This window comes from Malus sylvestris, chromosome 8, assembly GCF_916048215.2.
Source record: "Malus sylvestris chromosome 8, drMalSylv7.2, whole genome shotgun sequence".
Taxonomy (NCBI): Eukaryota; Viridiplantae; Streptophyta; class Magnoliopsida; order Rosales; family Rosaceae; genus Malus; species Malus sylvestris.
The window spans coordinates 13,788,159-13,860,247 of record NC_062267.1 but is presented as its reverse complement, the minus strand read 5'-3'; positions in this window follow the sequence as shown (position 1 = coordinate 13,860,247).

The window sequence follows — 72,089 nt, the reverse complement described above, 5'->3', positions numbered from 1 at the left end:
TTTTCTTAAAAATCGAAGAGGCACCGCTCCCCAAATCTCTATACCCAAACTTCCACCAAGATTGCTTTCTCAAAAATTGAAAAGGCACTGTTATCCGACTCTCGAGAGCCAAACTCACAACATGATTGTTTTCTCAAAAATCAAAGAGGCTCCGCTCTCCGAATCTCGAGAGCCAGACTCTCAACAGGATTGTTTTCTCAAAAATCGAAGAGGCACCGCTCTCCGAATCTCGAAAGCCAGACTCCCAACAGGATTGGTTTCTCAAAAATTGAAGAGGCACCGTTCTTCGAATCTCGAGAGCCAGGTCCCCGACAGGATTGCTTGTTCGAAAATCGAAGAGGCACCGCTCTCTGAACTTCGAAGCCAGATTTCCTTGGATAAAGCTTATATGCAATCTTCACACGCAACATTAGCTTTCCAAATACCACAGAGCACTTTTTCAAAGTGGTCTGACAAAGTTAAAACACGTGAATCTTGCAGCTCCCACTACATTACTATGACTAAGAAGGGTAAAGGAATAACATTACTACTCGCTGTTGGGACAATTCTTATATATGTCGACCTTCATTTTTCACAGCCAGGCAAACCTACAAATAAAAAAAAATGCTTAACTTTTCTTCACATCCTAGAGGGCACTCTCAGCAGAGTCTCTCGAAATACTTAGGTTATTTTCCTCCCGATAATACCTCTGCAAAAAGCCACACTAGAGCCAGAGTATCTCATATCATCATGGTTAAAAGCAAGAGTATCCTATATCATGCTTTTTCCCTGTCTTTTCCTTTGGCCTTGTTCTTACCTGCAAGACAAGGAGAAAGAAGGCAATCAGTCAGCACTTAGAATCAAGCTTTCAGTCAGGAACTGACTACCTGAAACTCCTTGCCTGATTACTTACCTGGCATTGCTCTCGAGTACTCATCTTCAACATCTTATGCTTCCAGAAAAGATACCACATCTGCCTGAGGAACAAATAGGGCAAGTGAGAAGGATATAAGGAAACATGTGGAGACAAGCGCAACAGAACACGTGCTGATTCATCTATTACTTTGTCAACAGCAAAAGTATCCCATATCATCAAGGTCAAACGCACTCTTGATTTGATGGACTTATTTTAACCCTCAAATTCTTGAGTCGACCTTATACTCTGGAGTAAACCAGAAAACCCTCCAGCCCAGTTCAAGAATAAGCCTGTGGAAAGTTACTTCTTCAAAAGCAAAAGTATCTCATATCATCCATTCTCCTTTTTCTTATTTTTATCCTTCCTACTGCCTGCAAGATAGGGAGAATGAGAACAATCAGCCGGAACTTGAAATCAAACTTCTGATCTGGGACTGATTGCTGGGAGCTCTGATTGCTTACTTTGTCTGTCACCTCTTTTGGCGGATTTCCTAGCTCGGTGATTTGGGGGACTCATACTACATGGTTTGTATCACGCTTAACCAAGCCTGAAACTACAAGTAAGCTTCAAGTGAAATTGATACATTACCTTGTGCATCTCCACTGGTTAAGGATACCACTCCTGAATGGAGGAAAAGTACTTTCAGAGAATATTTCCTAATGTCATTTGTAGTAAATCTTTCACTAGTACTCACTAAAGGAAAGCTTGAATCTATGTACTTGTGTAAACCCTTCACAATTAATGAGAACTCCTCTACTCCGTGGACGTAGCCAATTTGGGTGAACCACGTACATCTTGTGTTTGCTTCCCTATCTCTATCCATTTACATACTTATCCACACTAGTGACCGGAGCAATCTAGCGAAGGTCACAAACTTGACACTTTCTGTTGTACCAAAGTCCTCTTTGATTTTGTTCATCAACAAATTGTATATATGGAAACTAACCCATATATATATATATATATATATATATATATATATATATATATATATATATATATAGAAGAGACTCATTCACAAATCATGTTGTCGGGTTAAAGCCATTTGAACCAAGAAAGCTGGAGTCACCGATACTAATTGCACCTAAGTATAAATATTAGGACCCATTAGTAAAACTCCACAAAAACAATTAAATTCGGGATAACAAAGTGCGAATTTGGAATCAGAGCGTCAAAATACGCTAAGGATGGTTTCAGAGAAATTTTGAAAACGACATATTCCAAAGAATATTCTTAGGAATATTCCATTTCACAAATGGCTCAGATTGGGTCTCTGGCCCAAGGGCTTAGACTAGTCTTGGATTAGGTTTTTGGGCAGAAGACCCTTTTTTAATTTTTTTAATTTTTTTTATCTTCTTCTTCTTCTTCTTCGGAGGTCGCCGGATTCTGGGCAGGAATTACCGAGCTCCATACAGCTCAAAAATCAACCATTTTCAATGAAATTGTAGACATGTAAATTTCGTTGCATATAAATGATGCATTACAAGGCTCCACGTGGCATATGACTCATCACAGATGGACAAGTCATCAATGACACGTGGCACAAATCATGCAAAGGAAGTGCAAAAGCTTCATTAAATTAAGCAAAGGGAGAATAAACTCTCCTAAATTCGGCTCAATCCTAAAATCGGAAAGAAAGTTAAGGCATCTTCATAAAACAAGAAAGAATTGAAGATTGCTCACAAAATAGACAACAAAGCCTATAAAATTCGGCCAATATGAAGAAAGTGATTTCAATTAATACATAAAACATGCCTAAATTCTCTCTTGGACAAATTAGGACACAAATAAAAGCCAAATCCTTCCAAAGGCAAGCTTTAAGAAGCCTATAAATACAAGGTCCTTCCATAAGCATAGCGGTCAGAAAAAATCTATACACAGAAGAACCTCTGCCAAAGCTCTTTTCAAAGAACATTCAACCAAAGCCGAAACACTTCCTTGAAGAATCAACAAGCGCTCATGCTGATTCCATCAAGACTTTGTTGCAAGCTTATAAACTTGTTGCAATGTTCGCTTCAAGATCAAGTCGCTAAGACCCTTGAAGCAACGAAATCTTGTATCCACACTATCTTTGCCACACCTTGAGGTGAAGACCATCCCTACGTTTGTTTCAAGCTCAAAACTTGAAGCAATCATTCAACCGTTCGTCCGAGATCAAGTCATCGCGACCCTTGAATCAACAATCAATCATCTACATCAAATTTGAAGACTAAATAAGAGGGAAAGTTGTAAACAGAGATTGTAACCTACAAATTCAAATCAATACAAATCTACTTTGTACATGTGTTCTTGTTTCATTCGTTACAAGAATTTTCGTGTTTACAAATTTGGCACGCTTAGTCGGACCTCTATGCCTCTCATCTCTGTCCTAAAAAAACCGCACAAATGGCATTAAGAAAGGATCAAGATGTTCCCGCTACCAACGCAAAGAACAAAGGCATCCTTGCTGTAAATGGTGGCACTTTGGGCGTCACAACTCGTAGCAAGGCAATAACTCTCTCTGCTGTGCCTTCCACCCCTCTATCAACTCTGTCAAAAAAGTAAAAGCACCAGAGGCATGAACATGTGATCACCCGGCCTCACTAAGGGCGCCAAGGGAAGAAAGCCCGATGAGGTATTATGAGTCTTTGACATTCGACACCAACTCAAGCAGCTCATGTCTTGTAGCCATGCAAGTCATGAATACTAGTGCAACTTTCATTGAGGAGCAGTTGGCTCAAATGAGTGAAGCCATTGCAAGGTTGATAAGGACCGTGGAGGAGAAAGACTTGCAAATTGCTACGCTCGTCAACCGTCTGGAGGCGTAGCACAACGGTAAAGGTGACCCAAAGGTTGACCCACTAAAGGAGGAAACCAACGAAAAGGAAGAGCCTCTGGTGGAGAAAGCTGAAGAGAAACTGAACCAAGAAACATTGCTCATGGGATCTCTCTCTATCCAGCAGTTGTAGGAGATGATCACTAGCACCATTGAGGCGTAGTACCAAGGAAACTCGCATGACTCCATGCTGTACTTAAAGCCCTACTCCAAGAAGATTAACACCTTAAGGATGCCAAGGGGTTATCAACCGCCAAAGTTCATGCAATTCGATGGAAAGGGTAATCCCAAACAACATATTGCCCATTTCATCGAAGCTTGCAAAAAAGCCAGAACAGAGGAAGACTACCTCGTCAAGTAGTTCATACGCTCACTGAAAGGTAATGCCTGTGACTGGTACACTGACCTCGAGCCCGAAGCCATCAACAGTTGGGACTAGCTTGAAAGGGAATTCCTTAACCAGTTTTACAGCACGTGTCGTATCGTAAGCATGCTGGAGCTGACAAGTACAAAGCAATGGAAAGATGAATCGGTCGTTGACTACATCAACAGATGGCGTTCCTTAAGTCTAGATTGCAATGATCGGCTTTTTGAAACTTTCGCCATTGAGATGCGCATTCAAGGCATGCATTGGGGACTACACTACATCCTCTATGGCATAAAGCCAAAGACATTTTAGGAATTGGTAACTTGTTCGCACGACATGGAGCTGAGTATCTCCAACCATGGAAAAAATGAGCCAATCATTGACTTCGAGAAGGACAAGGTGTTCGCTCTAAAGGTAGACAAGATTGTGAAGAAGCCTGCCAAGGAAGCTTTTACCGTCAAAACCTCCCCTGCGCTTGTCAATATCTCCTCCAAGAACAAAGCGAAAGAGATAAAAAGGAGTGAGCCTTCTCAAACCTAAGATAGGTATAAAAACACCTTAAGGGAGCTGGAGCAGAAGACCTCTCTTTTTCCAGACTCTGACGTGGCCACAATGCTAGATGACCTCCTAGAGAAGAAAGTGATTGAGTTGCCTGAATGCAAGCGTCCTGTAGAGATGAATCATGTTAACGATCCTAGGTACTACAAATACCATTATATCGTGACCCATACTATTGGCAAATGCTTCGTCTTTAAGGAGCTCATCATGAAGCTGGCACAACAAGGGCAAATTGAACTTGACCTTGAAGACATAGTTGCAACACACGGTATTGCAATTGCGTTTGGATCATTCGATCCCGTGCCTCTCCAAGTGACACATGCTCATTCCTGTCCATTCTCAAGCCACACAACACCTTCTACACAATCATCCCAGGGGTAAGGGATCAAAGCGCACTTATCGACGATGAAGAATGATGGACATTGGTGACTTACAAGAAGACAAGGAAGGCAAGACCACCAAGCCGTCATACCAAAAGTGAAACAAGTGAGAAAGCATCACCGCCGGAACAATAGGAAGCCCAAGAAAAACATAAGAGCTGCTAAGTCGACGTACTCTGGGGAACCTATGGAGCAAGAGCCACACCTTTCCGTCTCCTTGCACGAGTACTTCCCGAAGGACTTCTTTCAATAGTACACTATCGCTGCCTGTCACATGGTTGAAATAGAGATAGAAGAGCCCTTAAAAGGCAAAGCTGTAGCCGTTGAGGAAGAGAAAACTCCTACACCTAAAGAAAACCCAAAGTTATAATTTAGTATTGAAGAGGCGCTACAATTGCCCAAGGAGATGCGAAGAGCACTAATAGCGGTTTTGGTGAGTCTCGACGACCACGTGATGGATGATTTTGTGAAAACATGTTCATTTGAGCAACATCATAAAGCATGCAATTAACAATTAAAGGCAGAATCATGCTAGCATGCACTCAAAAACAAAACATTACCCATGAAATTCAAAGCCTAGTAGATTGGTGAACCAAAACTCAACTCAAAACAAAGTGAGTTGAAATTATACCTTTGTAGATTCCTCTTTGCATAAGCAAAGGCTAATCACCCAAAGAGAGGGCCTTCATTCCTTGCATCTTAAATCTATAGATTTGGATGGAAGAATAGGTTTCTCCAAGTTCCCAAAATTGAGAACCTCTAAGTCTCCACACCAAGGAGAGATTGGAGAAGAAATGAGTGACCTTGGAGTAGTAGTATGGCTAGATACACCCTCCAAGGGGGCCGGCCTCCTAGAGAGAAAATGAGAGACATGTTCTCTCCAATTTTCTCCAAAAGAACCCTTAATGAATTTTAGGCTATAAAGTTCTTTATATAGTCACTTCTTTAAATGACCTAAAGAACCAAAAACCCTAATTCAACACACATGGCCGGCCACTTTAGGGATTTGGGCTTTTGGGCCTTTGTGAATCTTTATTCATTAAATTGTCATACAACTTAAGTCAATGGGCTTGACGTTCGAAGCCCATTGGGCCTTAAGGTCCAAAACTATCCCTAGGTCTTTAACGAACTTATTCGTTTGATTAATTAACATATTAATTAATCCTTGCCATAAATAATTAAACTTTTTAATTATTCTTACTCATCTCCATTGTTTCTTCAATCTCCACCTTACACGGTGTACGATCCATTAGGTTCCTTTTAACGAGGCAGTGGGCGATTAAAACTCTTTCCAATCGATTGTGAATTGAAACTTACTTTCAATTCTCCCTTTAGTGATTATACACGTTTAGGGCTTCGACAAACCATGAGTGACACCTAGCAGCATATCATGGTTACCCAAGCTAATAAGAAGAGGTGGAGAACCTATTCAGTTTAGGATTACAAATGCAATACGGTCTTTCTCTAATACAATACTCTTGACCACATTGTTTGGTTTGATAGTTTATTCATGTCTACTATCCAATGTGATTCGTGTGCTTATATGATTACCTTGAATGTGATTTGGAACGCCTTCCTAAATCTCATTCATACTTTGGCTAAAGATTCTTAATCATATCATAGAGTATTCTCCCTCAAACGGTTTGAAGGTTAGAGATCCCTTGTTGCGCATTCACTTGCCTCCATGGCTAAGTAGCTTAACCCCAACGATGCAGTGGACACCCGCGAATGGGGTGACTTTGACATAATCAAAGATCAAGGACCTAACCACAAGACAAATGTTATGCCTCAGGTCAAAGGACTAATTTGCATTATCCCAACAATGAGTTCTCATGTGACATGAATATGAGAACTCTTCGTTGATCGTGTTCAGTGAACTCATTCTCTATTGAGCACCTACGTACTTGTCTTGATGTCACACACACCATTGACTCGAGACTAGTCACTCTCCTTGAGAGAAGACATAACACGTATTGATCTTAACGGACTGTCAATGCCCAATTGGCAATCTTATGATCAGGAACGTTTAGGATGTGTCTACGAAAGAATGGTCTCATGAATCTAACTTCTTTAGATTACATTCTTCCAATCACATATTCCTTGGACTTATCGTTTAAGCATATAACATTTATATGAGACGGCTTAAAACAATAATCTATGCCCTTGATATTAAACTAGATTAGTTTAACATGTGAAATGTCCATAAAGTATCATCATATGATTGATTTTAGGGCACATTTCCAACAATCTCCCACTTGCACTAGAGCCAATCAGCTTGTTCATCAGTGATGATACCTCTTCTGTAGTCATTTTATAAATGGCTGAGTAGTAGGCCTAGACAATGGATATCTATATGTTATCCATAGAAGCAACCTTGAGAATAACGACGTCACCATTATACATGATTCTCAATCATGTGGTTCAGTCTCTCATTTGAGTTCGGACCTTGATGAGACCTTGATTCCCTGGCTTGAGCTATCGCCCCATTAATGTCATACACTTTCTGGTTGGAACCGAATAGAGAGTTCATAAATGAACCTTCCCATCCAAACAATATTGTTGTAAACTTCTATATGGCAATATATATTGCATTCATAATGGAACACACTAAAGTCATTACTTTAATGTTTCCATCCAAATATCTCTTTAGTCATAATAAAGAGATATCTGTTTATCTCTTCATTAATAATGAAGAAACATCCAATGATGGATTAGATTCATAATCTAATACATTTACGCTTCCATAATGTTACTCTAATTCTTCCTCGATCTTTGAGGAATTTATCCTTTAGTATTTCTTAAATACTTAAGGACTCACTTGACAGTTGCCATGGTTCTGATCCTGGGCTTGCACTGATATCGTCTTGTACCGTTCTAGGTACAACTCATATCAATGTTTTTCATACAATATGAAATACATAAATCACCTTTCTGCGTATGCATAAAGGATTCTATTTACGCATTATTTCTTTGGGAGTCAAAGAGTACGTTCTCTTTGAGAAGAGCAACTCCTTAGTCTTACTAGAGTTGTCCATTTGATTGAAGTTCATCATCATATGAGAAACTTCCTATCATCTTTTGTCTATATTTAGGGCTTGATATAATCCAATTATATCCTAAAATCTATCAATATAGATTTCCATCCCATGTATATAGACTATGTCTCCCATATACATTCTATCTTCATATAATGTTTTAAAGTCATAACTTTAACGAAGAAGTATTCTTTTCATTTCCAAAATTAATATATCATATATATTTAAATTTTAGGAACATGATTAACTTCCATATACATTCTATCTTCATATAATGTTTTAAAGTCATAACTTTAACGAAGAAGTATTCTTTTCATTTCCAAAATTAATATATCATATATATATATTTAAATTTTAGGAACATGATTAACTCCCACTAATCTTTTGTAAACCTAGTAAACAAAAGATTCATTTACATCTTTATGAGAAATCAAACTATTTGATCTTTCTCTCATAAGACGCTTATAGCTCCCACTAGCTTGCTAAGATTCATGATGGATGGATCTCTACAACTTACATGTCTTGTGATTTATAGTTTTAGACATATATTATCAAGACTATCTTAATAATGGTTTCGGAAACCCATATTATGTCCAAACATTGAATCACCATTTAGTTGTAGCTAGCAATCTTCGAATTAATTGAAACCAAGACTATCTCAAAGATGGTTTCTTCAAAGTCAACCATTCTCTTTGATTGTAGTCACCTTAAGCTACCAATTAGCTTATGAAGGTTTCATTATTTCAGGTCAAATGGTACTTTACCATTTCCTTGAGTATATATCATATATGCACTCAATGTAGTCATAAGGATTTTCATTCTTATTTCTTTCGAATTAAGAGGTGTAACTCTATGACATAGTCATAAAGTTCAAACCATTCAACTGAGACGGTTTATAAATCTTTTTCGACTACCTTGGAGCTTTTGGTATAGGAACTAGGTTGTTATATTTGTTGATTATTATCTTGTCTCTCAAAGAACCCATTCTTTGAGTTCTATCTCTCGTTCATTTGCTCTTAGGCAAATCACATTGTAGGATTATAATGAACTACCCAACAAAACAACATTTGTTAGTTGGTTTATAGAAGTGATATCCAACAGTTAATTTAAGGATATCCCACAAGATTGTTATCAAACAAATATTGCTTATAAGCACACAACCCCAAATCTTAACATGCTTAAGATTTGTCTTTCTTTCCAACTACATCTTATGGAGTCATGAAAAATTTGAAAGATCTTCTAATTGACAATCATATTGTTTTAGAAGTATATATCCTATATATGGGTAATAGATAACATCTAACGAACTAAATCTTATTCGAGTTCGTTCTTCTCCTTAATGGAGAAATTCATTATCTTATGACGCTTCTTTCCTTGATATCTTTCAAGGAGACTCATCTAAAGTGTTTCTTTTTCCTTGGATCATATCTAAGGAGGTAAATACTTTAGACGTTTTACTCATCAACTTACATTTCTTGAATTCTTTGAAACCTTTTGCAAAGTATTCGGATTTGTGTTTATTCAAAATAAACTATAGTCCAACCGAGAGTGATCTTCGGTGAATGTCATATAACATGAGTAGTATTATGTTGTGGACAAGTGCCACTAACATCTAAGTGAATTAACCTCAACAACTTTGTGATTCTTTCTTCTTTCCAAAAGAATAAAGATTCGAACATTTCGCCTCTATACAATTTTAACAAGAAGGTATTGGATTCGGATCTAACGATCCAAAGCATCCATCTATGACCAACTCGTAATTTATGTTTTAGAGGTATCACAACTTAGTTGGGATTAGATTACTATAATCCAATCATTGATTAATAAAGAACAATGTTTTGTCAAACAAAACATTCATCCATCTCTACTATAGAAACGAAATAAAATTCCTTAAAATTGGAATGTAAAGACAATCTTTGGTTTTTCCAATTTCTTTGGTAGTTCATATGAGGAAGTAAGTACTATCTGCTTTCACAGAGATCTATATTTTATTCACGTTCCGAATGTGAAGCACCTTTTTCTTCTCTCATATATCTTCTACTTCTTATTAGTCACACTTTTACAACGATTGTAAAACATAGTTACTAATACGGAATCAAACATTCAAGTAGAAGAACCAACTATTTTGAACTATTCAAGAACAATTTACAACACCTTCGAAAGGTGTGTTCTTGACACTTGCAAGACATTTCTTGCAAATACCCCTTCCAATGTCCATCATTTCATAAAGAAAGTTTGTTCCCTTGGAGTTAATTTTATCTTCTTCATTTGACTTCTCCTTTGACTACAATAGTCATGGTCCCTAAACTCCCACTATCTCTCTTGAAACTTATTTCAATTGTGTTATACACATCAAACATTTTGGAGAGCATGTGGTTATTGTTCACTACATAGTTTACAATAAACTTGGTGAACCATTAGGATAGGGAAACAAAGGTGAAGTCCTTGCCTAGTTTCCGTCTCGTTAAGTGTTTTATCACTTCAACACTCAATGATTCAAAATCATCATAAGTCCATGTTAATGGACTATTTTTGTCAACCAACCATTATGTTCTAAACATAATTACAAACTTTCAAGAGTTGTCCAAGGCAACTCTCATTTCTTCATACAACAATTTGTAAGTGAAGAATCATGGCACATAAAGTGTCCATGCCCTTGTGCTTACTTCTCAAGTTCCTTGTTCATTTAACAAAGAAACAAGCACTAGTGTTTGCATTGACTAAGGGTTGTTCAAAACAACTCTTATTTCTTCATACAACAATTTGTAATTGAAGAATTTATGACATTAAAAGTGTTGTCCTCTTTATGATAGACCTTTTCTAACATATTCTTCTAATGATACATTATCAATAGGAAGATTGTGAGGATGAGACTACTTAGGTACATTTACAAGCCATTAAAGACAATCTATGGTTTTGTAGTACCAAGTCCGGAAACTAAACTTTCGGCTTTTATTTGTCAAGTGTTGGATAGCGTTTGCAAATATATTGGTAAATAAATACATAACGAATATAAATTGATTGATTTTAAGGCAAATTCCATATCCCTCATCGGAATTCGAGAGTTTTGGATGAAACTCTTAGTAGGGTATGGGAGACTCACTATTACCAAGCCCACCTCAGAAGAAAATCATATTGGCTAGCGTTAATAATAATGAGAGAGTACGCTTACTCATTTGCATCTCTTGCAAGTACCCATCTAGTTTGGCCTCTAGAGAATGATGCCTCAGAAGAATATCATATTGGCACCATTGCACTTAGTTAAGTCATTCCCACCATGCCTAGTTCAAGTAGGGGTTCAAGAATGGCTTCAGAAGAATATCATATTGACCACACTCGTTGCCTACCTTTCACTTCATCATATGTGTATAGGCTTCTCCTGAATGTAAGCACATACTTTGCAACCCCAGAATTGGACGAATACGGTGTATGAGTCACAAACGATTGAAGCCTACCACGGTAGAAGGCCACGAAAGAGTGTTCAAAGCACTCTCACGCTTATCAACTTAATAATGGTTTGGTTGAGGGTTTTTAGGTCTCATCACATATAAATATTCATTTTAATCTTTATTAAAACAATTTTGGTCCTATTACAACGATTGGTCCATTTGATTGTTTTAGTTGTATATAATACTCCCACTATGCTTATAAAAAGGTTTTTAAAGCAAGAGTATATGATACTACTAACATAAGGTTTGCATTCATTTGATGGACTATATAGTTGCCTTAGGGCCTTAGGATGACTATGAACCTTTGTTTAGATTCAACACGAGCCTAGTGTTGAATCTCGGTCTAAGGATGGTGATTGATTTTAGTTACGCGTTTAATCACATTAAGGCGTGTTGTCTTAGGGGCGTTGGACCCAACTACTTCATTTTCATGCATATCAAATAAAGCAAGAAAGAAGTACTTCAAAGTAAAGGTGAGCTTATGCTCATTACAACATTTGCACAATTCAAATTACTTTAAAGTAAAGAAGAGCTTAAGCTCTTTTACAACATTTGATCAAATCAAATTACAACCAAAATCTAATCTACACATTCCCATGGTTCAAACAAATTTGAAACGGCCTATCACAGAGCTCAATTATCGTAGGCTTAGGTTCATAATCACCCTTTAATTAATTAACACTTTAACTAATTAAATTGAATGCAACATTTTCATTTGGTTTTTGTATCCATAAAATTGATTTAAATGGAGCTAAATGAAATGAAAATCCAATTCTCATTTAAAGAGACAAAACAATTTTGTTCTCTACCTAATTTGGGCCAATATGCAATGACCACAACTCATTTGGGCCATAAAGCAATTAACCTCAACTTTTGGGCTATATTGCAAAACTTTTGGGGTCACTTTGTAAAAACACAAAAGTCCACTACTTCATGTAATTACAACTAGAACCCAAAATTTTAATAATGCAAAAACTTCATTAAAGGAGCAAAACAATTTGTCCTTTAGCGTTTTTGGACCTAAACGTAAAAACGTAAACTTTTGGGCCAAAGTGCAAATACACAAAAATATCAAAACTTTATGTAATTGCATAAAAGCCCCAAAAGTACCCTATAATGTAGGGTGGCCGGTTTTGGAGAGGGAAAGGAGTGATGTGTGTGTTGATTTGTGAGTTCTGACATAAAGCATGCAAGTGGTGCAAGTGGTGTGTGTGAAAGGAAATTAATCCTTACACACCCACCAATATTTCTTACACCATTTAAAGAAATATCTAATGCATTAAAACATTTGAAAAAACATAAAACATAAACTTTATGAAATAAATCAAAACTTTGAATCAAAACACAAAACTTTTTGTTCTTGGCAAAAATGTCAAGAACAATGAAGAACATTCATGAAAAACTCAAAAAATTTCCATGAACATTTTTCACCCAAAAACATTCCAAAACCATTTAAACTTTAGGGAAATAACATCTAACCAAACTAGGGTACATAGGGGTTCCAAAAGTCACTTGAAAACACTTTTAACAAGTCAAACAAGAACCCAAAAATCCACACTTTGGATTTGGCCGAATTTTCCCAAAAGCATGGCACCAAATTTTAGCTCCAATATTCATGCTCATATGAACTACATCTACAACATTTGAGATGGCAAATTTTCTAACAAAATTTACATTCAAAGAAACAAGAATAAAGCTTGTAACATATTACAACTTTTAAATCAAAACTATGAACATCAAAACCCAAAAGGATTCACCAACCACTAGACCTAGGCTCTGATACCACGTGATGGATGATTTTGTGAAAACATGTTCATTTGAGCAACATTGTGGATGCAAATTTCTTGCTCCTCGATCTTGGATGATTTTGCACCTACAAATTGGTGCTTTCATTGAGAGTTGAAATCCATACTCGTAGAAGACTCTCGCACAAAAAAGGTTTTTTCTTTATTTTCTAGTCCATTTGAATATTTTTCATACGTTCTTATTATTAGAATTTTTTATTTGCAAAGGTTCTTTGATAAAACGTATAAGCAAAATATAATGGCTAGAAATTTAGAAAATTCCATAAGTGAAAATTCTAGTGTTTAAGAAATGGGAGTGCGGAGATCCGTGAGGCAAAATGCGACCATAAGGGGAGCAGCATCACCACCACGAGTTTCCACCATGGGAACCACCGCGGTGGCTACCTCGGTAGCCACCCACGGCGAGGTCCATGGTGCCTTCACCACGGCCACCATGGGAACCACCGCGGTGGTTACCTCGGTAGCCACCCACGGCGAGGTCTATGGTGCCTTCACCACGGCCACCACGGGAACCACCGCGGTGGCTACTTCGGTAGCCATTCGTGGCGAGGTCCATGGAGCTTTCACCACGGCCCGAGCCGAGCCATCCAAGGCTCACGGTACCAAGACCACGACCCAAGCCGTGCCATCCAAGTTTACATGGACCCAAGCCCAAGCCTCGCATTCACATGCACCGCGTGTTGAGCAGCCTGCTTCCGTCGAGCAGCCCACTCCCGTAGCCCAGCCTGCTCCTACCAAGCAGCCTGCTCTCGTGACCCAGCCTGCTCCTAACGAGCAGCCCACTCCCGTGGTCCAGCCTGCTTCCGTCAAGCAGCCCACTCTCGTGGCCCAGCCTGCTCCTGCCAAGCAGCCTCCTCTCGTGACCCAGCCTGCTCCCGACGAGCAGCCCACTCCCGTGGCCCAGCCTGCTTCCGTCGAGCAGTGATCGGATCATATTTATATATATTTTTACTTCGAATTCACTCGTCTTTTCTTAGTTAGTTCCTTATATTTTTGAGCTATTTACGTTATTTTTGTGTTTATAGGATTTGTTATGCAAAGAAAATAAAAATAGCACAAATGAGTTTTAAATAATAAATTCGTCGAAAATTGCTTTAGTCGTTCTCATTCTGTCATGGATTATTGGTAGAATTATGTCACGGCATAAACAAAAGAAATGGGGAGAGTCGGTCAAAGAGGGAGCAAGAGAGCATCATGATTTATATTTTTTTTACCTCGTTGACTCCCATATTCTTCACTTCTGAAAACAACAGGAAGCTGCTTTGCAGCTGGAAAGGAAGGAATCCAAGACGCAAAGGCAGGGACCAGAAACGAAAAGAATAATAGAATAAAGGATAATTGGGAGACAGCTACGGATCCAAGGGAAGGCAGCGAGGCTGCCAGAAAAAAAGAAAGAAAAAAATATAAAAAAGAAAGGAAGTAGCGGGAGAAGTGAGTAGGGGGGGAGCTGCCCTTTGGCAGCTCGCAGACGTGGAGAACGGGAAGAGAGAGGACAGCAGTGGGCTGTCTTGGCAGCCCAGAGGGCAGTGAGCCTCGGGGAGAAAACAGAGAAGCAAAGCTGCCTTTGCAGCTAGAGAGAGAAGCCCTTGCGCAGCAAGCCCTTGCGCAGCAGGCCCTTGGCAGCGTGATATAGGCAGAGCGGTGCAGCAGAAAACGAGGGGCAGACTGGCACTGAATCACTCTCTTCTTTTTCGGTTTAATCTTTCCAAACTTCTATTTTATTTTTTGTTTTAATAATGTGTAATTAATTTTATTTTGGCTAGAGGTTAATTCGAAACCATGAATATATTTGTAATATGAATTGATTACCTTCGGTTGTGATTTCATAAGTTGCGGATTCAATTCGTTCATCTACTTGATTGATAACTTATTTGTGTATGTTGATTGAGAGTGCACGCTTAGTTTTCATGCATGAATATGATGCTAGATTATGAGGGAGTTTCACCTAATAGTTACAATCTTATAATCACAAGTAGTGAAGGTCGCTTGAAAACGATCGCGTTGAATGAATTCTTGGCACTAGTTTCATGCTTTTCATAGTTACGAATGCCTCGTCAATGCTTATAGTTTTCACAAAGTTTAATGATCTTTGATTGTATCGCTATTGTGCTTTTCACGTAGGGGACTTTTGAAGAATGTTTTGAATTGTTGTATGCGTTTTTCCGTCCAATTCAATAACTTAAGGAAAACTTGAAGATTAAAAAAGTGCTGTTCACGGTTAATCTGGAGTATTGAGATTCACAATTTATTGAAAGAACAACTGAAAATCAATTTAGGTTGCATATGTGTAATGTGTGGAGAAGAACCCTCTAGCTAGTCCGTCATTTATCATTTTACCTTAATTTTATGTTTTTGTCAATTCTGTAATTTATTTAAGTTTAATTTACTTCTAGTCAAAACCAAACACCTATCCATTATTAAATTATATTATTTAGTTAGTTTTCTTTATTGTTAGTCTTTTAATTTAATTTCCGTCCATTTCAGTTCCTAGTGTTTAAATTGAGTGTTTCCATTATTTTGAGTCATTTTAAGAGTGTTTCGAGTTATTAGAATTTTTAGCCTAGTTTTGTGTCCTTGAGTCTTGTTTAATATTTTTAAATTAATTTGGAATAGATTAGCAATCCCTCCTAATCCCCGGCCTAGAACGATACCCTACTTACATCTATACTACAATTGTCAAAAAGAGGGTTTAATTTGTGTGTCAAGTAATTTACGCATCAAGCAGCCCACTCCTGTGGCCCAGCCTGCTCCTGCCAAGCAGCCTGCTCCCAACGAGCAGCTCACTCCCGTGGTCCAGCCTGCTTCTGTCGAGCAGCCCACTATCACGGCCCAACCTGCTCCTGCCCAGCAGCCTGCTCTCGTGACCCAGCCTGCTCCCGACGAGCAGCCCACTCTCACGGCCCATCATGCTCCAGTGGCTTTCCAAGCAGCCCAAGTCGACCCAAGACTATCTCAACCATCCGGACCTACCATCGAGCCGGGGGCATTCTCACCATATTTTTTCACGGATTTGACATTTCCCAATTCAAATCTTGCACCCGGAGTCTACCACATTTCCACTGCCCAAGGAGGTGCATTCCTTCCAAGCTCTTTCAATCCAAATGAAGAACAACACTTGTCTCGACAAGTCATAGAGTTGACGAGCGCCCTTGCATAACAGACAACTTTGGTGAATCAACTTTTGCAACGCATCGGGATCCAACGTGCCCTAGACGAGGTATCCCGAAGTAGGACAAGGGCAGACGAACCTTTCCAGCAGCGTCCCGGCAAGCAGCCATTCGACCAGCCACGAGCCGAACGTTCAGGCAGTGTACATTCCCGATTGGGCCCCCGAGATAGCGTATACTCCCGTTTTAGCGCGCGGAGGAACGTGTACTCTCGACTAGGCCCACGGATGAGCATACATTCACGGTTGGGGTCACACTCCGATAGTCAACATGAGCAATCTTCCGGACAAAGTGTTCATTCGTGGCTAAGCCCACAAGGAGCATCATCCACCTCACATCAGAGTAGGTAGCACGACGGACGGAGAGAAGCAGTCACTCAATCCAGCTCAAGTTCAACCAGCAGCCTGCGAAGAACTCGCTCGCCTGCTAGGAACGCACCACATGCACTGCATCTGCGGCGTAGACGAGCCAAACACATGGAAGAGCAGCCTAGACCAGCAAGTCATGGCTGGGGGCAGCCGAGAGCTCCGCTACCCCAACAAAGGCAAATTCAGGAAGAAGTAGAAAGACTCTTGACCAAGTGATTGCATGATTTCCAACGCAATGAGGTCATCGACGAGGCACTACGATGGAACATGACCAACATAAGCAGGTCACCCTTCACGGACGAGATCGAGCAGGCAGAGCCTCGAAGAGAGTTCAGCATGCCACATTTCACATCTTTCAAAGGGGATGAAGACCCGGAGAGACACTTAAAGCGCTACCGAAGCGCAATGATCCTTTATCGAAACAACGATGAGCTTATGTGCAAGATATTCGCCACCACTCTACAAGGCGAGGCGCAAGATTGGTTCTACACCCTGCCGCCACAATCCATCCGGAATTTCTACGAACTTTCTTTGGTTTTCACCAAAGAATATTCATCCTATCGCTCGATCAAAAAGAAATCTGATCATTTGTTCAACGTCAAGAAGAACCCAAAGGAGTCACTTCGCGACTATGTGAGGAGGTTCAAAGTAGAGAAGGCAAAAATAGTCGGATGCAACGACTCGATAGCTAGAGCAGCCTTCCAAAAAGGACTTCCAGCAGACTACCCGCTATTCGGAAAATTGATCATGAAAGAAGATCTAACTCTGGCAGACTCTTTTGCTTTGGCAGAGAAGTATGCACTTTGGGATGAGGCTCGCCAATGCACATTCAAAGACTTGAAGAAGTACCCGACATCACCTCCCTAGAAGCAGAGGAGGACTTATTCACATGTTTGACGGTATCTAAAGTAGCAATAAGCTCTACCATCATGCGAGAAGAGATGGGGGCCCGACTACCTGTATTCCACAGTTACCTGTATTCTACAGTTAAAAAGCTCTCATCGATGTTATTAAAAATTCAAAAGCTAATTTTGGCGATAGTTGTTGCAACCCAGAAGCACAAGTTTTACTTTCAAACGCATGCAATCATCCTAATGATGTACTATTCTGCCCAATCCAGACGCGCGACGATAAAGGCGTAGACCCTGGCGGATGTAAAGTTTTCTGACGAACGCAACACTGGAAGGACACACTCGAAAGAAAGTTTTGTCCTCGTCATCCTAAAAGATTCTACATAGGAGCAACATGTACCGGCAGTTGAGTACCATTTCTTGATGCGCATCACACGGCCCTAGCCGACCCTTGCTTAATGATTCAACTCTAGAGTGGCCCAATACCGGCAGTTGAGCATCTCCTGTTGCGTATGACATGGCCCCATCTCCACAGCTCCCTACTGCGTCTTCACGCCGAGCCTAGGTGACGCAACAGAGCTGCCCAACGATGCCTCAGAAGTAGCCGAGCACACTCTAGCTGCGCCTACTCCACCCGATGGAGACTTCTGGCATTTGCATGTCGACGACGCAGAAAAGCCTTCATCACTGATGACAGAGAAGGCTCCAAAAAGATGGATCCCATCTGGGAAGGTTTGTACAAGATCAGCAGAGTAGGGGGCAAGAGTAATTACACCCTCACCACCATGAAGCAGCAAAAAGATTGAAAAGAAATGGATGGCCTACAATCTGAAGAAGTACCATGTGTGACCTCCCGCTACATCAAAACCCGAAGACTCAATAAGTTCGACGGGCACCACCTCACAAGCTGAGGACTATCCGGTTGTTATGCAGTTCCTACCTTACAGCTAAAGTTCTCGTTCATTTCACTCGTTTTTCAATGAGGAATTTAGAAGTAATCACAACTTGGCTTGGCTACATGCTTACAACAACTAATCACTCCTGCACTTCAAAAGAAGACTGCACCCTTCTTAGGGACTCATCGCAGGAATTGCGCCCCCCGAGGGACCAACCATGCTCTCCAGTGCGAGAGGGTAAACAAATTCTCCGACACCCATATGGGTCAGCTCTCCAAGACGGGAGGATAAACTTTACACTCCGAATATCCAGACGTGGATGAGCCTGGCTGCCCTAGTATAACTAGATGCACGATGGCTTGCGCCGGGATTCTTAGAAGTAGCCGCAATGGTCTTTTTCAAGGCTTAGCTAACTGAAGGATTTTGGGTCTTTTGGCCTAATCCGTGGGGAACCGGGCCCTAGAGACGGAGAGGGCACATTACGCAGTACATCTGATGGACGGCTGCCCTGGAATCCTAAAGCTGCTATCGAGTGCACTAAGGTAGCCTACGGATTCCGGAAGACTGCCCACGGCTTGCCCTTCGAGCAGTGAAGCCGCACTAGACTTATACAACCGCACATTCTTGTGAAAGGTTAAACAAGCTAGCGCGCATATACGAAGTTCTATCCACTGCCGACATGCTATGTAGTCGATAAGCTTCACCTCTGCCAAGCGCGGAACAACCTACACCAAGTCTTAAAGTGTTGTGATACTTGCTACGCAACCTACGGAATTGAAGAAAGTCAAGGTTAACAGCCTAGTGGTTACGCAGACTTGTCTGCTTCTGTAAGTAAGGCATCCGGCTGCCAACCCTATGGCTAACAACTTTGCAAAGTTCTACACCAACACCTATGGCTGCATAGGCTACGCGAGTTTGTCTGCTTATAAAAAAGTAGCATGCCTGCCACTGGTCTATCAAGTCTAAAGGTTAGGGCATGAACAAAAGAAGTGAAGATGAAGAAAAACGAAGGAAAACATGTTTATAAACAACTAGCAAAGGCCGAAGGAGTTCAAGCAAAACAAAAGCTACAAGGAAAAACAAAGAAAATCCTAAAGGCTACCTAAAATACTACACTACAACAGCTTGGACATCCCACGACTACTCGGTCGCCACACCTTCAACAGCCGTAACGCTCTTAGCAGCGGCATCATCCGACGCTTCACCCCTAGCTGCCCCAGTCTGGGCACTAACTTCTCCAACTACTTCACCAATGGAAGCCTTAAAAGTAAAAGCAAGCAAGTCTTTCGGAGAAATTGAGAAGGTCTTAAAACCTCAAGCCCATCCTTCTCACCCTTCAGTTGCTCATTCTTCTTAAGCAGACTAACACGGACGCGCTGCAGCTCATCCACTATCTTCTTAGCATAAGTAGCGAAACGAAGCTCAGAAATTGCAAGCTTAAGATCTTGAATCTGAGGCGAATCAATCTCAGCAGTAAAGGGAGCAAGCTTTGGCGCCACTTTAGCAGCAGAGTCCACATTACCACTCTTCATAATAGCAAGTCTCTACAAAGGTGAACTGAACTTGGCTCCCAAAGAACGTCCTGGTACAGACTTCGGCACTGGGGGCATGATAAAACCTTTACGCTGAGTAATCTTATCCACAATTGTACTAGCCATTCTCAACATGGAAGACGCCACATGCTCAGATCTAGCAGCCTTACATTTCTTCCCATTGGAAGAAGTCATGTCAATCACATACCTCTTGGTAGCAAGCGGACCCTCATGAGCAGCGAAAGAAGTCTTTGGTTTTTTCTCAGCCGGCATCTCTTGAGCAAGCAAAGAAGATCCATTTTCCCACCTTCACTTGCAGCAGGATCCACAACAGTGATTGGACGAGCCAGTGCATCCGCTTTGATCCTATTCCCCTCATCTTTTGGGAACAGCCCACGTTTCTCCTGACGAAAAGAGTTAAAGTAGCCAACGTCATTCGTGGTACCTAGCAGGGAAGTTCAACCCAACATTCCAGCAGTTCATGAGGTTCGCAACTTCTTCATTTCTCTCAATCACCAGCCTAGCTCGAGTCATGTCCAAAAGCCTAAAAAGACATGAGCCATGTGACTTGCCTAACACTGCGCCCCAGTGCCACAATCCGAGGTCCCAGCCACACAAGCTGCCCTTGGTTCTAGCCAAGTCAAGCAACTTAAAGCAGTGGTCCCTGCCACAATACCTCATCGGCCCATGCCGAGTCGACTCCTGGCCTATGCCAGCCGACGTGCCGCACCACCCCGACGGCTGCCCCGCGGTAGCACTATCCACGAAGAAGACGAAGAAATCAACGAAAGACGGTCCTTTGCACGGGCAAGATGTAGAAGATTGCTAGAGGAGGGGGAACAAATATCTTCTAAACCATCTCTCTCTTGTAGGGTAGAATAAATCGCTCTCCAAAGTTGATTTAATAACCCACTTAAGGTGGATTTAAATAGGCTTTGAGAGAAATTTATTTCCCTTTCCTAAAAGGATCTAATTTCCTATTAAAGAGAGAATCTACATCAAAATAGGAAGCAGTCCTAAGTTTCCTAAAGCAAGAAGATCTCTACACCTGCTGCCCTTTTCTGCGAGCAGCCCAACAGTTGTGGGGGCATTTGTGAAGCCAAAAATATTCACAGGGCGACACGTGGATTTTTGGACAAAAATGACAAAAATACCCTTGCAGTACAACGAGGTTCCTACGCGCAAGCAGCGGGCAACCCTCTTTCAACCAAGATAGAAGTGCCCAAAATAGGTAACAATTCAAAGTTCATCTCATCAAATCCTTTCTACAAGGTAATTCCCAAACACATTCCTTTTAAATTATGTTAATTGGCTAATTAATGGGTTTATTGCCTAATTAACCCATTAATTGTCAATTAAACCATCCATTATATCCAAATAACTACAAAATACATCCAATTCAACCCTAAAACACCACATGGCCGGCTATCCCCATTTCAAAACCTAATCCATCACTTTTTTCTACCTTTTTCACCATTTCTTCCTTTTTATTACCCAATAAATTCAAAAACCACCAAAACATTCATCTTATGTTTAATAGCCAAATAAATTGGCTAATTAAACCTAAATTAAACCTAAAAACCCTAGCCACCTCCTATCCCTATAAATATACTCCCATTCTCACCAAAAAGCTAATTCCAACACTTTGGCAAAAATCCCAAAATTCTCTAAACACTCTTTCTCTCTAAATTCTAACTTTGGCATCGGAGGTTCTTCGGCCAAAGCCCCCCCCATTCATCGTGAGCGCGTGAGGCTCTTGGCCTTAACCTAAGGTGTTAATTGTTTTGTAGGTGCAAAATCATCCAAGATCGAGGAGGAAGAAATTTGCATCCACAAACATCATAAAGCATGCAATTAACAATTAAAGGCGGAATCATGCTAGCATGCACTCAAATACAAAACATTACCCATGAAATTCAAAGCCTAGTAGATTGGTGAACCAAAACTCAACTCAAAACAAAGTGAGTTGAAATTATACCTTTGTAGATTCCTTTTTGCATAAGCAAAGGCTAATCACCCAATGAGAGGGCCTTCATTCCTTGCATCTTAAATCTATGGATTTGGATGGAAGAATAGGTTTCTCCAAGTTCCCAAAATTGAGAACCTCTAAGTCTCCACACCAAGGAGAGATTGGAGAAGAAATGAGTGACCTTGGAGTAGTAGTATGGCTAGATACACCCTCCAAGGGGGCCGGCCTCCTAGAGAGAAAAGGAGAGACATGTTCTCTCCAATTTTCTCCAAAAGAACCCTTAATGAATTTTAGGCTATAAAGTTCTTTATATAGTCACTTCTTTAAATGACCTAAAGAACCAAAAACCCTAATTCAACACACATGGCCGGTCACTTTAGGGATTTGGGCTTTTGGGCCTTTGTGAATCTTTATTCATTAAATTGTCATACAACTTAAGTCAATGGGCTTGACGTTCGAAGCCCATTGGGCCTTAAGGTCCAAAACTATCCCGAGGTCTTTAACGAACTTATTCGTTTGATTAATTAACATATTAATTAATCCTTGCCATAAATAATTAAACTTTTTAATTATTCTTACTCATCTCCATTGTTTCTTCAATCTCCACCTTACATGGTGTACGATCCATTAGGTTCCTTTTAACGAGGCAGTGGGCGATTAAAACTCTTTCAAATCGATTGTGAATTGAAACTTACTTTCAATTCTCCCTTTAGTGATTATACACGTTTAGGGCTTCGACAAACCATGAGTGACACCTAGCAGCATATCATGGTTACCCAAGCTAATCAGAAGAGGTGGAGAACCTATTCAGTTTAGGATTACAAATGCAATACGGTCTTTCTCTAATACAATACTCTTGACCACATTGTTTGGTTTGATAGTTTATTCATGTCTACTATCCAATGTGATTTGTGTGCTTATATGATTACCTTGAATGTGATTTGGAACGCCTTCCTAAATCTCATTCATACTTTGGCCAAAGACTCTTAATCATATCATAGAGTATTCTCCCTCAAACGGTTTGAAGGTTAGAGATCCCTTGTTGCGCATTCACTTGCCTCCATGGCTAAGTAGCTTAACCCCAACGATGCCGTGGACACCCGCGAATGGGGTGACTTTGACATAATCAAAGATCAAGGACCTAACTACAAGACAAATGTTGTGCCTCAGGTCAAAGGACTAATTTGCATTATCCCAACAATGAGTTCTCATGTGACATGAATATGAGAACTCTTCGTTGATCGTGTTCAGTGAACTCATTCTCTATTGAGCACCTACGTACTTGTCTTGATGTCACACACACCATTGACTCGAGACTAGTCACTTTCCCTGAGAGAAGACATAGCACATACTGATCTTAACGGACTGTCAATGCCCAATTGGCAATCCTATGATCAGGAACGTTTAGGATGTGTCTACGAAAGAATGGTCTCATGAATCTAACTTCTTTAGATTACATTCTTCCAATCATATATTCCTTCGACTTATCGTTTAAGCATATAACATTTATATGAGACGGCTTAAAACAATAATCTATGCCCTTGATATTAAACTAGATTAGTTTAACATGTGAAATGTCTGTAAAGTATCATCATATGATTGGTTTTAGGGCACATTTCCAACACCACGAAGTGCAGGAAAGCAAGGACAAAGGCTTGGAGCTTTGGCGACATGAATACGCCACATGTTGTGCCACCCATGACACAATCATCTTCACTAACGAAGACTTGCTGCTAGGTTCAAAGCCTCACAACCGTCATCTCTTTTTCTTTGGGTACGTGAAGGAGCATAAAGTCTATCGCATGCTTGTGGATGGTGGTCTAGTCAGAAACATCACTCCAAGGTCAACAATGACTACAATTGGCATCAAGGTGGGTGAACTAACCCACAACCGTCTGCTAATCCAAGGTTTCAACCAAGAAAGACAAAGAGCGATGAGAATGGTCTGCGTTGAGATGACCATTGGCGAACTCAAGTCGAGCACGATATTTCGTGTGATTGACGCTAGAACTTCCTACAGTTTGCTCTTAGAAAGGCCTTGGATCTATGAGAATGGAGTGGTACCATCCACCATTCACCAATGCTTAAAATATTGCCTAGAAAGAGTAAAGGTGATACAAGGTGACACCAAGCCATTCACCAAAGCCAAATCACACTTTGCGGACGCTAAGTTCTACATGATGAAGATATGGTGCCTGAAGCTTTTCTAAAAGAGATCAAGTCCATAGGCAAAGTCACACCCGAAAAGAAGGAGTGGCAAGCCGTGTCCAAAAAACAAGAAGGGGAAGCCGTGCCATATTCAAGCAAAAAATGACAATAAGCTTGCTAAACCTGCAACAATAAAAGGAAATGTGACGCCCTCAAAAGAATCAAACACACTTGTCTTCCGATACATCCCGATGTCGAGAAGAAAGATGGGGCAATCCCCGTTCGAAACAAGTAAAGCCGACACACAACTGCACAAGGAAGACATAAAGTTGCTCAAGGTAAATGTAGTTTTACCTATAACACAGCTAAGCAATGTTAAAATCTCAAAGCCACAACAAGACTTCATACAGCTCCTGCCAAAAGGGATGAAATCAAGCTGTCTTCCAACCAAGAGGACTGAAGAAGGCTTCGACCCAAACACCTACAAACTCATGTTAAGGCTGGGTACAATTTCACTTCTAAAGGATGATTTTGTGAAAACATGTTCATTTGAATAACATCATAGCATGCATTTAACAATTAAAAGGCGGAATCATGCTTGCATGCATTCAAAAACAAAACATTACCCATGAAATTCAAAGCCTAGTAGATTGGTGAACCAAGACTCAACTCAAATCAAAGTGAGTTGAGAAATTTATACCTTTGTAGATTCCTCTTTGCATAAGCAAAGGCTAATCACCCAAAGAGAGGGCCTTCATTCCTTGCTTCTTAGATCCATGGATTTGGATGGAAGAATATGGTTCTCCAAGTTCCTAAAATTGAGAACCTCTAAGTGTCTACACCAAGGTTAGATTGGAGAAGAAATGAGTGACCTTGGAGGAGTGGGATTGCTAGCTAATCCCTCCAAGGGGGCCGGCCTCTTTAGAGAGAAATGAGAGCTTTGTGTTCTCTCCAATTTCCTAAAAGAAACCCTTTTTGAATTTTACGCTATAAAGTACTTTATATAGTCACTTCTTTAAATGACTTAAGAACCAAAAACCCTAATTCAACACACATGGCCGGCCACATAAGGGATTTGGGCTTTTGGGCCTTTGTGAATCTTTATTCATTAAATTGTCATACAACTTAAGTCAATGGGCTTGACGTTCGAAGCCCATTGGGCCTTAAGGTCCAAAACTATCCCGAGGTCTTTAACGAACTTATTCGTTTGATTAATTAACATATTAATTAATCCTTGCCATAAATAATTAAACCATTTAATTATTCTTACTCATCTCCATTGTTTCTTCAATCTCCACCTTACACGGTGTACGATCCATTAGGTTCCTTTTAGCGAGGCAGTGGGTGATTAAAACTCTTTCAAATAGATTGTGAATTGAAACTTACTTTCAATTCTCCCTTAAGTGTTTATACACGTTTAGGGCTTCCACAAACCAAGAGTGACACCTAGCAGCATATCATGGTTACCCAAGCTAATCAGAAGAGGTAGAGAACCTATTCAGTTTAGGATTACAAATGCAATACGGTCTTTCTCTAATACAATACTCTTGACCACATTGTTTGGTTTGATAGTTTATTCATGTCTACTATCCAATGTAATTCGTATGCTTATATGATTACCTTGAATGTGATTTGGAACGACTTTCCTAAATCTCATTCATACTCTGGCTAGAGATTCTAAATCATATCATAGAGTATTCTCCCTCAAACAGTTTGAAGGTTAGAGATCCCTTGTTGCGCATTCACTTACCTCCATGGCTAAGTGGCTTAACCCCAACGATGTCGTGGACACCCTCCTTTTGGAGTGACTTTTGACATAATCAAAGATCAAAGACTTAACCACAAGACAACTATGATGCCTCAGGTCAAAGGACTACTTTGCATTATCCCAACCATGAGTTCTCATGTGACATGAATATGAGAACTCTTCGTTGATCGTGTTCAGTGAACTCATTCTCTATTGAACACCTACGTACTTGTCTTGATGTCACACACATCAATGACTCGAGACTAGTCACTCTCCTTGAGAGAAGACATAGCACGTACTGATCTTAACGGACTGTCAATGCCCAATTGGCAATCCTATGATCAGGAACGTTTAGGATGTGTCTACGAAAGAATGGTCTCATGAATCTAACTTCTTTAGATTGCATTCTCCCAATCACATATTCCTTGGACTTATCGTTTAAGTATATAACATTTATATGAGACGGCTCAAACAATAATGTTTGCCCTTGATATTAAACTAGATTAGTTTAACATGTGAAATGTCCGTAAAGTATCATCATATGATTGGTTTTAGGGCACATTTCCAACAATCTCCCACTTGCACTAGAGCCAATCAGCTTGGTCATCAGTGATGATACCTCTGCCGTAGTCATTTCATAAATGGCTGAATAGTAGGCTTAGACAATGGATATCTATATTATCCATAGAAGCAACCTTGAGAATAACGACGTCACCATTATACATGATTCTCAATCATGTGGTTCAGTCTCTCATTTGAGTTCGGACCTTGATGAGACCTTGATTCCCTGGCTTGAGCTATCGCCCCATTAGTGTCGTAGTGTCGGTACACTAGAGACACTTTCTGGTTGGAACCGAATAGAGAGTTCATAAATGAACTTTCCCATCCAAACAACAATGTTGTAAGCTTCTATATGGCAATATATATTTTGCATTCATAATGGAACATACTAAAGTCATTACTTTGAATGTTTCCATCCAAATATCTCTTTAGTCATAATAAAGAGATATCTGATTATCTCTTCATTCATAATGAAGAAACATCCAATGATGGATTAAATTCATAATCTAATACATTTACGCTTCCTTTACGTTACTCTAATTCTTCCTCATTCTTTGAGGAATCTATCCTTTAGTATTTCTTAAATACTTAAGGACTCACTTGACAGTTGCCGTGGTTCTGATCCTGGGCTTGCACTGATATCATTTTGTACCGTTCTAGGTACAACTCATATCAATGTTTTTCATACAATATGAAATACATAAATCACCTTTATGCGTATGCATAAAGGATTCTATTTACGCATTATTTCTTTGGGAGTCAAAGAGTACGTTCTCTTTGAGAAGAGCAACTTCTTAGTCTCACTAGAGCTGTCCTTCTAATTGAAGTTTATCATCATATGAGAAACTTCCTAGCATCTATTGTCTATTATTAGGGATTGATATAATCCAATTATATCATGAAATATATCATTATAGATTTCCATCCCATGTATATAGACTATATCTCCCATATACATTCTATCTTCATATAATGTTTCAAAGTCATAACTTTAAAGAAGAAGTATTCTTTTCATTTCCAAAATTAATATATCATATATATTTAAATTTTAGGAACATGATTAACTCCCATATACATTCTATCTTCATATAATGTTTTAAAGTTATAACTTAATGAAGAAGTATTGTTTTCATTTCCAAAATTAATATATCATATATATTTAAATTTGAGGAACATGATTAACTCCCACTAACCTTTTGTAAACCTAGTAAACAAAAGATTCATTTACATCTTTATGAGAAATCGAACGATTTGATCCTTTTCTCATAAGATGCTTATAGCTCCCACTAGCTTGCTAAGATTCATGATGGTTGGATCTCTATAACTTATATGTCTTGTGATTCATAGTTTTAGACATATATATTATCATGACTATCTTAATAATGGTTTCGGAAACCCATATAATGTCCAAACATTGAATCACCATTTAGTTGTAGCTAGCTATCTTCGAATTAATTGAAACCAAGATTACGTCAAAAATGGTTTCTTCAAAGTCAACCATCCTTTTGATTGTAGTTACCTTAAGCAACCATTTAGCTTATGAAGGTTTCATTATTTCGGGTCAAATGGTACTTTACCATTTACTTGAGTATATATCATATATACACTCAATGTAGTCATAAGGATTTTCATTCTTATTTCTTTCGAATTAAGAGGTGTAACTCTATGACATAGTCATAAAGTTCAAACCATTCAACTGAGACGGTTTATAAATCCTTCTCGACTACCTTGGAGCTTTTGGTATAGGAACTAGGTTGTTTATATTTGTTGATTACTTTCTTGTCTCTCAAAGAACCCATTCTTTGAGTTCTATCTCTCGTTCATTTGCTTTTAGGCAAATCACATTGCAGGATTACAATGAACTACCCAAAAAAACAACATTTGTTAGTTGGTTTATAGAAGCGATATCCAAAAGTTAATTTAAGGATATCCCACAAGATTGTTATCAAACAAATATTGCTTATTAGCTCACAACCCCAAATCTTAACATGCTTGAGATTTGTCTTTCTTTCCAACTACATCTTATGGAGTCATGTAAAATTTGGAAGATCTTCTAATTGACAATCATATTGTTTTAGAAGTATATATCCTATATATGGGTAATAGATAACATCTAACGAACTAAATATTATTTGAGTTCGTTCTTCTCCTTAATGGAGAAATTTATTATCTTATGATGCTTCTTTCCTTGATATCTTTCAAGGAGACTCATCTAAAGTGTTTCTTTTCCTTGGATCAAATTTAAGGAGGTAAATACTTTAGACATCTTACTCATAAACTTACATTTCTTGAATTTTTTGAAAACTTTTGCAAAGTATTCGGACTTGTGTTTATTCAAAATAAACTATAGTCCAACCGAGAGTGATCTTCGGTGAATGTCATACAACATGAGTAGTATTATGTTTGTGGACAAGTGCCACTAACATCTAAGTGAATTAACCTCAACAACTTTGTGATTCTTTCTTCTTTCCAAAAGAATAAAGATTCGAACATTTCGCCTCTATACAATTTTAACAAGAAGGTATTGGATCCGGATCTAACGATCCAAAGCATCCATCTATGACCAACTCGTAATTTATGTTTTAAAGGTATCACAACATTAGTTGGGATTAGTCACTACCTTGCAACCTTTTGGGTTTTAAGCATCATTATATTCTAAACAGTTAACACTACCATATCATCTCTACTATAGAGACAATCAATTAGATTACTATAATCCAATCATTGATTAATAAAGAACAATGTTTTGTCAAACAAAACATTCATCCATCTCTACTATAGTGACGGAATTAAATTCCTTAAAATTGGAATGTAAAGACAATCTTTGGTTTTTCCAATTTCTTTGGTAGTTCATATGAGGAAGTAAGTACTATCTGCCTTCGCATAGATCTATATTTTATTCATGTTCCGAATGTGAAGTACCTTTTCTTCTCTCATATATCTTCTACTTCTTATTAGTCACTCTTTTACAACGATTGTAAAACATAGTTACTAATATGGAATCAAGCATTCAAGTAGAAGAACCAACTGTTTTGAACTATTCAAGAACAATTTACAACACCTTCAAAAGGTGTGTTCTTGACACTTGCAAGACATTTCTTGCAAATACCCCTTCCAATGTCCATCATTTCATAAAGAAAGTTTGTTCCCTTGGAGTTATTTTTATCTTCTTTATTTGACTTTCACCTTTTGACTACATTAGTCATGGTCCCTAAACTCCCACTATCTCTCTTGAAACTTATTTCAATTATGTTATACACATCAAACATTTTGGAGAGCATGTGGTTATTGTTCACTACATAGTTTACAATAAACTTAGCGAACCATTAGGATAGGGAAACAAAGGTGAAGTCCTTGCCTAGTTTCCGTCTCGTTAAGTGGTTTATCACTTCAACACTCAATGATTCAAAATCATCATAAGTCCATGTTGATGGACTATTTTTACAAACAACCATTATGTTCTAAACATAATTACAAACTTTTAAGAGTTGTTCAAGGCAACTCTCATTTCTTCATACAACAATTTGTAAGTGAAGAATTATGGCACATAAAGTGTCCATGCCCTTGTGCTTTCTTCTAAAGTTCCTTGTTCATGTAACAAAGAAACAAGCACTAATGTTTGTATTGATTAAGGGTTGTTCAAAGCAACTCTTATTTCTTCATACAACAATTTGTAATTGAAGAATTATGACATTAAAAGTGTTGTCCTCTTTATGATAGACCTTTTCTAACATATTCTTCTAATGATACATTATCAATAGGAAGATTGTGAGGATGAGACTACTTAGGTACATTTACAAGCCATTAAAGACAATCTATGGTTTTGTAGTACTAAGTCCGGAAACTAAAGCTTTCGGCTTTTATTTGTCAAGTGTTGGATAGCGTTTGCAAATATATTGGTAAAGAAATACATAACGAATATAAATTGATTGATTTTAAGCCATTTGATTCGGGTCTTTAAATCAAATAGCACCACCCACTATTTTTGGCAAATTCCATATCCCTAAACCAAATTACCTTAAAGTAAAGAAGGGCTTATGCCCTTTTACAACATTTGATCAAATCAAATTACAACCAAAATCTAATCTACACATTCCCATGGTTCAAACAAATTTGAAACGGCCATTCACATAGCTCAATTATATTAGGCTTAGGTTCATAATCACCCTTTAATTAATTAACACTTTAACTAATTAAGTTGAATGCAACATTTTCATTTGGTTTTTGTATCCATAAAATTGATTTAAATGGAGCTAAATGAAATGAAAATCCAATTCTCATTTAAAGAGACAAAACAATTTTGTTCTCAACCTAATTTGGGCCAAAATGCAATTACCACAACATTTGGGCAATATTGCAAAAACATAAACTTTTGGGGTCACTTTGTAAAAACACGAAAGTCCACTACTTCATGTAATTACACTAGAACCCAAAATTTAAACAATGTAAAAACTTCATTAAAGGAGCAAAACAATTTGTCCTTTAGCGTTTTTGGACCTAAACGTAAAAACGTAAACTTTTGGGCCAAAGTGCAAATACACAAAAGTATCAAAACTTTATGTAATTGCATAAAAGCCCCAAAAGTACCCTACATGTAGGGTGGCCGGTTTTGGAGAGGAGTGTGAGTGATGTGTGTGTTGATTTGTGAGTTTTGACATAAAGCATGCAAGTGCACATGTGGTGTGTGTGAAAGGGAATTAATCCTTTCACACCCACCATTATTTCTATCACCATTTAAACAAATATCTAACATATTAAATCATTTGAAAAAACATAAAACATAAACTTTATGAAATAAATCAAAACTTTGAATCAAAACACAAAACTTTTTGTTCTTGGCAAAAATGTCAAGAACAATGAAGAACATTCATGAAAAACCCAAAAAAGTTTCATGAACATTTTTCATCCAAAAACATCCCAAAACCACTCAAACTTTAGGGAAATAACATATAACCAAACTAGGGTACATAGGGGTTCCAAAAGTCACTTGAAAACACTTTTAACAAGTCAAACAAGAACCCAAAAATCCACCCTTTGGATTTGGCCGAAAATTCCCAAAAACATGGCACCAAATTTTAGCTCCAATATTCATGCTCATATGAACTACATCTACAACATTTGAGATGGCAAATTTTCTAACAAAATTTACATTCAAAGAAACAAGAATAAAGCTTGTAACATATTACAACTTTTAAATCACAAACTATGAACTACAAAACCCAAAAGGATTCACCAACTACTAGACCTAGGCTCTGATACCACTTGAAGGATGATTTTGTGAAAACATGTTCATTTGAATAACATCATAGCATGCATTTAACAATTAAAAGGCAGAATCATGCTTGCATGCATTCAAAAACAAAACATTACCCATGAAATTTAAAGCCTAGTAGATTGGTGAACCAAGACTCAACTCAAATAAAAGTGAGTTGAGAAATTTATACCTTTGTAGATTCCTCTTTGCATAAGCAAAGGCTAATCACCCAAAGAGAGGGCCTTCATTCCTTGCTTCTTAGATCCATGGATATGGATGGAAGAATATGGTTCTCCAAGTTCCCAAAATTGAGAACCTCTAAGTGTCTACACCAAGGTTAGATTGGAGAAGAAACGAGTGACCTTGGAGGAGTGGGATTGCTAGCTAATCCCTCCAAGGGGGCCGGCCTCTTTAGAGAGAAAGGAGAGCTTTGTGTTCTCTCCAATTTCCTAAAAGAAACCCTTTTTGAATTTTAGGCTATAAAGTTCTTTATATAGTCACTTCTTTAAATGACTTAAGAACCAAAAACCCTAATTCAACACACATGGCCGGCCACATAAGGGATTTGGGCTTTTGGGCCTTTGTGAATCTTTATTCATTAAATTGTCATACAACTTAAGTCAATGGGCTTGACGTTCGAAGCCCATTGGGCCTTAAGGTCCAAAACTATCCCGAGGTCTTTAACGAACTTATTCGTTTGATTAATTAACATATTAATTAATCCTTGCCATAAATAATTAAACCATTTAATTATTCTTACTCATCTCCATTGTTTCTTCAATCTCCACCTTACACGGTGTACGATCCATTAGGTTCCTTTTAGCGAGGCAGTGGGCGATTAAAACTCTTTCAAATCGATTGTGAATTGAAACTTACTTTCAATTCTCCCTTTAGTGTTTATACACGTTTAAGGCTTCCACAAACCAAGAGTGACACCTAGCAGCATATCATGGTTACCCAAGCTAATCAGAAGAGGTAGAGAACCTATTCAGTTTAGGATTACAAATGCAATACGGTCTTTCTCTAATACAATACTCTTGACCACATTGTTTGGTTTAATAGTTTATTCATGTCTACTATCCAATGTAATTCGTATGCTTATATGATTACCTTGAATGTGATTTGGAACGACTTTCCTAAATCTCATTCATACTTTGGCCAGAGATTCTAAATCATATCATAGAGTATTCTCCCTCAAACAGTTTGAAGGTTAGAGATCCTTTGTTGCGCATTCACTTGTCTCCATGGCTAAGTGGCTTAACCCCAACGATGCCGTGGACACCCTCATTTTGGAGTGACTTTTGACATAATCAAATATGAAGGACTTAACCACAAGACAACTATGATGCCTCAGGTCAAAGGACTACTTTGCATTATCCCAACCATGAGTTCTCATGTGACATGAATATGAGAACTCTTCGTTGATCGTGTTCAGTGAACTCATTATCTATTGAGCACCTACGTACTTGTCTTGATGTCACACACATCAATGACTCGAGACTAGTCACTCTCCTTGAGAGAAGACACAACACGTACTGATCTTAACGGACTGTCAATGCCCAATTGGCAATCCTATGATCAGGAATGTTTAGGATGTGTCTACGAAAGAATGGTCTCATGAATCTAACTTCTTTAGATTGCATTCTCCCAATCACATATTCCTTGGACTTATCGTTTAAGCATATAACATTTATATGAGATGGCTCAAACAATAATGTTTACCCTTGATATTAAACTAGATTAGTTTAACATGTGAAATGTCCGTAAAGTATCATCATATGATTGGTTTTAGGGCACATTTCCAACAACTTCTTCTTCAAATATTGGAAAGAAGAATACAAACACCGTCAACGACTAAGAACGTGATCTCACCGACACTCAAAAGAGATTGATGGAGCATGGTTACGGAGTTGACAACAACAAAGCTGAACTTGGCTTCACACCAAATACACACGTGAAGATTTCAAGAAAAGCGAAAAATGCTAGTGCTCAACATATTAGCGTAAGCATTGAGCAAAATCAAGAGGAGCTTAAACTCGCCCCTTGGACATTAGTCTTCGATAGGTTAAATCGTTCAAAACCTAGAATTTCGGCACTTGATCGCATTAGAGGTTAAGAACAAACTTCTGTCTTCAAACGACTTAACACGCCAACACCCCAAAGCTCTATCTTTGAAAGGTTGTCAAAACCTAAGAAACAAGCAACACGGCTAGCTCTCTTCCGCAACGGTTTTCCTTGGAAAGACTTGTAGAGACCAAGAGGATTTCTAGGAAGAGGAAGACAATGTCAAAGGAAGAAAAGCTCGACGGTCTAGCAAAAAAAGACGACGTTCATAGCTCGATTCTTTCAAGGATAAAGCGCAAAGCAACCTTAGAGGTAAACACAAAAGGACAACTGAGGGTAAAGAAGCGCACCATTATCCACACTGGCCAATCTTCATGCCAACAAGCCCAAGTGGGCGACACTAAAGATGAGGTCCAAGATGTTCTCGACATCACGATCTAAGAGGATCAGGAAGACAAAGTTCCTGAGGAAGATGTCACTATTGCGCCACTATAACTTGAAGACGAGGGGCAAGCCATGGTTGATGATCTTAAGGAGCTCAACCTAGGCACAAACAAGGAGCCAAAGCCTATCTTCGTAAGTGCACTATTAAGCGCCAATGAGATCGATGAGTATTATCAACTGCTCTTGGAATACAAAGATGTCTTTGCTTGGACCTACAAGGAAACGCCCGACCTTGACCCTACCATTGCCATGCATCACCTAGCAGTCAAGCTTGGAACGCGACCGTTAAAGCAAACTTAAAGACATTATCAATCCGAACTCATCTCGCAAATTGAGGCTGGGATTGACAAGCTAATCGAAGCATGCTTCATTCGCGAGGTGCAAAACCCTAAATGGATCTCTAACATCATCATTGTCTTTAAGAAATCTGGACAAATATGTGGGTAAATTTCCGTGATCTCAACTATGCTTGCCCGAAAGACGACTTTCCCTTGCCAATCATCGAAATCATGGTGAACTTAACCACTGGCCATGAGGCGCTATCATTCATGGATGGCTTCTCAGGGTACAATCAAATTCGCATGGCTCCCAAAGGCGAGGAATTAACAACCTTCAGCACTTCCAAAGGTATTTACTGTTACAAGGTAATGAATGCTCTTTGGTTTGAAGAACGCTGGAGCTACATATCAACGTGCAATGCAAAACAACTTCAATGATGCTCCACAAAAATGTAGACTGTTACGTAAACGATGTAGTTGTCAAGACCAAGAAGAGATCCGATCACTTGAAGGATTTACAAATGGTGTTCGACACACTACGACATTACAACCTCAAGATGAACCCGTTAAAATGTGCATTTGAAGTCACCTCTAGGAAGTTCTTTGGCTTAGTTGTCAAGCACCGTGGCATTGAAGTTGACCAATCAAAGATTAAGGCCATTTAAAGCATGCCCGAGCCAAGGAATCTACATGAGCTAAAAAGTCTACAAGGATGACTTGCCTTCATTAGACGTTTCATCTCCAACCTCGCTAGACGCTGTTAGCCCTTTAGTCGACTCATGAAGAAGAATGCACCATTCGTATGGGGTGATGCTTGCCACAATTCCTTTGAAAGCATAAAAAAGTACCTGGCAAGCCCACCTATTTTAGGAGCTCCCATGCCTGGAAAGTAGCTCATCTTGTACATTGCTGCACAAGAAGGTTCCATTGGAGCACTCTTAGCACAAGAAAATGAAGACCAAAAGGAAAGAGCACTCTACTACCTAAGTAGAACCCTTATTAGGGCCAAGCTCAACTACACCCCAATCGAGAAAATATGCCTTGCCTTAATCTTTGCTGTCCAAAAGCTCAGACACTATATACATGCTTACACCATCCACTTGGTCGCCACTTTGCTGTCCAAAAGCTCAGACACTATATACATGCTTACACCATCCACTTGGTCGCCAAAGTTGACCTAGTCAAATACATCATGTCCAAGCCAGTTTTGACAGGGCGACTAGCAATATGGGCATTGCTTCTCAATCAATACGAGATCATCTATGTTCCAGCTAAAGCCATCAAGGGACAAGTGTTAGCAGCTTCCTTGCTGATCATCCAATCCCAGTCGATTGGAAAATCTCAAATGACTTGCCTAACGAGGAGGTGTTCTACATCAACATCTTCCCAACATGGACAATGTTCTTTGACGGATCCACACGAGTAGACGGACCAGGGGCAAGAGTAGTATTCATGTCACTACAAAGACAAATACTACCCTATTTCTTTTGGTTAAGCGAGCTATGCTCCAACAACGTCGCTGAATACCAAGTGCTAATTATCAAACTCCAAATGGTGGCTGACATGGAAATCATAAGTATATGGCGACTCTAAGCTCATAATCAATCAACTCTTGATTGAATATGAAGTGAGGAAAAATGATCTTGTCCCATACTTCCGGCTAGCAACTCAACTACTATGAAAGTTCGAGGCCGTGACGCTAGAACATGTGCCAAGAAAAGAAAATCAAATGGCAAATGCTCTTGCTAACTTAGCTTCAAGTATGGCACTAGGAGAAGAAGAAGCCACAGAAGTGCCAATTTGCCAAAGATGGGTGATCCCACCTATCACTGAAATGCTATTAGATGATACAAATGTCATCTTAGTATTTCCAGTCGACACTGAAGAGTGGAGACAACCACTGATCGACTACTTGGGGCATGGAAAGCTTCTGGACGATCTTAGACACCGCTCTGAAATACGTCGACGAGCACCTCGCTTCCTCTATTACAACGGAGCACTCAATCGATGCTCTTTTGAAGGACTACTTCTAAGATGCCCAGGTGAGGAAGAAGCTAATCAAGCCATGGAAGAAGCACACTCAGGCGTATGCAGATCGTATCAGTCTAGACCAAAGATGCACTTCCAGCTCAAAAGGATGGGCTACTACTGGCCAAGCATGGTGAAGGATTTGCCTAGAACATGCCGAAAGGTGCCAAACCTACGAATTTCATGCCAACTTCATACATCAATTGCCTGAGCCATTACACTCAACGATTGCTTCATGGCCATTTGATACGTGGGGATTAGACGTTGTGGGACCAATCACACCAAAGTTGTCTGCCAAAGAAACCTACATCCTAGCCACAATGAATTATTTCCCCAAATGGGCTGAAGCCATACCCCTAAGGGAAGTTAAGAAGGAAACTGTATTCCGCTTCATCAAGGAGCATATCATCTATCGATATGAAGTGCCTCGCTACATCATAACTGACAACGAAAAATAGTTCTCTAACATACTCGTTGACAAGCTTTGCAAAAATACAAGTTCAAGCATCACAAGTCTTCTATGCATCATGCTCCGACCAATGGTCTTGTAGAAGCATTCAACAAAACGCTGTGCAACCTCCTGAAGAAGGTGATCGGCCAAACAAGAGAGACTGACACAAAAGAATAAGTGAAGCACTTTTGTCATATAGGACAACACATAGAACTCCTACCCAAGCGACGCCTTATTCTCTCATATATGGTGTAGAAGCTATTCTGCCACTCGAAAATCAAATCCTTTCACTAAGGATGGCTATACAAGAAAGCTTAACTAAAGAGAAAAACGCAAAGCTGTAACTTCAAGAGTTGGAAGTACTCAACGAAAGGTGGCTTGAAGCTCAACAACACTTGGAGTGCTGCCAAGCATGGTTATCCAAGGCATTTAACAAGAAGATCCGCCCAATGTCTTTCCAAACTGGAGATTTTGTCTTGGCATTACTAAGGCCCATTATCACAACTCACATGACAAAAAGCAAATTCACATCAAAGTGGGATGGACCTTATGTAATACAAGAGGTCTACACCAACGGTGCTTACTTAATCATGGCGGAAGATGGCTTGAAGATAGGCCCAATTAATTGCAGATTCTTGAAGCGCTATTACCCCTAAGGAAAAGACACAACACTCCTCGCCTGCATGAGCCTAAACTGCACATGGCACAAAGCTCCTCACCTACATAAGCGTAAACTGCACATGGCACAATGCTCATTGTTCACACGAGCTTAAAAGATGACACCCAAAGCTCCTAGCCCACAAGAGCATAAACTGAGTAAGGAAAAACAAAAACAAAACAAAAATCATCATAAAAAAACCACCATCAAATTGTCAAAACTCATCACTCACTTGAACTACGTCATGACTTGATCCCTCATCAACCAAGGGTATGTAGGCAACTTGAAACTTCAAAAACTTTAAGTACAGTCACATCATCAACAAAAACACCAACACTTTGAAATATGAATACTTTATTTCTTTAAAGGAAGAATTTGGCTACAAAACCTTATTACAAAAACAACAAAAACAAAGAAGGCCTAAAGTACAAAGGATGGAAGATACTACTTGAAAACTATGTCTCTAAAACCACGGCGATGATCTTCAAGCAAGTTTTCCAAAGTTTTCAAAGTCTGTATATTGGTAAGAGACAAGGTGGGCACTTCCATGGCCACACCCTTCTCCTGCTTTAAGCGTAAAAGCTCCTCTTGATGATGGGAAAATGTAGTTTCCTGCTTCGAGAAAACACCTTGAAGTTGTGATGCTTCGATTTCCAACTGCTCTCGCCCACGCTCCTATGCTTCTAGCCGTGCCTGGACAGAAGACAAGGAAGTCTCTATGACTTGATAACCTTTTGAAGCAGCTTGCTGAGAAGACCGAGCTTGGGCAATTGATAAGTCTATTGCCGCAAGTTGTTGAGCCCTAAACTCTGGACTCAATTTCTTCAAGGTAACAACATGCAAGGAAGAATACGTAGTTGAGGTAGCCATAAATTCGGCAATCTTGGCTTTCAAGAGTGAAGAATCAACGTTAAAATGGTCAATCGCAAAAACAAGCTTCAATAAGTCTTCCTCAAGCAAAGCAAGGTCCTTTAACGGACACTTTAAAATCCTTTTCTCAATATGGCTTTTGATATCCATGGCTGTGCAAAGGTTAATATGATGGATAAGCTACTCAGTGCCACTAAGACTCAACCCCTTTAAAGAGATCTTAGAGCTAGCCGGCAAAGGTGTTGGACGCATGACGGGCTCTTGCACACCGCCACCTACACACGGCAAGCTTGGGCAACTTGGCGAATTTGGAATAAGCTCTGCACCAGGGGGATCCCCAATCTCTTCGGCCGTACGAAAATCACCTCCAAATAGTATCTCCATATAGGAATGAACACCCATGTTCGACGAGTCAAACTAAGGAGGATCAAACACCTTTTTCTTCTTATGAAGGAAATTTATGTCGTTATCATCCAAATCCCCTTAGCACGGTCGCTTGTTTAAAACCTGTTGTTGCTTTTACAAAACAAGCTCATCTTCATGCAAATCAACTTCGTCACCCTCATCTTCATAAGCATCTGGATGGTGAGAAGACGGCCACATACGTTGAGGAACTAAAGCCGTAAGATGCAAATGAGCTACACTTGCACAATCGAGAGGCGTCAACTGCGTAGGAACTACAAGACAACCTTTTCCTGGCGCATCATTGTGTGAATGAGAAGAATTGGTGCCACATGCTGCCCCCCAATTCTTCATAGTGTACCTTTTATCACAAGCCTACGTAGGCATGGGCCATCGATTTGTTTTTAAACTTGTCCTTGGCTGCATGGGTGATGGAAGCATTTGTGCATGAATGGGTACAAGATTCCCATTGCATATACATGGCTTGCAAGGATGTCAGTTGTGTGTCTTCCTTCCGTTTGCCTGGCACAGGACAAAACCAAATTGCCTGCTAAAACAGTGAGGGCTATAGGGCTGATCAATGCATCCGTATCCTTGCCGTAAAGAAACATATCTCGAGCGAAGACTTGTAAGATAGGACAAATCAGAAGAATGAAGGTGCAAATCATCTATGAGACCTCGCCACACCGAGCCAACTCTCGCTACGTGGTCCATCCTCAAGCTGTTACAACTTCTAAACAATGCTTGTGCTTGTAAATCATCAAAATTCTTCACGGAAAGCACGCCATAATACTTCATCATCAAAGGCCTTGGCTTGACTAAAATTGGTGAAGAAGGCCTTAGTTTTTTTGAAACCGATGAAGAAAAATGAGTGTTGAAGTACTCACCTAACCAATCGTACACATAGTGGTAGGGAAGTACCGCAACACGATCTTCGGTGCTTGCCGAGTTTGAAACAACACTTAAGCCGTTGTAAATGTTGGCTAAGACTGGAATAGCAAGACTAAAGGATTCACCTGTAGCCATCTTGCTAGCAACTTTAAAGACTTTGGGACGAATAAGGTTGATGTCGTCTTTAGGGAAAACAAACTTACAAAGCCAACAAGCTAAGAGAGCGGCTAGGTAAGATTCTTCCAAGTGCTCTGGCGCTATGCCAAGATCCTTAAATGCTCTCAACTCAATAGGAATACGGCACCTAGCTTGACCAATAACACCTGACAGATCTGAGTCTCCCTTTAGCCTGGTTGTCTTGTTGTGGCCACTTTTCTTCGAATGCCTCTTGTACTTCATGGCATCCCAGTACCAAAATCAGATTCATGAAGAAATTTTTACGCTTAACTTACCCTGAGCCTTCTGGGAAAGCTTTTGATATGCCCAAAATAAATAGCAGTAACTTGAAGGCAATCCTTGGCTGTTGCGATGAGAAAACTCCTCCATGCTAAGAACAACCTCGTCATAAAATTTCCCTTAGATCGGTAAGCCTCCTATCTTGTGGAGATCCCAAAGTGAAATCGACATCTCCCCTTGAGTTATGTGAAGTGTGTTAGTTGCTGAACACCAATGCTCGAAGACCGCATTAAGAACGGAATGATAGCGATCGTAGCTGAACAAAGATGCGTACATAGCGTGATAAAGGCCCACGTTAGTAAGGACATCTTTGGATCGGCTCAGGACATCTTCAAGCCACTATCAGTAAAGCTTAACATAAGAGGCTTCTCCAGTAGTCGACAAGGCACTACTCTAAGCCACAGCTCCGCTATGGATGTGATCACCAAGAAGCTTAAACAAATCCGGTGAATTATCACGAACATGATGCGAAGGGTTCAAAACAAGAAACTTCGACGTACATGCTTTTTTCTATGTAGTTGATTGACCAAAGTTAGTCACATCCCAAGACACCTCATAAGACCACGACTTAATGTGCATTGAGTTGTCTTTTACAGGAAGAACAAGTGCCTTAGGTCCAGTCAACGGCGTACGAAGCTTCAACGTTGTTCCCCTATCTCACGAATCACCTTCCTTTGCAAGAATGGTGATGGTATTGTCCTTGAAACACTTGAAAAATACCATAGCTGCAACAAAATAAACAAGGCAACATAAGCAAGAGTAGGGCACGATAAGAAAAGAAAAAAAATATTTCTTTTCTCCAAAACAAAAGATATGTGAGACTAACCTCGTGAGCGTCAAGGGATGATGTTAATGAAGTCACAGTGATGAAGGAAATCAGCTACAAAGCTTGATCAAGCACAGCAAAGTGAGCAGCTCTAAGCAGCAATTGCAGGACACGACAGCGGCAACGACAGTAAGGGGCAAGCCAACGTCACCACCGAGGAAAGTTGTGACCAAAAGGCACTACACATCGTAAAAATGTTGCAGTCTTTTGCACAACCCCACAACGGTAAAAGTGACGCACTACGACAAGCTCCAAGCAATGGCAAGAGGCACGACTATGTCACTCATCGAGGAAAGTCATGACCAAAACGCACTACCCCACATGGTAAAAGTGATGCACGACGACAAGCTCTAAGCAGCGGCAAGAGGCACGACTATGTCACCCCCCGAGGAAAGTCATGACCAAAAGGCACTACCCCAGACAGTACAAGTGACGCACGGCAACAAGCTCCAAGCAGCGGTAAGAGGCACGACTACGTCACCCCCCTCCGGAGGAAAGTTGTGACCAAAAGGCACTACCCCACATGATAAAAGTGATGCACGGCAACAAGCTCCAAGCAGCAGCTATTGGGCACGGCAGCAGCAGTAAACCCATGGCAAAAGCTTCAAGGTAGTCCACAACAAGCAATTGTGTGTGTAAAAAAATACACATCCAATGGTCCTATCTATAGGGGTCAATTGCTTCCCAATGCTATAAGGGAAATACATACCCAAATAGCAAAAGGAAAATAAGGGAAGTACATTCCCACCAAAATAAGGAAGCAAATTCCAAGAAAAATGGCAAGTTTTAGCCAATCTGCATAGGCAGGATGTGTTTTGTGATAATTTAACTTTCCGAAAGTGTTTTGATGCAAGGCCAATTAGAGAAGGAATCTAAGTGGCTAAGGATCATTGAGTTCAAATTTCATAATTTTCCCTAAAGCCAAACATTCCAGTTTTCAAAGTCATTCTCGCATAAATTGCTTTCCGGTCAGAAATTGCTCAGCTATAGGAAAATGCAAAGTTTAAGGCTTTCCCGATTTTTCCTAGTTATGTACGATATATGCTTGAAAAGATAAGGGATAAAGCTACATTTCCCATATTTTTAAGAATTTTCCAAGAAAGAAATCGACCTCAAATTGGGCGTGCAAGTCAAAAGACATGTTTCCCAAAACAAAAAAGGGAGAGTTAAAAAACCTCCTTGCCATGGGAAAATCAAAACAAGGAAGGAAAACTCATTCCTTGCCATGGAATCAAGAGAAGAAAGGAAAAATATCCCTCCTTCATGCCATGGGAAATCAAAACAAGAAACAAAAAAAATTTCCCCCTTGCCATGGGAAGAAAAAAAAATGGAAATGAAAAATGCACATCCTACTCATCAAAGGACAAGAATTGAATCTCTCCAAAACCTTGAAGGAAATCACAAAAGCTTTCCAACATTTTGAAGGAAGTCACCTTCGTTATCAAAATTGAAGAGGATTCCTATCAAAGGAAGAAAAAAAACATTTTTCCTACAACCACAAGGAAAAATTCAAAATGCGCCAAATGTATTTTGTTAGAGATTATGGGAAATCAAATACACATAAGAAGTATGTGTTGATTTATCCATTTTCAAAATTTCTTTCAAGATCAAGCCTCTACGGCCCTTGAAGAAACAAGTTTCATTTCTTTCAAGATCAAGCCTCTACAGCCCTTGAAGAAAAGTTTCATTTCATTCAAGACCAAGCCTCCACGGCCCATGAAGAAATGTTTCGTTCAAAAAATACGCCTCAATAGCCCTTCACAAAATTCATCACCTCTATTCAAGACCAAGCCTCAATGGCCCATGAAGAAATGTTTCGTTCGAGAAATATGCCTCTACGGCCCTTGAAGAAGCAAACTAATTCAAGATCAAGTCTCGACGACCTTTGAGTTAGAGCATTCACATTGCAGGACTTTAAAACACGTTTCTTACATGTGACAAGCACATGCCTACAACGCGCCTTAAAGTGGGGGTATTTGTAGACATGTAAATTTCTTTGCATATAAATGATGCATTGCAAAGCTTCACGTGGCTTGTGCTTAATTGACAAGATTTGAGTGCGAGCATGCTACTACTACACTACTACAAAAGTACCCAGTAGTGTCATTTTAAAAAGTGAAAGAAAAGCCCATTTATGTTGGATATTTAGGAAAAAATCCGACATAAAGTTGTGTAATGTTGGATAAAAGAACCAATACCATCGCTAGCGTCACGAAAAGCCTTTTGCTATCGGTTAGTTCCTTTAATCCGCCAAGAAAAAGGAAAGCTATATTAAATAAAAAAAGGATAGTAGTGTCGGTTAAAAGTGACATTGAGACTCACGTCGGATAACAAAAAGCAGATTTGTGTCGCTCATAACCGACACCACTAACCATTAATAATAATAAAAATATATAAAAAGCCTATTCCAGTTTTTGATTAAATAAAATAAATAATTAACGGAATCTAAAAACACAAACTAATTTAACAAAGTTCAAATTTTCAATAAATCATAGAATATAAACTGAAAGCCAACTAACAAAGTCCAGCTTCGCAATAAATTATGGATTCTAATACAAAAATAAACTAAGAAAATTCAAGATCAGTTAAGCGAATTTGCAAAAAACTAGGGATTTTCAAATCAAAAAAATTTCACTTTTGCAATAATTTTCAAATCAAAACAAAACACAGTAGAAAAAAAAATCACTTATGCATTGACTCTAAACCAAAATCCAATCTAAAAGAAAAACAAAAAATCAACTCTCAAATTTACCTGATAGAGGTAAAAAAGGCATAGATTGACATTAAACCCAAGTATCGATTTGTGAAGAAACCTACAACAACCAAATTACAAGTCATTCAATTGAAATTAATCAAACCCAAGTATCGATTTCCATCAATAAAGAGACAAAAATGCATACCTGCTCGTTGACGTAATTTTCGAGATCGGAAAGGATGTCAGAGTTGTAAGGATTCTTGTCGAGCAGCTACTCGACTGCGACGCCACCTGTTGCTGATGTAGAACCAATCTCCACCTCCTTTGAAAGCTAAAACCTTTTTAAATTCACGACCTGAGGACCTAACCCAAAAAGAAAATTTTAGGTATGGGAAAGAATTCTAGAGAAAAATTAAAAGAATTTTTGCAAAGATGGTTTTTTTTCTTTCTTTCGGAAAATAAATAAAGAAAAAAGAGATTGAAAGTTTTGACGAGTAGTGGAAAGAAAGCCATGGGGATGCTTTGAAGTTAGGGTGAAGGGAGATGAAGGAAGAGCGGTGTTGTTTTGAAGGTAAGTGAAGGAGAAAGAAAGGAGGGAGAAGCGGCGCATGAAATGGGGGAAGAGAAGGCTTTTATTTAGGGTAGAAAACTAGTGTCGAACAAAACTGAGAACATATATTAATTCCATCGGTTAAAACCGACATTACTATGCGCACACTGACATCACTCTGCCCAATTCCACGTGCAAAACTAGCGGGAAATTCCTGCCCAAACATTTCATGCCAATTTCGACGGATAAAACCTACATTACGCTATCTGACGCTAGTTTGAAAATATTTAAAAAAACAAAGGGCAAGTCATGTTGGTTATAAGCGACAGTACTGCCAAGGTTGAAAATATTTAAAAATAAAAAGCAAGTCATGTCGGTTATAAGTGACATTAATGCCGACATTAAGCTATCCGACGCAAGTTTGAAAATATTTAAAAATCAAAAAGCAAGTCCTGTCGGTTATTAGCGACAATACTACTTTGTTATCCGACATCATCTAAACAGGCTGTTGAAAATGTCTTACCTGACAATACATTGTATAAAACCGCCACCAGTCTCCGACACAGTAAGCCACTTTTGTAGTAGTGCTAGTTACCGTTAATAGACAGGATTTGAGTGATGGAGATTGTGTTTACTTGACTTCTAACCAAAAGATTGTGCCATTGAATGAGAGAGGCTCAACTTAGGTTCTTTCTTTGCATATGATAAGTGCTTTTTTTATGTAGATAGCTCTCACAATATGTAAATGGTAAAGAGAGAGAAATTGCTCAAGTCCTTTGTATTGAAATGACAATAATGATTCAAATTGAGATTGTATTGAAATGCAAATAGCTATTACAAGAGGTACATATAAAGAGGAATACTTACAAAGACGACAAAGCTACGACGATTGAAAGAGGGTTTTGACTTTAATTGAAAGCAATTAAAGAGGTTGCAATATTGAATAACGCTTTGAAATAAAAGGAGCTTTGAAATTACAAGTTTCCAACTTTGGTTTTCTAGATATTTGTTTGGTTGTTTAATTGTCCTCCACTTCATGTGTTGGCTTCCTTCATATAGAGAACAAAACCTTAGTGTGAAAACAAAGCCACTTCCTGAACACTCCACTGCACAAACCATAAACAATGTTTAGATGAGAGAAATAAACTTGGAACTTGGATAGAAGTTAGAATTTATAAATTGACATGCACCAATTCTTTTGTTTGAATTCATAAACATATAAATTTAGAATTTTTGCTTAGAAAAAAAAATCTTGGAATTTGGGACCTCTACTTTTCAAGTTTAAATTCCATGTAAATAGATGTCATTTCCCAAATTCTATGATTGAGAGTTTAAAAATAATAAATTCCGTATTCAATTCTATATAAATAGGTTAATCAAACATAAAAATTCACAAATTCTAGAAAATAAAATCTCATCATTTCAATTTCTGTTATTTTAAAATTCCTTAGTAATCTTAAATTTCTTCATTCAAACATAGTATAAGAAAAAAAACATTCCTTTGCTGCCAAAGATGTCAACTTGGTGCCCATCAAAGTTAGAGTTGTGCACTCTAATTTTTCTCAAACAGTTCTTCGATCCGAATAACTCATCTCAGTTCCCAGTCCCAGTCCCAGAATAATATTATATTGGACTGTGTGAGGTTCGGCATCCCCTCCATGTTATACCTGTTGCCAATTCCAGGGCCTAATCGAGATATGGTCCCCGATGAAGACCGGCACGATATGTAGACTTTCGACATGAACACAAAATCCTTGGAACAAATTAGGGGGGATCAGCATTTAAGGAAGCATCTTTACTTTCGCTGCGTATGGAAAGCTTTGTAATCTTACTGATCCAGCATCCTTCCCCCATATGACAAATGTGTTGTTGTTATGATCCCAAAGAAGGATACCCGGGAGCGTCTCAATCCTTTTCCAAAAATGGTCAGAAAACGTGACAGTCTTACGTGGAGGTTATGGGGTATGCTGTTTGTTACGGTTGTATTCTGATTTCGATATGTGGCTTTAACCATCGGAGTTCGTGGTTTTCCACATTGCCAGTGAAACATGGCATCCTGTCTACACACCTAAGCTTAAGGTTAATGATGATGATATCGATGGTACTAATCCTTATCCTTCTTGATAAACCAAGTTTGAAATCAAAGCTTCTCGCCACAAAACTCACTGGAGATCACAACGAAATCAGTCAACAGGAAGGCTTAGCTAAAACTTCTCAACAGTCCCATCCTTTGGCTGTTGAATGATTTTGAATTCAAATAGATTGTTAATTGTATTATCTGTAAATTATCATTGGTTTGTTTTTGAAGAGTTTTTTCTTCACTCAAACTCTACTTGTAATCTCTATATAAACATTAATACAATACGCTCAAACTATCGTGCACAATTCTTATATGGTATCAACCTCTTAATAGTCTAACGACAACATTTCTTTCTCACACACAATGGCCTCTTCCGCTGCCACTCCTCTCACCAATGTTTCTACCTTCCTTCCTTTGAAACTTGATCGTCACAACTACCCTTTGTGGCGAGCACAATTTGTTCCATTACTTCGAAGTCGAAGTCTGATGCCTTTTGTTGACAGAACGTCAAAATGTCCGCACGCTTTTTTTGCTGAACGATGAAGGTCAACTTATTGACGACATCAACCCTTTTTTTGAACCCTGGATTCAGCAAGACCAGATGGTGCTCTTATGGCTCTCCAGTTCACTCTCTCCCTCATGTCACGCATGTTGTCGTCAAGTGTGTTAGTGCTATCGAGGCTTGGAAAGCTTTGCAGGAAAGGTATGCACCCTTTTCTCACAATCAAGTTATTCAACTTCGTGGATAACTTCTCAACCTTCGTCGTCGTGATCTTAGCATTACCGATTTTCTAGATAAAATTAATACTTTGGCTGATCAATTAGCTTTATATTGTTCTCCTATGTTTGATGCTGATTTAATTGCTACGATAATGAACGATGTCGGACCCTTGTATGAAAATACTATGGCATCCATACAAGCCCGAGAAACCCTTATTTCTTATGCAGCTTTGGAAACACTGCTCCTTAGTGCTGAACCCACCATTTCACATTCACTTTGTCTGGAGATACTCCTGTTCCTACCATAACTGCCATGGCTGCCAACCGAGGATGTAGGGTTCATGTACCTACCAGTTTTGCATACGGTGGAGGTTGAGCCGGTGTTCCTTCTCGAGGTGGTTTTGATCCTCGCCCTAATGGAAATGCTGCAGGTTCTCATCAAGGATGTCCAGGTGTTCTCGGTGTAGGTCCCTCATTTGCTGACTGTCCACCACTCAAGTGCCAAATATGTTGCCGAAATGGGCATTCTGTGATCGATTGTTACAATTGCATGAACACTTTCTATGAAAGTCGTGTTCCTAGTACTCGCCTCACGACCCTTGCTGCTAAGTCCCACCGTGTAGCCCAAGCACCCACTGCTCCAACAAGCTGGCTTCTAGATTCCAGAGCCAATGCCCACATAACTAACGATCCTGGTTAACTCATAAATGCATAGGAGTACACAGGCATATATAATCTCAATGGCGTTAGTGGTGGCCAAGGTTTGCAAATCTCTCACATAGGAACATCTTACATACACTTTCCCACTAAACTTCAATTCACAAACTTCTCACCAGAACTTAGATTCTGGAAATCCCATTAAAAAATCATCTTTTTCCAGTGACATGCACACACATACACATAATATGCTCACAGATCTAAGCCAACCTAAAAAGCCAAAGCTCACAACTCTCTCTTCAAAATCAGAAAAATGACGTTATCACCTGTGAGTTTTTACATTTATATGTGGGTATTTTTTTCATTTCACTTTTGTGCATGGTGTGCATGGACGATGTGTCTTATTTCAGTCCTAAGATTAAGAAAATCGACCATTTTTGGCAATTTCCCTTAATGTAAGGGACTTCGATAAAAACTTAAAAATTAATAAGGTCTAAGTCAAAGAAGATTGATAACTAGGGGCTGAATACTAATTAAAATCTCATTAGTATAGCAACCTATTTATATAAGTAATTACAAATATAAGCAACTATAAATCTTGTTGTGGCCTATATTTAACTGATAGGGGAAGGGGGTACATGGCAGAGACAGATAGTGGAGAGAGATGATAGGAGCATATTTATGCGCCTTAGTTAGCTAGTTCTTATGCATTTTCGTTATGTTTTCTTCGTTAAAGTAGTCTTTTAAGCTACTTTCATGTGTTTTCAGGTTTAAAGGACATATTACATGAAATGATGCAATTTGGAGCTTTTGGAGCAAAAAGTGAGCTTGGATTGAAAAGGACATGCTTGGAACACAAGGTTGGGATGAAATGGACGAGTTGAAGGTCAAAGGGAGCTTAAGAAATGAAGAAATGAAAGTGGAGAACAAAGAATTCAGAATTGGAACCCGAAGTTTCTAAAGTTGGAAGTTTCTATTCTTGGAGGTTTCCATTTGTGAGAGTTTCTATTCTTGGCTTTGGGCTTCTAGATGACCCATCCTTACATTCTTGGACATTGCCGCACCATAGGCCCATCTCTAAACCCTAACCCTAGCCGCACCTTAGGCCTTATTCCCACTAAAAATCTGATTGTTTTAACCTAATTTCTGGTGGATTTGGGCTTCTAGAAACCCTAATCTGATTACCCTAGGGTTTTGGATGCCTATATATACTCATTATAACCCCTAGATCAGATCACCACCTCTCATACACAATCATTCACGCCAGAAATCTGCCCTTGCATTCTGCCGCACCTTCCCATCACCAAAGTCCCAAAATTCTGCCCAAAAATCATCCCTAGCCGTACCCCCATCAACCCTAAACCTTTCCCTACCATTCCCCATCCATTCTACACCCTAAATACCACCCAAAACCTGTTCTAAACTTCTCTGCCGCAGCAAGGAGGAAAGGGAAATCATTGATGATCTTGCTGCCAAGTTGGAGCCTTCTAGGTGTTTTCTTTCTTTGGGTTTTAATTTCTAAATTTATGTATCTTTGCTTTGCGAGTATGAGGAACTAAACCCCTCTTAGTTAGGGGGTGATTCGAAACCATGTACATGCTTGCAATATGATTTGATTACATTCAGTTGTTATTTCATAAGTTGTGGATTCAATTCGTTCATCTATTTGATTGATAACTTATTTGTGTTTGTTGATTGAGAGTGCACGCTTAGTCTTCATGCATGAATATGATGCTAGATTATGAGGGAGTTTCACCTAATAGTTACAATCTTATAATCACAAGTAGTGAAGGTCGCTTGAAAACGATCGCGTTGAATGAATTCTTGGCATAAGTTTCATGCAATTCATAGTAACGAATGCTTCGTCAATGCTTATGTTTTTCATAGAACTTAATGATTCTTGCTTGTATCTCTATTATGCAATTCATGTAGGGAACTTGTAGGGAATGCTTTGGGTTGTCGTATGCAATCATCCAACTCAATAACTCGTGGAAAAACTGAGGGTTAATTAGTGCAATTCACGGTTAATTTGGGGCGTTGAGTATTCATAATTTATTGGAAGAACAACTGAAAATCGTTTTGTTTGCAAGTGTGACATGTGTGGAGAAGAACCTCCTAACTAGCCTTTTAACCATTGATTTCACCAAAATCGTTTTTACAATCTGTTTAGTTTCAAGTTTCTGTTTTGTGTTAAATTTTCGTCCAAAACAAATCCCCCTTTAATTTGAAGTCTTAGATTAGTTAGAAAGTGTTTTGATTTGTGTTTCTAAGTATTTTGATTCAAGTTTTCATCAAATTTCGTCCAAATTAGTGTAGGTGCTCAAAACTGCCCAGAAAGTGGTTTTTAGGCAGTTTTGAGCCTTCTAGTTGCTGTTTTGAGTTTTAGGTTTGTTTAAGTGTTTTAACCTTTAGTTTTGCATTCTTTGAGTCTAGTTTAGTGTTTTAAACTTTGTTTTTGAGTTTTAAGTCAGTTTCCAAGTGTTTAGCAATCCCTCCTAATCCCCGGTTTAGAACGATCCCTACTTACATCTTTGCTACAATTTGACAAAAAGAGGGTTTAATTTGTGTGCTTATCTATTTCGCATCAAGAGATGTGTTTGTTGGGTTGTGTAGGAGATATGATATTTTCCCTACACAGTGCCTTTATTTATAGTAATAAGAGATAGAAGAAATCATTTTCCTTGAAGGAATACAAGTCCTAATAGGAAAGAATAACTAGAATCAAATCTGATCTAGGATTTACACAATCATACTTAAATAAGAAGTTTATAACACTTCTAATCGTAGCAAAAATGCTCCTAATCATAGGAAAAAAGAGTACATTAAGATCAAGCAAGTATACTTCATGATACTCCCTTTGAGTTTGACATAATCCAAAGAGAACTAGCAATGTTACAACTCAGAAAGTTTACGCATACCTATTCCTTGAACAAGTTTTTGAAATGTCGTATTCGGTAAAGATTTGGTTAAGAGGTCAGCCAAATTATCTTATGAACATATTTGCGTGACTTCAATCTTCTGATGCTCTTGTTGTTAATGTGAGAAAAAGAACTTCGGCGCAATGTGCTTGGTGTTGTCTCATTTGATGTAACCCTTCTTGAGCTGTTTTATTCATGTTGCATTATCTCCATAGATCATCGTTAGGACGTCAACGACGGGGTAAAGATCGCAAGAGCTTTAAATATGGCCCACAACTACTCTCAACAAAAAGCATTCTCGAGCTGCTTTATGTAGGACGAGAATTTCAGCATGGTTAGACGAAGTGGCAACTAAGGTTTATTTAGTTAACCTCCAAGAGATTGCAGTGCCTTCAATGGTAAAGATATAACCTGTGAGAATGCGCATTGTGGGGATCAGATAAGTATCCTGAGTCGACATAACCAATAAAGCGAGAATCGATTCGAGATAATGGGGTGTGGCATCTCTAGACGATTCGTAGGGATATAATAAGCCCAAATCTATAGTACCCTTAAGGTAATGGAAGATGTCTTGAACACCAGTCCAATGTTTGCATGTTGGTGCATTATTGTATCTTGCCAAAAGATTAACAGCAAAGGAGATGTCGGATCTAGTGCATTGAGCTAAGTACAATAAAGCGTCTATCGTACTTAGATAAAGAACTTCAGGCTCCAAAATCTCTTCATCATCCTCATTCAGACGAAAGGGATCTCGTTTTGCATCTAATGATTGAAGGACCATAGGAGTACTCGAAGGCTTCGCTTGATCCTCGTTAAAACAGCGCAACACCTTATGGGTGTAGTTCGATTAATGTACTAAGATTCCATTTGAACGATGCTCTGACTCGAGACTGAGACATTATCGAGTCTTTCCTAGATCTTTCATCTCAAATTTCGATTTTGGGTGTGTGGCATTTCTTGTGAGCTTTTTAGGAGTTCCGATAAGATTCATGTTATTGACATATACTGCAACAATCGCAAACCGTAGAATGATCGCCTCAGCCAAATTGAGAGCGTGTTTCGGGGTTTGGAAATATTTGATCCAGTCAATGTAAGTCATTTGGGAACTTTCTTATAAATTTCCGTATCAAGATCCCCGTAGAGATACGCAGTTATTATGTCCATCAGCTGCATATTCAGTTTTTCAGAAACTACCAAATTGATAAGGTAGCAAAAGTAATCAAATCCATAACGGGTGAATAAGTTTTGTCATAGTCAATCCCGGGGCGTTATGAGAAGCCTTGCACAACAAGTTGTGCTTTGTAACATACAATTTCATTTTTCTCATTACACTTTTGAACGAAAACCCATTTGTAGTCAACGGGCTTCACATATGGAGGATGGAAGTTACAGGTCCAAACACCTTACGTTTCGCAAGCGAATTGAGTTCGACTTGGATTGCTTTTTTCCAATTTGACCAATCGGTTCTACATCGACATTCAACAATGGAATGGAGTTCAATGTTATCATTCAACATGATCTCAATAGCTGCTGCATATGCTAATGCATTGCCGTTGATAACATTGAAGTTGGATTTTGTGACATGGGACAAGTCACTGCCCTTATACCAAATATGGCCGAGAGCAACATTCCTGAAACTTCCGAAGTAGTGTTTGTCCTTGAGTTCTTGTCGTAGGACACAGGTGAGCCACCTGCTCAATTTTCAATTTCATTTTCTACTAACATGTTGTTGATTTCAATGATTCAGGCACCCACTTTAGAATTTAAATCATTACCAGATCATTTCAAGTATCACCTTCCATTCAAAGATCAACTCCATGCCGTGGGCCCTAGTGGAGCTTAAAATGAGGTATCGTCTGGCTGGAAGACGTTAAAGCAAGCGCTTCTTAGGAGACAACCCATGCGTTCAAATAAAGAAGACCTAGGAATCTCCAGCTCCAAAAACCAAATTTGCGTTCCTTAACCCTACTCTTTATTGCTTACTTTGCCATAATTGTCATGTTTGTTAGTTGTGTTGTTTGATTGCTTTCGCGTGAGTCTATGTTTGAAACATTGAGGACAATATTTGGTTTAAGTGTGGGGGGGTAAACAAAGTGTTTTTCATAACTTATCTTCAAATTTCACCACCTAGCACTTCTAGAGTTGTTACTCACTATTTTTATTGTGTTTTAAAGAGTTTTAATGTGTTTTGAAAGAAAAATACGAAAATTTCAAAAAAAATGAGAAAAAGTTTTGAAAAACCCAAAAAGAGTCGTTTTTAGAGTCGTTTTTGTGTGTTTTTGTCTTAGGGTACCTTCCAACACAAGGATGAGGATTTGGTTTTTAATTGCATGACTGTTAAAGAAAATTACAAACATGGGTGGAAGTTTGATGTGCTCCTTGGTTAATACTTGGTTGTAGTTGTCATTAACGAATTCACATGTAATCATAAAGAGAAAAAAACCAGTTTTTGTAACATGCTTGAAGGAAGGAACTCAAACTAACGTTACAACCGTGAGAGACTTGAGCCTATTCTTTGTTTGGAGAGTTATTAATCTGTGATATTCTTGTTTTCTAAAGTCGCATGATCCCATTATTTCTTTGCTTGGTTGCTACTTAGAATGCTTTTTCAACATTTTAGTTCCAAATATTAGAACTCATGCCCGTTTCATTCAAAGTTAAAGTTGATTGCATAATAAAGATAAGAAAAAAGTTGTTTAGTTACCATCAGAGCCAAAAAGCCTTATCCCTTGCATATGTTTTGTAGGTTTAACCCATTTGAGCCTTATTTAACCTATTTTCTTTGTTAGCCTACATTATCCCTACCTAACCTAGAATAGGACTATCCATACCCTTGTTCTTAAAGAATAGTGGAGCATGACTTAGAGGGAATTCCTTTTGATTAACATAACGTAGAAAAACAAGTGTGGGGGAAGGTTTTTCGTTGGAAATCTTTAAGGTTGTACGTTTAGTGTGCCAAAGAAAGAAAAAGGCACGAGAAGAAGAAAAAAAAAATTGAGAAAAGAAAGGAAAAATGTTGAGAAATAAGTGAGAATGAACTCACAAGTATTGGTTGTTGAAGAAAGGGTCCAAAAGTTTGAATCTGGCCCTAAAGCGGAATGAATTTCTCCTTTGTGTTTAAAGTTAGATGCTGCAATCAAAAGTTGAATTCTAAGTGTTGATTTCATTACTTTGCATACTATCACTTTAAGAACCTTTGTTTATCCTTGACCATTCCTTGTTAGCCAATACCTTAGCCCCATTACAACCCTTTGACTTTTATCTTGATTGTTATGTGTTTCAATCTGTGGAGTTTGAAATTGGTATGAGCATATGGAATCCCTAGTTCTTGCTTCTAAGTAGTGGCATTCCGTTCATGAGATCATATACATACTTGCATTGATAATTCCAGAAAGTGCCTTCTTTGTTATAACATATGTGAGTGCTAGTCTACATGTTTACATAAATCTTCTCACATATATTTAGTATAGGGAGTGTAGTCAGAAAATCTGTGTGAAAATAGAGAGGATATCTGGTGAGGAATTAAGTGAATTCTGTAAGGCATGTTACTACATTCCACACATTGTTTTAATTGATTAAATGCAAGCTAGTGAGTGGTGATTGTGACTAAGTACGAGCTCGAGGGTAAGGATAGCTAAAATCTGTGGGAGTAGTGATTTTTAACGTGTCATATTTCATTGGAAATCCCTGAGGCAAATGTTGGAAGGTTTAGGTTATGTTTTGCTTGTTTTGTTTTGCTCGAGGACTATCAAAAGCTAAGTGTGGGGGAATTTGATAGGAGCATATTTATGCGACTTAGTTAGCTTATTTCCTTGCATTTACGTAGTTAGTTTCTACTTTTTAGAGTGTTTTAAGCCATTTTTCGCATGTTTGTAGGTTCAAATGGCAAAAGTGGCAAGAAAAGGCAAAATGGAGCAATTTGGAGCAGTTTTGGACTTGGAATGGACATCATATGAATGGAGCAAGGTGGATGGACGTTTTTGAAGATCAAAAGAGGCTAGGAGTGTGCTAAAGAGATGGAGAAATTAATTCAAGACTTGGAAGATAAGGAATTGGCTAAAAGGAAGGAGCGTTATCTTAACCAACCTTATCTTATCCAACATTATCCAAAACCTTATCCAACATTATCCAAACTAACCTTATCTTATCCTAACCTTATCCTAATCCTAGTATACCAAAATTCTAGCTGCAAGGGGGATTCCTTATCATATTAAACCACCTCTTATTTGATTTCTAGGAGTCATAAAACAATACTAAGAACTAATCATTTTCCTCCACAAACAATGCCGCGTATTTGCCCTATAAATTGTATTGTGCCGCACCATTCAGAGCACCACACACAGAGAAGAACCTAAAAATCAGAAAATACACAATTGTGCCACAACTTTGTAAGGAAGGAAGGAGGAAAAGGAGCTTGGAGCCATGCCTGCCATTCAAGACCTTTGGATTGTTAGAACATTTCTAGGTGTATTCTATCTTTTGTTTTCAATGTTTAAATTAGATTGTCTTTGTTTAATTGCAAACATGAGGAACTAAATTCATTTTAGCTAGAGGTGAATTCAAAGTCATGAACATATATGTGATATGAATTGATTACATCCAGTTATTATTTCCTGAATCGTGAATGTAATTTACTTATCTGTTTGATTGATAACTTGTTCTTGTGTGTTGATTAAGGATGCATACTTAGTTTGCATGTAGGGATTTGATGCTAAAATATAAGAGAGTTTCACCTAATAGTTATGAACTTATATTTATAAGTAGTGGAGGTTGCTAGTCACGATCGTGTTAAGTAAATTCCTGGCAGGAGTATCATGCAGTTCATAGTTACGAATGCCTTGTCAATGCTTATGATTTTCATAGAACTTAATGATCTTTGATATGTATCTCTATCATGCTGTTCATTTAGGGAACTTGATAAGAATAATTTGGTTGCGTCGCTGAGTCAAATTCAATGAATTTAGGAAAATCTGAAAGTTAATTTGTGCTTCTCACGATTAATTTAGGGCATTGTCGTTCATGGTTTATAGGAATAATAACTGGAAATCGATTTGTATGCATATGTGCCATGTGTTGAGAAGGACCCTCTAGCTAGCCTTACACCCCTGAAAACATCCAATTTCGTATTACCTTTAGTTTGTTTCTGCAAGTACTTAGGTTTACTTTAAATTTGTCAAAACAACCCCCATTTAGTTTTCTGAGTCTTTTTAGTTTAATTTTTGTCCAAATCACCCTCTAGTTCTTGTTTTGAGTCAATTTAACTTACTTTTGTGTTATTTGAGTCAGTTTAGCTTGTTTTGAGTTGTTTGAGTCTAGTTTTCAGTTTTTAAGTTTAATTTGTGTTGATTAGCATCCCTAACTAATCCCCAGCCTAGAACGATCCCTACTTACGCATACTACAACTATCTTAATAGGGTTTAATTTGTGTGTTAGTTTTTACCACATCAGTACTAGATTGGTGAAAGCATCTAGCATGCTCCGAGCTATGCTTTGCAGATCTAATATGCGCTGCACTTCAGTTTCAAACTGAGCAGTGCGGAGATCTAAATGAGACAAAGTGGGAGTCGTCCACAATAATTCACATCGTTCTTCAGGAACGTTGACATTCTTATCTCCCCTAACGAGGGGAATGCCGTCTCATAGAAATGACAATCTGCAAAACGAGCGGTAAACAAATTGTCTACCAAAGGTTCTAAGTAACGAATGATTGAAGGAGAATTGTATCCGACATAGATTCCCATGCTTCCCTAAGGCCCCATTTTTGTATGTAAGGACGGCGAATTTGGCACATAGACCGTACAACCAAAAACGCACATTTGCAATATGTCAGGTTTGTATTCTGTAACCAACTGATGGGCGCTATATGGTTGGATCGTAATAGGCCTTAGGTGGACTAACTTTACTGCGTGCAATATTGCATGGCCCTAAGCAGCAATCGGGAGCTTGGTACATATGACCAACGATCGAGCAATCATTGTAAGGACTTAATGAATGCCTCTGCCAGGCCGTTTTGGGTGTGAACATGGGGTACTAGATGTTCAACTTCAACCCTAACCGACATGCAATATTCATCGAAAGTTTTAGATGGGAATTCTCCAGTATTATCCAATCGAATAAATTTGATTGGATAATCTAGGTGGTGAGCCCTGAGCTTGATAACTTGAGCCAACAGTTTGGAGAATGCACCATTCTTTGTGGACAACAAGCACACATGTGACCAACATGTGCAAGCATCAACCAAAACCATAAAATATCTAAATGGCCTGCAGGAAGGGTGAATCGGTCCACAAATGTCCCCCTGAATCCCTTGTAGAAAAATAGGAAGATTGAATGAATTTTGTCATAAGAAGGCTTAATAATAAACTTTCCCAAGGAGCAGGTTTGACAAGCGATTCCTTGAATCGAACCTAAACTTCGGGTTAGTGGATGCCTGTGTGATGATTTCAGGATACGGCGTATCACTGTTCATCCAGGGTGTCCCAAACGATCATGCCAAAGTGTAATTTCATGCACGGTCCCAGAGGTAAGGCTGGCCATATAGTGGCTTTCTGTAGGGTGCATGGTCATAGTATACAGACCACTCGAGATACATTTCATCTTCTCTAAAACACGCTTCTGGCCATATTCGTAGGAAGTTATGAACAAAAATTCAACTCCATTTTCTACATAGGTTTCAGCGTGGTAATTATTATCTCTAATGTCCTTGAAACTCAACAACGTTCTTCCAAAACAAGGAGAATAAAGTGCCTCTTCAATGGTCAAAATTGTACCATTGGACAACATTATGCGTGCCTTACCGTATCCTTCGATCAGGTTGGATGGTCCTGAGAGGGTTGTTAGAGGTGCATTCTTAGGTATGAAGTTAGTGACATATATGTGTTCACGCAAAACAGTGTGCGTGGTTGCACTATCGGCTAGACAATTAACTTTCCCATTAGTCATACCTAGAAGAAAATTAATTTGAATTGATCACATGCATAAAATTTCTAAAAACACATATTCATTCAAAATAATTCAAGTATTCAAGGATTGTAATTAATTAAAAACTTAATATCCAAAAACAAATCACCAACAAATAATCCAAACATAAAGAAAAATTGTTCAAAATTAAACCAAAAAACAAGGGTGGGGTTCGGCCACTACTGTGGAATTCGGCCCCAATGTCCAATTTTAAAACTTAGTTTAGGTATAAGATTCTAATCTTCCATAGGGGTGGTATCCCCTTGAAAGTCAGAAACCTCCATCTTGGTACTCTCCGGTTCATCCACTTGCATAAAGTTCGATTTGAACTTCTTACGACTAGAATGATATTCAGCTACAACCTTCTAGAGAGCATGGCAAACACATGACCAATGGTCCTATGAAGCACAACGATAGCACATGTCCGCATCCATGCTTTCAGGTGCCTTCCCTTTATTCTTGAAGTTTGGGGCTTTGGGAGTTAGGTTAGGGTGCTTATGTGCTCGGTTTCCACCCTTAGATGGGCCTTGGATTTGTTGACCTTGACGAGGTGGCTTCTGGTTGCCCCTACCACGCATGCGTTGGCGTTTTGGGTGTTGGTTTGTGCTATAATGTGTTTTAAGGACAATAGTCACCCCTAGTAGGTCGAGTTTGATGATTTTTCATCAACAACTGATTCTGCTTTTCAGCGAAAAGTAAAACATAGATTAAATCCAAAAACTTAGTGAACTTCTGAGCCCTATATTGTTGCTGCATGATAATATTGGTAACATAGAAGTTTGAATAGGTATTATCCATGAGATGTTCTTCTGTCAAGGTCTCGTTACAGAACTTGAGAAGTGATCGGATTCGACAAACTTTAGAATTATATTCATTCACAAACTTAAAGTCTTGCAAGCACAAATGCTGCCAATCATGTCTTACTTCAGGCAAGAAGATGTCCTTTTGGTGATCAAAACGATCAGCCAAAGCAACCTAAAGTGCTTGTGGATCTTCCTCAGCAAGGTACTCGGTTTACAGTGCATCGTGAATGTGTTTTTGGATGAAGATCATGACAGTGGCTTTATCGGCTTCGCCAACTGGGTTGTCTGTTTATTCTTCAATAGCGGGATACAAATTCTTTGCGGTGAGGTGGAGCTTCACATCTTGGACCCACTTGAGGTAGCTCATTCCAGAGACCTCCAAAATAGTAAAATCGAGTTTGTTCAAATTCAACATGTTCCTATCACAAAATAAATGGACAAGATGTGGTTAGTCTAATGGAGAAAAAATCAATCCATTCACATAGAAGTAGAACATTCAGGTTCTAATAAACATGTATTGATTTAAATTTACATGAAAAACTTCAAGTTTTCATGGGTGATTTTTTAAGGAAAACTTCAGGTTTCAAACAAGGCATGTTTATAGAAACTTCAGGGTTCAAAATAATTATGAACTTCAGGTTCATATGTTCCTACAGACAAACACAAATATATATACAGAAATATGCAACAAGAAAATATGCAAATAGAACTTCAGGTATATAATTATAATTAAGTTAATTATTTAGACTTCGAGCCAAAATTAAAGTGCGGGTAAACAATTATAAAACCCAAATTGTCTAAAAAAAATAAACAAGTAAACCTCGGGGCCCAAAAACATGGCCAAAGCTTATGGGTGGGCTTGGAAATTTGGTGCAGTGGAGTCTAGCCCCAAAACTGTGCTGGGTAGACACGGGTGATCAGGCTTAAAACAAAAGAATTGGGCTGTGAGTCCATTAGTAGCAAACGGGCTACAGAAATAGGCCCAAAAAAAATTAAGGGCCCAAACAAGCGCTGATCATGTGCAGCACAGTACAGGTGCACCGATGCACTAGCGAGCTGAGATCATGTGCATGTAGGAACATGGATGCACCAGCGAAGCTGGGATTCGGTGTGTCGCAGCGCAGGGGCCACAACAACCGTATAGGTTGGGTTCCACTGCAATGGGGACACGGGGGGACACCGAAACCCTATTGGGCTGGTGTTGCTCGTGGGCCAAGAAAAGCACCAAAGCCCAAAGGCTTATGCTTTGTCAAGAAACAGGCCTAGCCCAAATGGGCTTGGGTTTTTGGTCTAGACACCCCAACGCGAATTGGGTGAACTCGTCGGAGAAGAAGACCGTGGGTTCGACGACAACCCATTAATTTGAACGGAGAGTGAAAAACTCTCAACGTTTTAAACCTTAGCAATTTTTTATTATAATTTCAAAGAAATAAAAAATCGATTTCCAAGCAAGTACTCGTCGATGACAACTTCAAGTCGTCGGGGAAGTAGCCGGAAGTGGCTGGGCATGGCTGTAGGCCATGCTACGCAATGGTGTATGGAAGGCGACGTTGTCTGGGCGTCAAGGATAGGGTTTGGGCATGGAGCCGTGGCTCCAGGTTTGAATTCTTGGCTCAAGGAAGAAGCCCATCAACATGGTTGTTCAACGAACCCCTTTAAAAAAACTTAATATTTTTTTTTCAATTACAGATTAATTCAATGCATATTCAATTAAATAATTTAATGCATGGACATATATTTGATGCAATTCATGACAAATATCAAATTCACATAATTTAACAATTATGGATAAAAAGCATACACAATTTAGGTAGAATGTAAAATTCGAAAAACGTAAAGTTGGGTCATGCATTGTGGTGAATGTTCATGCTATTAGGGCTGCAAAAATATCGAGATAAAAATCATTATTTTGAAAGAACTTGATTGCGTGATGATATTGATGAATTGGTTTGATGCATAAAACTTCAACGTCAGATTCCTAAGCGCAGCGGTAGGAGCGTGCTGATAACGTGTTGTGGCCTATGTTTAACTAACAGGGGAAATGGGGCACACGGCAGAGAGAGAGAGTGGAGAGAGATGTGTTCGTAGATTGTGTAGGAGATATGATATTCCCCCTACGTAGTGCCTTTATTTATAGTAATAAGAGAGAGAAGAAATCATTCTCCTCCAAGGAATACAAGTCCTAATATGAAAGAATAACTAGAATAAAATCTAATCTAGGATTTACACAATTACACTTAAATAAGAAGTTTATAACAAATCTCTATTTTTAAGTATATAATAACCAATTTGGAAATGCATTAATACATTAATGTCTCGGACTTCGATTAGAAACTGAAAACCAATAAGGTTTCGATAAAGGAACATTAGTAGTTAGAGACCACATTCAAAGTCTCCCAATATTTTATTAGCTGAAAATAGAGAAACACTACTGAGATTGCTACATAAGATGAAGGATTACATCTTGACAAATCTATTATTCTACGAGTTTCAAAGCAACCTATTTATAGAAGAAACGATGGCAAACCCTAAAACTTGATGGGAAAGCAATCCTAATCTTTGGCTCACAATAAAAAAAGAAAAGAAAGAAAAAGAAAGCCAATAAAAACACAATAATAATAAAAGTTAATTTTCCAACAGCTCCCGTCAAACTCATGATGGTAGACAACATGCGTTTGCCAAGAAAGAATACTCGCAAGCAAACAACCAAAGCAACGAAAGAAAGCAATCAACGACAACCAATAGCAACACTCAACCAACCAACAAGCTGATTCGAACGGCGGTCAAATGGATAGATGCAGTGAGGCGGGCAAAGGGACAACAATCAACAACCAATCAAAGAAACAAATGGATAGAGCAAAGGGACATCTATCCTTTGAATGGTGAAAAGTCTTAGGTTTACATAATGTGAATATTGAGTTCGATATCAATTTATTTTCTTATTTTTAGTGTAAAATATCAATCATTGTATATATAAAAAGAAATAATAAATATGAAATATGTGCTTATAGCTCCAATCGTGCTATTTTTATTATAAAAGCCAAGATCTAATAGGTAGATCCCTTAAGTTTGTTTTGATCAAGCCAATTTCAATAATATCTTTTATTTACTCAACTTGGCCAAAGACGCACATGCATCAACATATAAAATTAACTAAACCATATTGACTCGACCAAATCAAACATATGGAATTATTTTTCTTTGGGTTTTGGTATAAATTAAAACAACTTGTTCTTTCCTCAAAGTAAATTATACAGTAACTTCATATATATAAAAAAGAAATATATAGCAACTTGTGATTACAATTAGTATACATAGGATATAGTACTACGATTTAGTGGTATGTTTCTTCACTTGTAAGTGAGAGGTTTTAGGTTCGATACTCGTCAAGGGAGAATTTGAATCACATTTTTCCTATTGTGTGGCTAAGCCCACCCCCTCTCTTAGTGTAGATAATATGTTTGTTCAAAAAAGAAAAAATTAGTATACATAGGAGAAATGCGTATCCCATCATTGTGCTATTATTAAGCGAAAATTTCCACTTTATCGGCAACAGGAGGAGCAAAGGACGATCTGCATGCGTTGGTTTTCTTATACATAGGCAGGTGTGAATTCCTACCTGCAGCTTCACTTTCTTCTGCATCTTTGTTTTTCATTTTTTTATCCTATTAATCTTTCATCGTGGTTGCATCGATTTCAATTTCTACGTTTTGCAATTCATCTCTATCCGTTTTATATATTGAAGCTTTAATTGTTATGTTTCATGCTAGTTGGAAATTGGAACTATCTTACCGCCTTTAATTTCACTGATACACTAATGGGAACGTGTGTGTGGAACAAATCAGTGGAGGAAAATGAAACATAGTAACGAACAAAAATACAATCACAAAGGGTGTCTACGTTAACGGAATCCTCTGCGTTTATCATATGTAATTGCACAACGGTTGTAAGAGACGGAGTTGACATGCGGTAGTTTGTATGAATTCTAATTAAGTAAGAATATGTGTGCTTGTTCTTATGAGCTGATATAGGTGTATATAATATTGCAATTGTAGGATTTTCTCAACCATCTCGCTGGGTTGACGTTTTCTGATTTCCGGTCAGTTTGTATTTAAAAAAAATCCGGTCGACGGTATTCGTCGCGCAAGAACCCCGTCTTTATAATAAAAAATCCAGCTGTGAGATAGCATAAACTACAAACCAAATTTTGCAACAGTAGCTGCCTCCCTCCCTCATCTCTTAAAAATCTTCTCCAATCCCTCCATCTCCCCTCCCTTCCTTGATCTATCCCTCTCCGGTAAGCGATTTGACTTTGTATTTAGAATGAATTGTTGACGCAACACGAAGTGATGAAAGGGTTACCAGCGTAATGCCTTATAGAACAAAGTCTAGAATCCACTAGAAAGTTGAGAAAAATCTCAAAGGATAATTTAAGCGAAATGATTTAAATAAACAAATTACAATCCCATTAGGCATCTCGAAAGACGTAGGTAATTAAAACGAAAACTAAAAGACAGATAATAAAGTCCTTGAAACCCCAAAAAAATAATAATAAAAAGCTCCGTTTATTAGTAGATTGATGTTTTGACGGATTTCTGCAAAAGATGGCTCAAGCCACTTTTGTTGGAGAAATGAACATCTCTTCTATGACTGCATCAGAAAGGAAAGTAGCGTTCATCCAAACAACCTGAAAAATCCAAAATATCCACTTTCGAGATATGGTAACAACAAATAATCTTTTAATCCTTGAATTACCAATTCTCCAATCACTTTTGCTTATTGCACGTTGCTTCATTCTTTTAATTTTGTTGCAAGCAAAATAATCAAAAAATTTCCTACATCTGACTCCTCCACTTGAAATGAACTCAACCTCGAGTTCTCATTGAAACGATCTTAATAGTTTGTAGGCACTCCCTTATAATGCAAATAAATTCTTCAACTTGAGAAGCCCAACTTTCTGTGTGTTTGAGTGGAATAATCATGAATTTAATTCCATAAACAATATCAAAATATGACATTTGGGAATCAAAACATTCTTCTTTACCCAATTTCCTTGTTTGGTCAACAATAGAATTTAACTCCAATTTACTAGAGTTATGATTCTCCAAAGTCATAACAAATTCGGATTCACTCATACCTTGAATTTCTTGAGTCTCCACCTGTGAGTTGTCAGGTTTCCGGAGTTCTTCATCAACAAGATTTTCAACAACCAAAATTACTTATTCTTTTTCTTCCACCTTGACCTCCACCATTTCTTGGCATAATGATATATCAGTCTCCATCACTTTAGCTTCTTTTGTGGGAGAAATGAACTTCTCTTCTGCAAAAGATGGTTCAAGCCACTTTTGTGGGAGAAATGATCTTCTCTTCTGCAACCACATTAGAAAGGAAAGTAGCATTCATCCAAACAACTTGAAAAGTCCAAAATATCCACTTTCGAGATATGGCAACAGCAAATAATCTTTTAATCCTTAAATTACCAATTCTCCAAGCACTTTTTTTTATTGCTCGCCGCTTCATTCTTTTAATTTTGTTGCAAGTGAAATAATCAAAATTTTGTCCTACACCAATTGTGAATTCAAACTAACAAAATTAAATTTGTTTTCTATAGGTTTATTGTATACGATTATTGGTGAAGGCTGAATTTGAAGGTATTTTCTTTGCTAATTTATTTTTTATTAATTTAAGTTATTTAATTCATATTTTATCATTTTGGTGATTTAATATATAGGAAAACTAATGAAAAGGGCTTGAAAACTTTAAGTTTTAATAATAAGGACAAAATAAATGGTAAAGTGAATAGTACCAGGATTGACTTTTTAGTGTAAAAGTGTGGTTTTTCGTTAAAGTGAATAGTACTAGGAGTTGTATGCAAATATTTTTGTACATCACATTCAAAAATGCTTTGGGTTGTACACAGTTAATAGTACCTAACTTCGTACGCTTTTGTTTAAGAAAAGCTTAGTTTCTCGTTTGAGAATTCATTGAATTTCATGCATGGATGCGAAGGCATGACTACGGTCCAATTGATTATTCAATTGTCTCATTTTTTGGACATGATGCACAGTTATGTGTCATAGTTTTTTATTCATAGATTAGGTTTCCATCATGGGAATAGGTATTTTACATCTACGTCTTGCACTTGAAGAATTGTAAGGAGATGCTGCCGAAATTTTCCATGTTGAAATGAAATATGATGGAGCTGTAATACGCTACATTAATGTGCATTACTGAGTGGGATAGGGCCCTTACTGGATACATATGGTGACAATATCTCGTTGAAGTTGTTGTAATCATTGTAATTGTATTGAGTTTACAGACATAATGCATAGATAATTGATACATAATCCGAACAAATGTGTTGATGAATACTTGTATGGAATAGATTAGTTTATTGAATTTGCAAATAGACACAACCGGGGTTCAACTAAAATCCTATGTCCATGTAGGAAGTTCAACTCAATAAGGGAGAAATAAAAAAATGTTTGACTTCATTTAGTAATTAATTGGATGATGGAGACATATACTAGTTGGAGTCATCATGGTGAATAATTAGACAAGGTTTCGTGTTCATATGTGACGCAAGTGGAGACTATTGAATCTAATATGGATCCTAACGAACAAGTTATGGATATTCAAAATAAAGTTACAAGGACATTTCAGTGTTCACGACCATTGTGGAGCTAATGCATGGTAAAATAAAGTTTCGTATGTCGAACCAGCATTTTGATTATGTTTTGGGAGTTTTCAAGATGATGTTTCCAAAGTACAACAATTTTCCTAAAGTTCATAAAAGTGCGAAAAAGGTATTGAATGATCTCGGATTGGATTATGAAAAATTCACGCTTGCAAAAATAATAGTATATTATTCTATAAGGAGAATAAAGCGTTATATAAATGCCATGACGATGTTATGAGGTAACCTGTAGACAGAGGCAAGAAAAAAGTTTGGTTGGTTGTACCCCGATTTTGCAGCTAATCCACAGAATGTTAGATTGCGACTCACTATATAAGAATTTAATGTGTTCGGGGCTCTAAAAAAAACCACAACACTTGGTCAATCATCGTATTTCCTTTATAATTTGCCACCTTGAAAATGTATGAAGAAAGTATATAAGATGATGACTCCATTAATTATCAAAGATCCAAGAAGGTCCATTGATGTTTCTTTGCAGCCGTTTGTATCCTAAACGATTTATATAAAAACGATGTTCGTACATATCATAAGTTTATTGGGAAGATGTTCACATTACGAGTAGAAGTGATATGGACTATAGACAATTTTTCCGCGTATGTGATGATTTCTGATATGCAAGGACAACGTAACATCTTCTTGGCATGTAGGAAAAGTTTGTTATCTTGGTCATCATAGATGGTTGCCTTGGGACCACGAGTGGTGTGAGAACAATAAAGCCTTCGAAAGCACAAATGAAACTTGCCCAACATCCAAAGAATGGTATGGAAATGAGATTTTGAATTAGGTAAACCGTTTGGATTTTGGTCCGTTCAACAAAGGCATTTGTAGGACCAAGCTATTGGAAATGTGCCCTAAAACCAATCATATGATGATACTTTACGGACATTTCACATGTTAAACTAATCTAGTTTAATATCAAGGGCAAACATTATTGTTTGAGCCGTCTCATATAAATGTTATATGCTTAAACGATAAGTCCAAGGAATATGTGATTGGGAGAATGCAATCTAAAGAAGTTAGATTCATGAGACCATTCTTTCGTAGACACATCCTAAACGTTCCTGATCATAGGATTGCCAATTGGGCATTGACAGTCCGTTAAGATCAGTACGTGCTGTGTCTTCTCTCAGGGAGAGTGACTAGTCTCGAGTCATTGGTGTGTGTGACATCAAGACAAGTACGTAGGTGCTCAATAGAGAATGAGTTCACTGAACACGAGCAACGAAGAGTTCTCATATTCATGTCACATGAGAACTCATGGTTGGGATAATGCAAAGTAGTTTTTTGACCTGAGGCATCATAGTTGTCTTGTGGTTAAGTCCTTGATCTTTGATTATGTCAAAAGTCACTCCAAAAGGAGGGTGTCCACGGCATAGTTGGGGTTAAGCCACTTAGCTATGGAGGCAAGTGAATGCGCAACAAGGGATCTCTAACCTTCAAACCATTTGAGGGAGAATACTCTATGATATGATTAAGAATCTCTGGCCAGAGTATGAATGAGATTTAGAAAAGTCGTTCTAAATCACATTCAAGGTAATCATATAAGCACACGAATCACATTGGATAGTAGACATGAATAAACTATCAAACCAAACAATGTGGTCAAGAGTATTGTATTAGAGAAAGACCGTATTGCATTTGTAATCCTAAACTGAATAGGTTCTCTACCTCTTCTGATTAGCTTGGGTAACCATGATATGATGCTAGGTGTCACTCTTGGTTTGTGGAAGCCCTAAACGTGTATAAACACTAAAGGGAGAATTGAAAGTAAGTTTCAATTCACAATCGATTTTAAAGAGTTTTAATCGCCCACTGCCTCGCTAAAAGGAACCTAATGGATCGTACACCGTGTAAGGTGGAGATTGAAGAAACAATAGAGATGAGTAAGAATAATTAAATGGTTTAATTATTTATGGCAAGGATTAATTAATATGTTAATTAATCAAACGAATAAAGTTCGTTAAAAGACCACGGGTTAGTTTTGGGCCTCAAGGCCCAATGGGCTTCGAACGTCAAGCCAATTGACTTAAGTTGTATGACAACTTAATTCACAAAGGCCCAAAAGCCCAATAAAACCCTTATGGCCGGCCATGTTAGAGAGAATGGCCTTTTGGTTCTTTAGGTCACTTATTTGAAGTGACTATATAAAGGACTTTATAGCCTAAATTCATTGTGGGTTTCTTTTAGAGAAAATTGGTGAGAACTTGTCTCTCATTTTCTCTTTAGGAGGCTGGCCCCCTTGGAGGGTGTATCTAGCAATCCCACTACTCCAAGGTCACTCATTCCTTCTCCAATCTCTCCTTGGTGTGGAGACTTAGAGGTTCTCAATTTTGGGAACTTGGAGAAACCTTTTCATCCATCCAAATCCATAGATTTTAGATGCAAGGAATGAAGGCCCTCTCTTTGGGTGATTAGCCTTTGCTTATGCAAAGAGGAATCTACAAAGGTAAATTTCAACTCACTTTGATTTGAGTTGAGTCTTGGTTCACCAATCTACTAGGCTTTGAATTTCATGGTTAATGTTTTGTTTTTAAGTGCATGCAAGCATGATTCCGCCTTTAATTGTTAATTGCATGCTTATAGATGTTGCTTAAATGAACATGTTTTCTCAAAATCATCCTTCAAGTGGTATCAGAGCCTAGGTCTAGTAGTTGGTGAATCCTTTTGGGTTTTGTGGTTCATAGTTTGTGATTTAAAAGTTGTAATATGTTACAAGCTTTATTCTTGTTTCTTTGAATGTAAATTTTGTTAGAAAATTTACCATCTCAAATGTTGTAGATGTAGTTCATATGAGCATGAATATTGGAGCTAAAATTTGGTGCCATGATTTTGGGGATTTTCGGCCAAATCCAAATGGTGGATTTTTGGGTTCTTGTTTGACTTGTTAAAAGTGTTTTCAAGTAACTTTTGGAACCCCTATGTACCCTAGTTTGGTTATATGTTATTTCCCTAAAGTTTGAATGGTTTTGAGATGTTTTTGGGTGAAAAATGTTCATGGAAATTTTTTGAGTTTTTCATGAATGTTCTTCATTGTTCTTGACATTTTTGCCAAGAACAAAAAGTTTTGTGTTTTGATTTATTTCATAAAGTTTATGTTTTATGAATTTTCAAATGTTTAATTGTTTTAGATATTTGTTTAAATGGTGGTAGAAATAATGGTGGGTGTGAAAGGATTAATTCCCTTTCACACACACCACTTGTGCACTTGCATGCTTTATGTCAAAACTCACAAATCAACACACACATCACTCACATCTCCTCTCCAAAACCGGCCACCCTACATGTAGGGTACTTTTGGGGCTTTTATGCAATTACATAAAGTTTTGATACTTTTGTGTATTTGCACTTTGGCCCAAAAGTTTACGTTTTTACGTTTAGGTCCAAAAACGCTAAGGGACAAATTGTTTTGCTCCTTTAATGAAGTTTTTGCATTGTTTAAATTTTGGGTTCTAGTGTAATTACATGAAGTAGTGGACTTTTGTGTTCTTACAAAGTGACCCCAAAAGTTTATGTTTTTGCAATATTGCCCAAAGGTTGTGGTAATTGCATTTTGGCCCAAATTAGGTTGAGAACAAAATTGTTTTGTCTCTTTAAATGAGAATTGGATTTTCATTTCATTTAGCTCCATTTAAATCAATTTTATGGATACAAAAACCAAATGAAAATGTTGCATTCTATTTAATTAGTTAAAGTGTTAATTAATTAAAGGGTGATTATGAACCTAAGCCTACGATAATTGAGCTATGTGAAAGGCCGTTTCAAATTTGTTTGAACCATGGGAATGTGTAGATTAGATTTTGGTTGTAATTTGATTTGATCAAATGTTGTAAAAGGCATAAGCCCTTCTTTACTTTAAGGTAATTTGTTTTATGCAAATGTTGTAATGAGCATAAGCTCACCTTTACTTTGAAGTACTTCTTTCTTGCTTTATTTGATATGCATGAAAATGAAGTAGTTGGGTCCAACGCCCCTAAGACAACACGCCTTAATGTGATTAAACGCGTAACTAAAATCAATCACCATCCCTAGACCGAGACTCAACACTAGGCTCGTGTTGAATCTAAACAAAGGTTCATAGTCATCCTAAGGCCCTAAGGCAACTATATAGTCCATCAAATGAATGCAAAGTTTATGTTAGTAGTATCATATACTCTTGCTTTAAAAACCGTTTTATAAGCATAGTGGGAGTATTATATACAACTAAAACAATCAAATGGACCAATAGTTGTAATAGGACCAAAGTTGTTTTAATAAAGATTAAAATGAATATTTATATGTGATGAGACCTAAAACCCTCAACCAAACAATTATTAAGTTGACAAGCATGAAAGTGCTTTGAACACTCTTTCGTGGCCTTCCACCGTGGTTGGCTCCAATCGTTTATGACTTGTACACCGCCTTCACCCTATCATGGGGGAGTGCAAAGTGCATGCTTATACTCAGGAGGAGTCTATATACATACTTGATGAGGTGAGTGTAGGCAACGAGGATGGCCGACATCGTATCATCGTGAGGCTATTCTTGAACCCCTTCACGAACTAAGCATGGTGGGAATGACTTAACTAAGTGCAATGGAGCCAACATCATATCATTGTGGGGTGACATTCTCTAGAGGCCAAATAAGATGGGTACTTGCAAGAGATGCAAATGAGTAATCGTACTCTCTCATTATTATTAATGCTAACCAACATCATATCATTGTGAGGTGGACTTGGTAATAGTGAGCCTCCCATACCCTACTAAGAGTTTCCTTCAAAACTCTCAAATTCCAATGAGGGATATGGAATTTGCCAAAAATAGTGGGTGGTGCTATTTGATTTAAAGACCCAAATCAAATGGCTTAAAATCAATCAATTTATATTCGTTATGTATTTGTTTACCAATATATTTGCAAACGCTATCCAACACTTGACAAATAAAAGCCGAAAGCTTTAGTTTCCGGACTTGGTACAAAAATCCCAAAGATTGTCTTAAATGGATTGTATATGTACCTAAGTAGTCTAATCCTCAAATTCTTCCTATTGGTAATGTATCATTGGAAGAACATGTTAGATGAGTCTATCATGAAAAAGGACAACACAAACAACCAATGCTTATTCCTTCGTTATATGAACAAAGGAACTTACGAAGATTAGCATAATGACAAGGACACTTTTAGTGTTATTAGTTCTTCACTTACAAATCGTTGTATGAAGAAATAAGAGTTGCTTTGAACAACCCTTAGTCAATGCAAACACTAGTGCTTGTTTCTTTGTTAAATGAACAAAGAACTTGAGAAGAAAGCACAAAGGCATGGACACTTTATGTGCCATGATTCTTCACTTACAAATTATTGTATGAAGAAATGAGAGTTGCCTTTAACAACTCTTGAAAGTTTGTAATTATGTTTAGAACATAATGGTTGGTTGACAAAAATAGTCCATCAACATGGACTTATGATGATTTTGAATCATTGAGTGTTGAAGTGTTAACCCACATAACAAGACGGAAACTAGGCTATGACTTCACCTTTATATCCCTATCCTAATGGTTCACTAAGTTTATTGTAAACTATGTAGTGAACAATAAACACATGCTCTCCAAAATGTTTGATGTGTATAACACAATTGAAATAAGTTTCAAGAGAGATAGTGGGAGTTTAAGGACCATGACTAATGTAGTCAAAGGTGAAAGTCAAATAAAGAAGATAAAAATAACTCCAAGGGAACAAACTTTCTTTATGAAAGGATGGACATTGGAAGGGGTATTTGCAAGAAATGTCTTGCAAGTGTCAAGAACACACCTTTCGAAGGTGTTGTAAATTGTTTTTGAATAGTTCAAAACAGTTGGTTCTTCTACTTGAATACTTGATTCCGTATTAGCAACTTTATTTTACAATCGTTGTAAAAGTGTGACTAATAAGAAGTAGAAGATATATGAGAGAAGAAAAGGTGCTTCACATTCGGAACGTGATAAAATAAAGATCTCTGCGAAAGCAGATAGTATTTACTTCCTCATATGAACTACCAAAGAAATTGGAAAAACCAAAGATTGTCTTTACATTCCAATTTTAAGGAACTTAATTCCATCATTATAGTAGAGATAGATGAATGTTTTGTTTGACAAAACATTGTTCTTTATTAATCAATGATTGGATTATAGTAATCTAATTGATTGTCTCTATAGTAGAGATGATATGGTAGTGTTAACTGTTTAGAATATAATGATGCTTAAAACCCAAAAGGTTGCAAGGTAGTGACTAATCCCAACTAAAGTTGTGATACCTCTAAAAACATAAGTTACAAGTTAGTCATAGATGGATGCCTTGGATCGTTAGATCCGGATCCAATGCCTTCTTGTTAAAATTGTACAGAGACAAAATGTTTGAATCTTTATTCTTTTGGAAAGAAGAAAGAATCACAAAGTTGTTGAGGTTAATTCACTTAGATGTTAGTGGCACTTGTCCACAAACATAATACTACTCATGTTGTATGACATTCACCGAAGATAACTCTCGGTTGGACTATAGTTTATTTTGAATAAACACAAGTCCGAATACTTTGCAAAAGTTTTCAAAGAATTCAAGAAATGTAAGTTGATTAGTAAGACGTCTAAAGTATTTACCTCCTTAGATTTGATCCAAGGAAAAGAAACACTTTAGATGAGTCTCCTTGAAAGATATCAAGGAAAGAAGCATCATAAGATAATAAATTTCTCCATTAAGGAGAAGAATGAACTCGAATAAGATTTAGTTCGTTAGATGTTATCTATTACCCATATATAGGATATATACTTCTAAAACAATATGATTGTCAATTAGAAGATCTTCCAAAATTTTCATAACTCCATAAGATGTAGTTGGAAA